Source organism: Salvelinus namaycush, chromosome 22, assembly GCF_016432855.1.
Source record: "Salvelinus namaycush isolate Seneca chromosome 22, SaNama_1.0, whole genome shotgun sequence".
In the NCBI taxonomy this organism is placed as follows: Eukaryota; Metazoa; Chordata; class Actinopteri; order Salmoniformes; family Salmonidae; genus Salvelinus; species Salvelinus namaycush.
In genome coordinates, this window is record NC_052328.1 from 13,114,649 (window position 1) to 13,186,737 (window position 72,089).

Below are 72,089 nucleotides of genomic sequence, written 5' to 3' on the forward strand. Positions count from 1 at the left end.
TGACTCTGTATCCTGTGTCCCTAGAGCCAATTTGCAGTTCGCCCTAGTAAAAAAGTCCTGTAGGATTCCGTTTAAAAAAATCCTATAGAATTTTGGAACCTATCTAATATAATTTTTCTATTGAATTCTTGTATTGGAATCCTATAAAATTGTATAGCATACAATCCTATAGAATAGAATTCCATAGGAGTCCAATAGGACTGGTTCCAAAATCTGATATGATTTTTTTATTGGATTCTTATATTGTATTTGTAACTTCTGTAACGGCTGTTGGAAGGAGATGACCACGGTGCAGCGTGGTACGTGTCCATATTTATTAAATGAACACTGAAATAACAAAAATTACAAAGAATAACGACCGAAACAGTTCTGGCTGGTGCAGACACACAACAGGAAACAACTACCCACAAACACAGGTGGGAACAGGCTACCTAAGTATGGTTCTCAATCAGAGACAACGATAGACAGCTGCCTCTGATTGAGAACCACACCCGGCCAAACACATAGAAAAGGACAACATAGAACAAAACATAGAATGCCCACCCCAACTCACGCCCTGACCAAACCAAATTAGAGACATAAAAAAGGAACTAAGGTCAGGGCGTGACAGTCTGCTTCCAACTCACACTCTCAAACACATAGATCCCCTGAACGCAGCTCACTTTCCAGCTCACACTCTCAAACACATAGATCCCCTGAACGTAGCTCACTCTCCAGATCCCAATCACCTGAATTCTGATCACCTGTTCACACACCTGTATGTCATTATCACACACTATTTAGTTCAGTTCTTTGCACCCCATCACTGTGAGGTATTGTTTGTTTTGTGACATGCTTCTATTCAGAGTGCTGGGTTTCCCGTAATTTAATCCTCCCGTGTATGATAGTTTTGCCCTGTATTCCCGACGCCTTTTGCCTATTCCCTGCCTGTACTTTAGCCTATTGGATTTCCTGTTATCAACCCTTTGCCTGATCTCCCGGACGATGTTACTAGCCTTTTCCCTGCCTGTACTGTTGCCTTTTTGAACCCCCCTGTGTAGGTCCTTCTGCCTGCCCCTGGACCCAGCTACCTGCCTCCTCCTGTGGTCCTTTACCAATAAACACCTGCTGCGCCCTGCGCTTGAAATAGGCTCTCTGTCTCCTATCGTGTTCATTACAGTAATCCTATACGATCCCATGAGATTCAATATTATAGGATAGAATCCCATAGGAGTCCAATTGGACTAGTTCCAAAATCTGATAGGATTTTTCTATTGTCATACTACAAATTAACTTGAAGCCTAGAATTATTCCCATATTGTGAATATGGGTTGAAGAGGTTGAGAACCTCAGGGAATTATCACTGGTGTGAGTAGGTAAAGATATGGAGATTGGGCTTTGGAGACACGGGAGAGAGGCTGTTCCACAGTTTACTGGTCTTTCATCTTGATTGCAGTTTAACATAAATGTTCAGGTTTCTGTGTGATATTTAGCTGTGAGAACTGTATTTATCCAATTGTAGTGTCCGTATACTGTTGTCTGAAATAACAATGAATAGAATAATATCAATACTATGGCTTGACAGGTTATAATAAGTAGGTAGGGTGAATGAATGGGCTGCTGCACAGTCACTACGGGAGCTCTTTCTAGAGTGCCAGATTGAAATGTGCATTAAAGCATTTTTTACACTGTAAATGGGTGAACTAGTGAGAAATACAGTGCATTCGGAAAGTACTCAGACCCCTTGACAATTTCCACATTTTGTTACGTTACAGCCTTATTCTAAAATGTATTAAATCGATTTTTTCCCTCATCAATCTACACACAATAACCCATGACAAAGCGAAAACATTATTTTTTTGTAAATGTATTTACATACACTACCGTTCAAATGTTTGGGGTAACTTAGAAATGTCCTTGTTTTCATGAAACCATTCATGAAATGAGTTGCAAAATGAATCGGAAATATAGCCAAGACGTTGAAAAGGTTACAAATAATAATTGTGTCCTTCAAACTTTGCTTTCGTCAAAGAATCCTCCGTTTGCAGCAACTACAGCCTTGCAGACCTTTGGCATTCTAGTTGTCAATTTGTTGAGGTAATCTGAAGAGATTTAACCCCATGCTTCTTGAAGCACCTCCCACAAGTTGGATTGGCTTGATGGGCACTTCTTACGTACCATACGGTCAAGCTGCTCCCACAACAGCTCAAAAGGGTTGAGATCCGGTGACTGTGTTGGCCACTCCATTATAGACAGAATACCAGCTGACTGCTTCTTCCCTAAATAGTTATTGCATAGTTTGGAGCTGTGCTTTGGGTCATGGTTCTGTTGTAGGAGGAAATTGGCTCCAATTAAGCGCCGTCCACAGGGTATGGCATGGCGTTGCAAAATGGAGTGACAGCCTTCCTTCATCATGATCCCTTTTACCCTGTACAAATCTCCCACTTTACCACCAAAGCACCCCCAGACCATCACATTGCCTCCACCATGCTTGACAGATGGCGTCAAGCACTCCTCCAGCATCTTTCGTTTTTTCTGCGTCTCACGAATGTTCTTCTTTGTGATCCGAACACCTCAAACTTAGATTTGTCTGTCCATAACACTTTTTCCAATCTCCCTCTGTCCAGTGTCTGTGCTGTTTTGCCCATCTTAATCTTCTATTTTTATTGGCCAGTCTGTGATATGGCTTTTTCTTTGCAACTCTGCCTAGAGGGTCAGCATCCCAGAGTCGCCTCTTCACTGTTGACGTTGAGACTGGTGTTTTGCAGGTACTATTTAATGAAGCTGCCAGTTGAGGACTTATGAGGCATCTGTTTCTCAAACTAGACACTCTAATGTCCTCACTTCCATTCTTTCTATTCTGGTTAGAGGCAGTTTGCGCTGTTCTGTGAAGAGCATTGTACGAGATCTTCAGTTTCTTGGCAATTTCTCGCATGGAATAGCCTTCATTTCTCAGAACAAGAATAGACTGACGAGTTTCAGAAGAAAGTTATGTGTTTCTGGCCATTTTGAACCTGTAATCGAACCCACAAATGCTGATGCTCCAGATACTCAACTAGTCTAAAGAAGGCCAGTTTTATTGCTTCTTTAAGCTGCACAATAGTTTTCAGCTGTGCTAACATTATTGCAAAAGGGTTTTCTAATGATCAATTAGACTTTTAAAATGATCAACTTGGATTAGCTAACACAACGCGCCATTGGAACACAGGAGTGATGGGACCTCTGTACACATAAATAAATCTGCCGTTTCCCTCAACAAAAGTCATTTACAACATTAACAATGTCTACACTGTATTTCTTATCAATTTGATGTTATTTTGACTTTTTTTCTCTCTAAGTGACCCCAAACTTTTGAACGGTAGTGTAAGTATTCAGACCCTTTGAAATTCAGCTCAGGTGCATCCTGTTTCCATTGATCATTCTTGAGATGTTTCTACAACTTGATTGGAGTCCACCTGTGGTACATTCAATTTGAATGTACATGATTTGGAAAGGCACACACCTGTCTATATAAGGTCCCGCAGGTGACAGTGCATGTCAGAGAAAAAACCAAGCAATGAGGTCGAATGAATTGTCCGTAGAGCTCCGAGACAGGTTTGTGTCGAGGCACAGATCTGGGGAAGGGTACCAAAAATATTCTGCAGCATTGAAGGTCCCCAAGAACACAGCGGCCTCCATAATTCTTCAATGGAAGACGTTTGGAACCACCAAGACTCTTCCTAGAGCTTGCCGCCCGGCCAAACTGAGCAATTCGGGGAGAAGGGCTTTGGTCAGGGAGGTGACCAAGAACCCGATGGTCACTCTGATAGAACTCCAGAGTCCTCTGTGGAGATGGGAGAACCTTCCAGAAGGACAACCATCTCTGCAGCACTCCACCAATCAGGCCTTTATGCTAGCGTGGCCAGACGGCAGCCACTCCTCAGTAAAAGGCACATGACAGCCCGCTTGGAGTTTCCCTAAAGGACTCTCAGACCATGAGAAACCATGAGACCATGACCATGAGAAGAGTATCTGGTCTGATGAAACCAAGATTGAACTCTTTGGCTTGAATGCCAAGTATCACATCTGGAGGAAACCTGGCACCATCCCTACGGTGAAGCAAGGTGGTGGCAGCACTATGCTGTGGCAATGTTTTTCAGCAGCGGGGACTGGGAGACTAGTCAGGATCGAGGGAAAGATGAATGGAGCAAATTACAGCAAGATCCTTGATCAAAACGTGCTCCAGGACCTCAGACTGTGACGAAGGTTCACCTTCCAACAGCACAACAACCCTAAGCACACAGCCAAGACAATGCATGAGTAGCTTCTGGACAAGTCTCTGAATGTTCTTGAGTGGCCCAGACAGAGTCCGTACTTGAACCCGATCTATCAACTCTGAAGACACCTGAAAATAGCTGTGCAGTGAAACTCCCCATCCAACCTTACAGAGCTTGAGAGAAACTCCCCAAATACAGGTGTGCCAAGCTTTTATCGTCATACCCAAGAAGACTCAAGGCTGTAATCACTGCCAAAGGTGCTTCAACAAAGAACTGAGTATAGGGGCTGAATACCTACGGAAATTTCATTTATTTTTTATTTTTAATACATTTGCCAACATTTCTAAATATCGGTTTTTGCTTTGTCATTATGGGGTATTGTGTTTAGGTTGATGAGTGAAAAAAAAAAAGATTTAATCATTTTTAGAACAGGGCTGTAACATAAATTTTGGGGGGAAAAAGTCAGAATACTTTCTAAATTGACTGTATACGTGTACACTTCAGCATCAATTGAAATGTTGATTGATTTTTACATGTTCAATTATTTTATATTGCACTCATTTCCTGTACTTGGACTGTATGTGTTGCACAACCTCATGTTTTGCCCACGTTGAATGGAAGATAATTGCTCCTGCTTTTTTCCCTCAGATTGGTGATGTTAGTAGAAATGGTTATAGTAATCACAATGATGAAATCGATTGCTTAAAACAGATCAAAATCATTGGTTTTGTTCCTTTGATTTTGTCACATGTGCTGACGGTCTTAGGAGTTGGTATTCTACTATCATTTTCAAACTGAAATGGCAGGGAAAATGTAGGGTGCTCTCTGTATAAAAGTTGTTGTCCTCACGCCTATACAGTGCATTCGGAAAGTATTCAGACCCCTTGACTTTTTCCACATTTTGTTACGTTACAGCCGTAATGACAATTTACAATTTACCACAGGTGGACTCCAATCAAGTTGTACAAACATCTCAAGGATTATCAGTGGAAACGGGACGCAGCTGAGCTCAGTTTCGAGTCTCATATCAAAGGTTCTGAATACTTATGTAAATATTCTGTTTTTAACACATTAGCAAAAATGTCAAAAAATGTGTTTTTCGCTTTGTCATTATGGAATGTTGTGTATAGATTGATGAGTAACATTTTTTATTTAATCCATTTTAGAGTAAGGCAGTATTGTAACAAAATCATTCCATATGTTAGCTTAGTAGACTCAATATGTGCCCATTGAATGACAGATGTCATTATGTAGGAAGCCTATTTAAAAACATAAAGTTGTGTAAAAAGTCTGCTTATTGTTTTACGTTGATCATTTTGTTAAAAATAATTCATCTTCACTGTCCTCTGTTGAACTTTAAAAGGTCAAATCGCGGGAATTCTGATACCGAAATGCGAATACAATCTGTTGGCTAAGATTCCCATGTTGAAGCCAATTCATTTTTTGATATGAAAAACTGAATATATTATAGGGCTATTATAGGGTTACTGTATGTATTCAATAAACTAGTAGGCCTATCTTCAACAGATAGGACAAACATTCATGCTCTCCTGCCTGAGTTTAGGACAACGCTACATCAAACACAGTAAATACACAACTTGAAGCAACCACATAAAAAGCTTCGAGGCAGGTTTTCATTGGCCAGTCAGTGATCAAGCCCTCGTTACACCTACAACTTATTTATTCATAGAAAGCCTGCCTCTTTACGCTAACGCCAGGAGCGTGTCCAGCAGGACACAACGTCTTGGATCATTCAGATAAAAATATGTTATGTAGAACAAACATGCCTCTATTGCAATGTGATGAAGTTGGACCCAGGAGCAGAGAAGAGACCAGATGAGGAATCAGTGGATTAAGATAAAAATAAATATTTCTGACACACCCACAACTCAACTGTGCTGAGTAAGTGCGCTAAGATTTACTTTTGGTTTGTTAAAGTAAAGCCCTGAGACTGTACATTCACAAGAGGGAAACATATTTCAGAGGAACTCTTGCTGCCACTTGGCTGAGGCAAGGATATCCCAGCTCTGAGTGTCACAGTGAAATGTATGCCATATATTAAAGGCCCGGTGCAGTCAAACACTAGATATACCTGTGCTTTTACATAACTTTCCACACTAATACTGTAAAATTGTTAAATTGATGATGATGCCCTTTTAGTGTAAAAGCTGTTTGAAAAGTCCTGCTGAAATTTCAGCCTGTTTTGGTGGGATGGAGTGTTGGCCTTTCTGGTACCATCCCCAGGTGGGAAATTAGTTAATAGATCATTAAAAAAGAGAGTTCCAAACCTCTCTGCCAATAACAGCAAATTTTAACATTAGTCCTAGCTAAATTCTTTCTTGTGAAATTTCTCTTTGTTAAGAAGCTATTAATGTTTATTTTTTTACCATTTTAATTGAAAACGATCACATTAAAGTACTTAATATTACCCAGAAATGATTCGATGTTGAGATAAAAACAGCTGCATTGGACCTTCAAAGATATACAAACAGTGAAGAGAGACAGGAAAGTCAGAAGAAGAGACGGTTAGCTAGTAGGGCGCGGGCCGGACTCAAACCCACGCCAGCATTGGCATACATGGGTGCTCTGAAAGCAGCGGCAGTAACCACTAGACCACCTTAGGCCATGGAGATGTGCTTATCTTATCAAACACCTGTTTTCCTACCGCCATTGTTGAATATGATCAAATCTGAATCTTTGCATCTGTGTAATGTGGAGACTGCTCCTTCTATGAACTGTACTGTAGCTGCTGTACCAAAACCAACAACAGGTAGAGCAACAGCCATGCATCAAAGTTTTATTACATATTATTTCCAGTGGCCAATTCTGCTCCACTTCACCGCTCTCAACCCTGGCAACTGTGAATGATGCATAGCCCAGTCTTGGCTAAACTTAAAGCTTTTCAATAAAATATAACCTCATATTTCACTGTGAATTATTCATGGTCTCTGTTCATAAGATCCGGGGGTTTGCGGTTCAGACGTGAGCTGCTATTGAAATTCTCTGCTCTCCCCCAGACGTTGGTAATCTCCATCTATTAGTGAGTGTCCTGCCCAGCCTTTCACCCATGGTCACAATTCATTTCAACATGTTAATAAACCTCTAGCCAGATTCACAGGCTGAGAAAGAAAACAAGCCTTTCACTTAATGTCGGTTCTATTACTGGTCTGCTGAGAGTATTAAATATTGTGGGGCTGATATTCTATTGAATTGTGATATTAATCATGGACTCTGCTGTGCCACGTCCACAGCACAGTGGCAAAGGGCCAAGGACTCCAGGGACTTTATTATTATTGCCATTTTATTCTTTATTGCTTTGTGAATGTGTCTTTTTTGATGTGTGTGTTGGAGTGGGTTCAGTATGATGGGAAAAGCACAGTGCACACAGCAGTTGGTCGGTGCGGTTTCTTAGTGATTAATGGCTAGTGGGGATATGTGGCAGGTTGACGTTTATTGTCATGAATCTTGCCATGGAGGCAGAACAGCGATTTCCACTAGATGGATCAGCTGCAAAGTCAAAGTTGTCTATACTGTCCCTTATTCATACCCCTTGACTTATTACACATTTAGTTGTGTTACAGCCTGAATTCAAAATATATATATTTTTCTCACCCATCTACACATAATATCCCATAAAGACTAAGTGGAAACATGTTAAGAAATGTTAAGCATAGAACAAAAAAATGAAATACAGAAATATCACATTTACATAAGTATTCGCACACCTGAGTCAGTACGTTGCAGAAGCACCTTTGGCAGCGATTACAGCTGTCTTTCTGGGTAAGTCTCTAAGAGCTTTCCACACCTGGATTGTGAAACATTTGGCCATTTATTATTTTCCAAATTCTTCAAGCTCTGCCAAATTCGTTGTTGATCATTGCTAGACAAACATTTTGAGGTCTTGCTATACATTTTCAAGTAGTTTTAAGTCAAAACTGTAACAGCTACTCAGGAACATTCACAGTCTTCTTGGTAAGCAACTTCAGTGTAGGCCTTGTGCTTTGGGTTATTGTCCTGAAAGGTGAATTAATCTCCCACTGTCTGGTGGAAAGCAGAACCAGGTTTTTCTCTAGGATTTTGCCTGTGCTTAGCTCCATTCCGTTTCTTTTGTATCCTGAAGAACTCCGCCGTCCTTAACGATTACAAACATACCCATAACCTGATGCAGCCACCACTATGCCTGAAAATATGGAGAGTGGTACTCAGTAATGTGTTTTATTGGATTTGCCCCAAACATAACACTTTGTATTCAGGACAAAAAATACATTTTTTGCAGTTTTACTTTAGTGTTTTGTTGCAAACAGGATGCATGTTTTGGAATATTTTTATTCTGTACAGGCTTCCTTCTTTTCACTTCATCAAGTAGGTTAGCCGGCAGGTAGCCTATTTGTTGGAGCGTTGGGCCAGTAACCAAAAGGTTGCTGGATCGAATCCCCGAGCTGACAAGATAAAAATCTGTCCTTCTGCCTATGAACAAGACAGTTAACCCACTGTTCCCCAGTAGGCTGTCATTGTAAGTAAGAATTTGTTCTTAACTTACTTGCCTAGTTAAATAAAGGTTAAAATAAATAAAAATACAAATTATTGTGGAGTAACTACAATGTTGTTGATCTGCCCTCAGTTTTCTCCTATCACAGCCATTACTCTCGGTAAATGTTCCTGCAGTCAAATGACCAAATCACCCTCTAGTGGCCTCATGCGTAGAATTTTAAAAATTAATATTTTTCATGATTAATAAACATTATTTTTTACAAAAACAAAGAAATTCCGGTGTTTTTGTGTCAAACGGTTTTGTTATATTTCAGTCTTCTGTGATGTATATAAAGTGTAATATTGGGATGCAACCTCAAAATTGAATACATTTCAACTCTATATTTATCTGACATGGTACAGGTGTCTTCTTTTTTTTAAGCCTATAACCATATGTTGTATACTTTTGTTTCAAAGTTTAAAAAAAATGAAATTCACTGCTGGACTGAGGGACCGTACAGATAAATGTATGTGTGGGGTACAGAGATGAGGTAGTCATTCAAAATGTATGTTAGACACTATTATTGCATGCAACTTATTAAGCGACTTGTTAAGAAAATGTGTACTCCTGTACTTATCTTCTAGTTCCTCCCAAACCCGGATCCGGGAGCACCCCCATCAGTAAAAAAGCTGACTAGCATAGCCTAGCATAGCGTCACAAGTAAATACTAGCATCTAAATATCATTAAATCACAAGTCCAAGACACCAGATGAAAGATACACATCTTGTGAATCCAGCCATCATTTCTGATTTTTAAAATGTTTTACAGGGAAGACACAATATGTAAATCTATTAGCTAACCACGTTAGCAAAAGACACCACTTTTTTTACTCCACCATTTTTTTACTGCATCAGTAGCTATCACAAATTTGACCAAATAAAGATATAAATAGCCACTAACCAAGAAACAACTTCATCAGATGACAGTCTGATAACATATGTATTGTATAGCATATGTTTTGTTAGAAAAATGTGCATATTTCAGGTATAAATCATAGTTTACCATTGCAGCCACCATCACAACTCTCACCAAAGCAACTAGAATAACTACAGAGACCATCGTGTATTACCTAATTACTCATCATAGAACATTTCTTAAAAATACACAGCGTACAGCAAATGAAAGACACAGATCTTGTGAATCCAGCCAATATTTCAGATTTTCTAAGTGTTTTACAGCGAAAACACAATATAGCATTATATTAGCTTACCACAATAGCCAGAAACACAACACCATTTACCAGCAGCAAAGGTTAGCGATCGTAACAAACAGGCAAAAGATATATAATTTTTGACTAACCTTGATATTCTTCATCAGATGACAGTCCTGTAACATCATATTACACAATGCATATAGGGTTTGTTCGAAAATGTGCATATTTAGCGGCACAAATCGTGGTTATACAATGTGATTAGTGGCCAAAACTTCAAGCAATCTGTCCGGCGCCATCTTGGAGAGGCACCTATTCTAATCGATAAGTAATCATAAACTTGACAAAAAAAATACAGGTTGGACAGCAAGATTTTTAAAATGAACGTTACTGCGCAATACAGCGTGCGCTAAAGCGAGACCGCACCGAAATTCATGGCGGAATTATTATTTGACATTTGTCAACATAAATACGAATTAACAGCATAAAGACTGCTTACTATTTGCTGAGCTTCCATCAGAATCTTGGGCAAGGTGTCCTTTCTCCAGAACAATGGTCTTTTGGTTGAAAGATGTCCTCTTCTCCTGTAGAAATAGCAGCTAACGATAGCCACCCACTGGAGAGGTGTCCAACTCGTGAAAGCGCGTCACAAAGAAATCCCAGAAAATCGCAATAAACTGATATAAACTGCTATAAGTCGGTTTAAATTAACTACCTTATGATGTCTTTAACACCTATAACGAATAAAAACATGACCGGAGATATAGAACTGCTAAAACGAAAGCTTTTGCAGGACGCCATTGTGATGTCCCTCTTGCGCCAGGCGCCCCGTTGAAAAGAACGGTACTTCCGTTCCATGAGCTTTTATAGTGGCCCAGATGGTGCAATCCACTCCATTCAAATTCTCACCGCTTACTGACATCTAGAGGAAGGCGTATGCAGTGCATGTAGCCCCATAGCTTACATGGGGACTTATAAACTGACCTTAGAACAGGGACCTCGATTTCAGAAATCTCACTTCCTGACAGGAAATGTGCTGCAGAATGAGTTCTGTTTCACTCAGAGAAATAATTCAAATGGTTTTAGAAACTAGAGAGTGTTTTCTATCCAATAGTAATAATAATATGCATATTGTACGAGCAAGAATTGAGTAAGAGGCAGTTTAATTTAGGAACGAATTTTTACAAAGTCGAAATGGCGCCCCCCTATTGACAAAAGGTTATTTAGGCTTGCAATGACAAAGGGGTTGAATACTTATTGACTCAAGACATATCAGCTTTTAATGTGTAATTAATGTGTAAAAATTTCAAACAACATAATTCCACTTTTACATTATGTGGCACTGTGTGTAGGCCAAAAACATCTCAATTTAATCCATTTAAAATTGAGGCTGTAACACAACAAAATGTGGCATAAATCAAGGGGTATGAATACTTTCTGAAGGCACTGTATTGTTGATCTCAACATCAACTGTTCAGAAGAGACTTTGTCAATCAGGCCTTCATGGTCTATTTGCTGCAAAGAAACCACTACTAAAGGACACCAATAAGAAGATGAGACTTGCTGGTGCCAAGAAACATGAGCAATGGACATTAGACCGGTGGAAATCTGTCCTTTGGTCTGATGAGTCCAAATTTGAGATTTTTTGTTCCAACTGCCGTGTCTTTGTGAGATGCAGAGTAGGTGAACGGAGGATCTCCGCACGTATGGTTCCCACTGTGAAGCATGGAGGAGGAGGTGCGATGGTGTGGGGGTGCTTTGCTGGTGACACTGTTGGTGATTTATTTAGACTTCATGGCACACTTCACCAGCATGGCTACCTAGGCATTCCGCAGCAATACGCCAATATCCACATTTTTGAATGGTACTGTATTTCCAATTTATTTATAGAGTCAGTTATGTAGCCTCTCCCACCGCCTACCAGACAATACAAAGCCTTCCAGAAGACCATATTTGAGTTGACCAACTTTTGTTATTGCTTCAGCAATGTAAACATCTGAACAATCACCAGTTACATTCAACCTTGAAACCGAGGGGATTCAAAACATCAATACAAAGTAATACATCTCCTTGAAATAAACTGCTTTGCTTGTGCATGTAACGGTCGTCTTTTGGTGAGAGAGTGGACCAAGGCGCAGCGGGTGATGAATACATGATGAATTTAATTGACAAGACGAACACTGACACGAAAATACACTTGATAATTACAAAACAACAAACGACGTTAAACACACCTGAACATGGGAACTACATAAAACGAAGAACGCACGAACAGGAAAGAACGAAATGAACGAGACGCGACAGTACCGTGTGGTGTAACAGACACAGCAACAATCACCCACAAACAAACAGTGTGAACAGCCTACCTAAATATGGTTCTCAATCAGAGGAAACGTAAAACACCTGTCCCTGATTGAGAACCATATCAGGCTAGTTAAACAACCAAACATAGAAACACATAACATAGAATGCCCACCCCAACTCACGCCCTGACCATACTAAACAAAATACAAAAAACAACGGAAAACAGGTCAGGAACGTGACAGAACCCCCCCATCAAGGTGCGAACTCCGGGCGCACCCCTAAAACTCAAGGGGAGGGTCTGGGTGGGCATCTGTCCGCGGTGGCGGCTCCGGCGCAGGACGAGGACACCACTCCACCATTGTCTTTGTCCCCCTACTTAGCGTCCCTTGAGTGGCGACCCTCTCCCCCGACCCTGGTCCAGGAACCTTCACCAAGGCCCCTCCTAAATAGAGGAGACAACTCAGGACAGAGAGGTAGCTCAGGAAAGAGAGGTAGCTCAGGACAGAGAGGTAGCCCAGGACAGAGAGGTAGCCCAGGACAGAGAGGTAGCCCAGGACAGAGGGGTAGCTCAGGACAGAGGGGCAACTCCGGACTGAAGGGCAGCTCCTGACAGAGAGGCAGCGCTGGACTGAATGGTTGCTCCGGACTAGATGCAGCTCCGGACTATATGGCAGCTCATGACTGGAGGGCAGCTCATGACTGGAAGGCAGCTCATGACTGGAAGGCAGCTCATGACTGGAAGGCAGCTCATGACTGGAGGGCAGCTCATGACTGGAGGGCAGCTCATGACTGGAGGGCAGCTCATGACTGGAGGGCAGCTCATGACTGGAGGGCAGCTCCTGTCTGGCGGAAGGCTCTGGCTGCTCCTGTCTGGCGGAAGGCTCTGGCTGCTCCTGTCTGGCGGAAGGCTCTGGCTGCTCCTGTCTGGCGGAAGGCTCTGGCTGCTCCTGTCTGGCGGAAGGCTCTGGCTGCTCCTGTCTGGCGGAAGGCTCTGGCTGCTCCTGTCTGGCGGAAGGCTCTGGCTGCTCCTGTCTGGCGGAAGGCTCTGGCTGCTCCTGTCTGGCGGACGGCTTTAGCGGCTCCTGTCTGGCGGACGGCTCTAGCGGCTCCTGTCTGGCGGACGGCTCTAGCGGCTCCTGTCTGGCGGACGGCTCTAGCGGCTCCTGACTGACGGACGGCTCTGAAGGCTCAGGACAGACGGGCGGCTTTGAAGGCTCAGGACAGACGGGCGGCTTTGAAGGCTCAGGACAGACGGGCGGCTTTGAAGGCTCAGTACAGACGGGCAGCGCAGGCGGCGCTTGGCAGACGGACAGCTCAGACGGCGTTGGGCAGACGGGCAGTTCAGGCGCCGCTGGGCAGACGGCAGACTCTGGCCGGCTGAGACGCACTGTAGGCCTGGTGCGTGATGCCGGAACTGGAGGTACCGGGTTAAGGACACGCACCTTAAGGCTAGTGCGGGGAACAGCAACAGGGCGCACAGGACTCTGGAGACGCACAGGAGGTTTGGTGCGTGGTGCCGGAACCGGTGGTACTGGGCTGGAGACACGCACCATTGGGCTAGTGCGTGGAGGAGGAACAGGGCTCTGGAGACGTACTGGAAGCCTGGTGCGTGGTGTAGGCACTGGTGGTACTGGGCTGGGGCGGGGAGGTGGCGCCGGATATACCGGACCATGCAGGCGTACTGGCTCCCTTGAGCACTGAGCCTGCCCAACCTTACCTGGTTGTATGCTCCCCGTAGCCCGACCAGTGCGGGGAGGTGGAATAACCCGCACTGGGCTGTGTAGGCGAACCGGGGACACCATGCGTAAGGCTGGTGCCATGTATGCCGGCCCGAGGAGACGCACTGGAGACCAGACGCGTTGAGCCGGCTTCATGGCACCTGGCTCAATACTCAATCTAGCCCTGCCAGTGCGGGGAGGTGGAATAACCCGCACCGGGCTATGCACACGTACAGGAGACACCGTGCGCTCTACCGCATAACACGGTGTCTGCCCGTACTCTCGCACTCCACGATAAGCATAGGGAGTTGGCGCAGGTCTCCTACCTGACTTCGCCACACTCCGTTGTAGCCCCCCCCCCCAATACATTTTTGGGTTTGACTTGCGGGCTTCCAGCCTTGCTTCCGTGCTGCCTCCTCATATCGCCTCCTCTCGGCTTTAGCTGCCTCCAGCTCTTCACGAGGGAGGCGATATTCTCCCGGTTGTGCCCAAGGTCCTTTACCGTCCAGTATTTCCTCCAAGTCCAAGAATCCTGTATGCGCTGCTCCTGCTGCTGCTTGACACGCTGCTTGGTCCTTTTGTGGTGGGTGATTCTGTATCGGTCGTCTTTTGGTGAGAGAGTGGACCAAGGCGCAGCGGGTGATGAATACATGATGAATTTAATTGACAAGACGAACACTGACACGAAAATACACTTGATAATTACAAAACAACAAACGACGTTAAACACACCTGAACATGGGAACTACATAAAACGAAGAACGCACGAACAGGAAAGAACGAAATGAACGAGACGCGACAGTACCGTGTGGTGTAACAGACACAGCAACAATCACCCACAAACAAACAGTGTGAACAGCCTACCTAAATATGGTTTTCAATCAGAGGAAACGTAAAACACCTGTCCCTGATTGAGAACCATATCAGGCTAGTTAAACAACCCAACATAGAAACACATAACATAGAATGCCCACCCCAACTCACGCCCTGACCATACTAAACAAAATACAAAAAACAACGGAAAACAGGTCAGGAACGTGACAGTGCCAATACATGACAAATGAACTCAAGTAAGCAGTTATGGATTGGAAAGTGACTGGTGGACATGAGCAGCTCAGTAGAAACCCCCAAAACAGCATGTCTTAGCTTGTTATAGGAGGCCAGCAGTGCTTAATGCTGGGCTGCATTCACAGGGCTCTGTCTGGGGCAAACATGCTTCACTGATTCAGAGGAGAAACAGAGCACAAATGAGAAAGACCACAGTCATTCTCTCTCTAAGACTCTCCATTAGTCCTCCCTCTTTTGTGAGTAAGTACTGAGACTGCCCAGTGTGCCCTGGGGCACTATTCAATGTTCCCCATCTCTCTCACATGAGCAATTTGTCTGTCTCCTGGCCACTGTACGGAAGAAAGCTCCTCTCCATCATCCTCCACTCATTTTGTTTAAAATCCCCCCCCCCCCCAGACATCAGCTAAAACACAGAGGCACACACACACAACTAAACAAGACATGCAAGCGGACACGCACACACAGACATACACATGCATGCGCGCGCGCACAGACACACAGATGTTGCTGAGTGTAGCTTCACTATCAAGCTGGGCCACTAACTGTGTATTTCAGATGGATTATTTCTGCGTTGACATGTGTTGATTAAGGGGTTGGAACCTACTGTATGGAGTGATGTTAACAGGTGCTGGGACACCTGCAGTGGAGGCCATCACTCACATCACACAGTACGGTGCCAACACTAGGCTGTACCAGGTTGGGTTTTACATCACTCCTCAGGCAGTACTGCTGATATCACGATGAGAGAGAGACAGAGAGAGAGTCATGCTCAACATGAGCTCTTGATATATTTCTTTTTTTTTTTGTTTTTAGAATGAGATAAACACTCTAATCGAAAATTAATTTGAGACAAAAAGTGACGAACAACTCTATTCATTCAGAATAGAAAAAAAAGTAACTTTGCGCCTCAAGTTAAGAAGTTTTGACTCTAGCTAGCTAGCTACACAACAAAGACCTAGCCAGCAGACTAACAAGCTAGCCAGAAGAAACGAACTAGAACAAACCTAGCAAGGGGAGTTAATACAACTACATCAAACGACCAAACTGAGTGAGTAAACCAAAAAGCAGCACGGACTAACTTTACATTTACATTTTACATTTAAGTCATTTAGCAGACGCTCTTATCCAGAGCGACTTACAAGTACATACATTCATACTTTTTTGTACTGGTCCCCCGTGGGAAACGAACCCACAACCCTGGCGTTGCAAGCGCCATGCTCTACCAACTGAGCCACACGGGACCTTTAAACATATCTTCTGTTTTTTTGTGTGAGGATCTGTCACTCTTTTTGCTGTTTTTTGAACTAAATTAGCGCTAGCTAGCAACAGCAGCAGAAGAACAAATAGGTTGCTATGGCAACGGGGCAGCAGAACAGCGCACCAGCAGCAGTAGTAGCAGAGCTCACAGGCACCATGTCCCCACTCCCCCTCAGCGCAGAATCCATTCTCTACCCTAAAGAGGCCAAAAATGACACAACGAGGAAAGCTTTTAAACAGAAACTACTAAAGGGGAGGCCAGAAACCCTTTTTGCAGACCTCTACAAAAACGGTGACGTGAGTAATCTCATCTTCCTCACTGACCCGCCAAATGCATGGCGCTCAGCAGTGTGCTCTCACTACCCATCCATAAAAAAAGAGGGAATCTGTAAATGGGTGGAAGCTGAAAATCAAAGAGACAGACGACCCTGACAGCACCATGATAACAATCAACCTCTACAAGACTGGGACTGTCATGGTGCAAGGTAACATTAGGCTGTTTGAAACAGACTTTCAGACCATTAAGGAGAGAGCGGAGAGAGAGAAGGACACCATCAGTGACATGCCCTCCCACAAGACAAACTCCACCAGCACCACCCTCACCCTTACTATCCCCACCCAACAAGGCACATCCAGCACCTCTTCCCACCATAGTGGAGGACACACCCCAGGAGGAGAGCGACCCCCTCAGTGCAGAGCAGGCTCAGGCTCTCCTCACCACCATGGCTGTTCACCAAACTGGAGGGGGAGGTGATCCTGCTCAGGGAGAGCGAACAGCAACCAGACAACCACACCTTAGAGGAGCCCCTAACCAAGGTGAGGACAGAGCAGGACAGCAGCCTTGCAACACAGCTGAAAGAGGTTCAGCAAGAGAGAGACGGACTCAGAGAGCTGGCTGATCTAACAAAGGAGGCAAGAGAGCTCCAAAAAGACAGGCAGAACAGTAATAACGATCTGACCACACTGAGAGAGAAGCTGCAGGAGAGAAAGAGAACAGAGGACAGGCTGCAGACGCAGCTAGATCACCACCCTATGACCTGCCCTCACACAGCAGAGGAGCCCAACTCAACCAGCCAGACTTCCCCAGCCCTGCCTGCTGCACCCCTCCTCCCCAACCCACAGAACAGCCTCCCACTGACAGCGGCACCAACACAGACCAGCCACACCCCAGCTCCAACACCCACCAGCCCCCCATCTGCCCCCTCCAGTCCAGAAGAAACACTGGCTGACATCGTCCTGTTGATGGACTCAAATGGGAAGTTTGTTCAGGAGATTAAACTTTTCCCTAGACACAAAACGAGAAAGGTGTGGTGCCCAACAACGCAGAGTGCCATGGAGCTGCTTGATAAGGCCAATCTCGGGTCGCCAAGCCACGTAATCATACATACCGGAAGCAACGACCTGTGTGCTCAGCAGGAGAGGGTGGAGACTTCACTACTAGGAGTGTTGAGAAGGCCTCCGCAATCTTCCCCAACTCAAGAATCGCGGTGTCAACCCTTCTACAGAGGAAGGACTTCCACCCTGCCACAATCCAAAGAATAAACGCCAGCCTATCCCGGGACTGTGCCTTGCAACCCAATGTACACCTGGCCCATCATCCCACCCTCGATCTGGACTGTCTCTATAACCATGTTCACCTGTACAGGGAGACAGTCCCCATCCTTGCCAAGACTCAAGGACGTCGCTTTAAACCGCAGCCCGACCTCTCCACCCAGGAACAGCGGAGCAATCTCAACCCCGCCGAGATCACCGAGACAACACCCCGGACCAGCACCCTGGACCCCCCAGCCACGACCACAGCACCACCAACCTCAATGCCCACCACAGCCAGCACAGACCACCCCAGCCCAGCTTCAAAGCCACCCAGACGAGGCCTCCCACTCCCCTGCTCCCCATCGCAGACCCACAGCCCAGCAGGCAGAGCTACGCACAGGCTGTGAGAGTAGCAAGTGGCCCAGCCCCCACCAACCAAATGAGTGACATTAAACAAATGCTGAGTCTACTATGCTCACATGTGATAGGCCGAGGGTCATGGTAAGATGAGCACAAGAACTCCACCATCCTCACACTACAGCCACCCAACTACAAATTCTATCTTAAATGATAAACAAATCACATTTGCAAAATAAGAGTTTACTTTTATTGAAAAATCCTATTTTAATATTTCGTTGGATTGTGAGTGTTTCTCATTTTGAAGGTAAAGAAAAAAAGTTATGAAATCTTTTTACATTGCATGTTGGAATTTACAAGGATTGAAGTCCTCTGCTTTTAGGCTAAAGAGCAGAAACCCAGACTTCCTGAAAGAAATTGATGATGTTGATATTGTAGTACTACAGGAAACATGGTGCAGAGGTGATGTTTCCACTGGCTGTCCACTAGGTTATAGGGAGATAATCATACCATCCACTAAATTAAAAGGAATCAAACAGGGCAGAGACTCAGGGGGAATGCTAATATGGTATAAATCTGAACTAATGAATTAAATCGAATTGATCAAAACAGGAGAATTCTTTATCTGGTTAAAAATCAACAAGGAGGCTAGCTTGACAGATAAAAACGTCTTCCTCTGTGCCACATACATTCCCCCCTCAGAGTCACCCTACTTCAACGAAGAGAGTTTCTCCATTCTAGAGGGGGAGATTAGTCACTTTCAGGCCCAAGGCAACGTATTGGTCTGTGGAGACCTGAACGCTAGAACAGCAGAAGAACAAGACACTATTAACAGTCATGGGGATAAACACCTACCAGGAAGCAACAACCTTTCCCTCCCCACATACCCCCATAGAAACAACTATGACAAAGTGAAAAACAAAAACGGAGTACAGCTCCTGAAGCTCTGTCGAACACTGGGTCTGTACATAGTCAATGGTAGGCTGAGAGGGGACTCTTTTGGTAGGTACACCTACAGCTCATCCCTTAGCAGCAGCACTGTAGACTACTTCCTCACCGACCTAAACCCAGAGTCTCTCAGAGCCTTCACAGTCAGCCCACTAACACCTCTCTCAGACCACAGTAAATCTGAGAAGAGCAGAACCCAACCATGAAGCATCACGGCCCATCAAATTACATGGTACTAAACAGGCCTATAGATGGAGTGCAAACAGTACAGACATCTACCAAAAAGCAATTAGTAGCCAAAAAATACAATCTCTCCTGGACAACTTTTTAGCCTTAACATTCTCATTCAGCAATGAAGGTGTAAATTTGGCCATTTGGAACATAAACTTTATATTTGACAAATTAGCCTCCTTGGCTAATTTAAAGAAGCATAAGAGCAAACCAAAATTAACAGATAATGATGGTTTGATGGTTTGATAATGATTGCAAAAATCGAAGAAAGTCATTGAGAAATATATCTAATCAAAAACACAGAGAACCAGACAAGAAAAATATACGCCTTCAATATGGGGAAACACTGAAGCAATACAAACACACCCTAAAAACAAAAAGGAACAGCACATTAGAAATCAGCTGGATGGAATTGAGGAATCCATAGAATCAAACCACTTCTGGGAGAATTGGAATAAATTAAACAAACCTCATCATGAGGAATTGGCTATACAAAATGGGGATATGTTGAGAAATCACTTTGCAAACCTCTACAGCAATATAACAAAGAGCCCAGAACAAAAAGATATACAAGAAAAATTACAAATCCTTGAATCAGCAGTCAAAGACTATCAGAATCCTGTGGATACCACAATTACAGAAGAAGAATTATTGGAAAAACTATGCACTCTCCAACCCAAAAACGTCTGTGGTGCTGATGGTATTTTAGATGAAATGATCAAATATACAGACCACAAATTGGCTATACTCAAACTCTTCAACATTATCCTTACTGCAGGTATTTTCCGATATTTGGAACCAGGGATTGATCACACCAATCTATAAAAATGGAGACAAATTTGACCCAAATAATTAGAGGAATTTGCGTTAACAGCAACTTGGGGGAAATTCTCTGCAGTATTATAAATATCAGACTACATCATTTCCTTGACGAACACAACGTCCTGAGCAGAAGCCAGATTGGATTTCAAAACAATTATTGTACAACAGACCCCATTTACACCCTCCACACTCTAATTGATAAACAAGTTAACAAAAACAAAGGCAAAATCTATTCGTTTTGTAGATTTCAAGAAAGCATTTGATTCAATTTGGCACGAAGGTCTTTTTTATAAACTAATAGAAAGTGGTATTGGAGGGAAAACATATGATTTTATTAAATCAATGTACACTAAAAACAAATGTGCAGTTAAAATTGGCAACAAGCAAACATACTTCTCTCAGGGATGGGGAATGAAACAGGGCTGCCCAATAAGTCCAACACTATTTAACATCTACATTAATGAATTGGCAAAAACATTAGAAGAATCGGCAGCACCTGGTATCACCCTACACAACACTGAAATCAATTGTCTGCTGTACGCAGATGACCTAGTGCTGCTGTCTCCCACTAAAGAGGGGTTACAGCAGCACCTAGATCATCTTCACAGGTTCTGTCAGACCTGTGCTCTGACCGTTAACCTAAAAAAAACAAATAATGATATTCCAAAAAAGGTCCAGAAATAAGGATGACAAATATAAATTCTATTTGGACACAGTTCTATTAGAACACACCAAAAATGACACATATCTAGGTCTAAATATCAGCAACAGGTAGCTTTCACATGGCTGTGAATGAGCTGAGTGTCACATTCGTCGTAGTGAGGAGACCAAGGCGCAGCGTGATATGAGTACATTCTTCTTTAATAAAACGAAGAACACTAAACAAAATGAACGTGAAGCTATATAACAAAGAGTGCTGAAACAGGCAACTACACATAGACAATAACCCACAATACCTAAATGGAAAATGGCAACCTAAATAAGATCCCCAATCAGAGACAATGATAAACAGCTGCCTCTGATTGGGAACCAATTCAGGCCACCATAGACCTACAAACACCTAGACTTACAAAAACCCCATAGATCTACAAAAAACCCTAGACAACACAAAGCACGCATACCCACCCTCGTCACACCCTGAGCTGACCAAAATAATACAGAAAACATATATAACTAAGGTCAGGGCGTGACACTGAGAGACAAAGCAAGAAGAGCATTCTATGCCATTAAAAGGAACATCAAAATCGAAATTCCAATTAGAATCTGGCTCAAAAATGTTCAATCAGTTATAGAACCAATTGCTCTATATGGCAGTGAAGTATGGGGTCCAATCTCTAAAAATGAATTTACCAAATGGGACAAACATCCAATCGAAATACTGCATGCAGAGTTTTGCAAGACTGTATTGCAAGTGCAAAGAAAAACTCCAAATAACGCATGTAGAGCAGAATTGGGCCAATACCCCCTCCTCATTCGAATAGAAAAAATAGCCATCAAATTTTACAACCATCTAAAAACAAGTGACCCCAACACATTCCATCACACAGCTCTACAATGTCAAGAGATGAAACAAGAGAAGAGTCCCCTCAGCCAGCTGGTTCTGAGGCTCAGTTCACCAACCCAAACCAACCCCACAGGACAGCACTCAGAAAATCTGGCCCAACCAAATCATCACAAAACAAAAAGAAAAATATATCACCTATTGGAAAGACACCACAAAAAATCAAAGTGAACTTCAATGCTATTTGGCTCTAAACAGACAGTACATGGTGGCAGACTATTTGACCACTGTGCCGTATAGAAAACTGAGGAAAACATTGACTAGGTACAGACTCAGTGAGCACAGTTTGGCTATAGAGACCGGTCGTCACAGACAAACCTGGCTGCCCAGAGAGGACAGGCTGTGCTCACTCTGCTCCAGGGGAGAGGTAGAGACAGAGCTGCGTTTCCTATTACACTGTGACAAATACTCAGACCTAAGAGAATATTTTTTTCCCAAAATTAGAATTCAATACAAAGAATTTGAAACTATTAAAGATGAAGGAAAAATCTAATATTAATATGGTGAAAAGCCAAAATGTGCAGTTTTGGCAGCCAAATATGTGTCCTCCTGCCACAACCTGAGGGACAGCCAGTGAAAGTGCAAAGTAATGTCGATAATATTTCCCATCTTGTTTTGTTTAGTCTTTCATACCATGTCATTGTCTTCTCAGTCATGTTGACACTGGTCTACTACCATTGCTTTAATGTATTGTTCTGATTAATATTGTTGTTGTAGTTGTTGTTAATGGTAATCCCATGTCCACTACTACTATTATTATTGCTGTTGGTCCCACCATTTATTTATATATAAATATATATTTTTATTTTATTTTTATTTTTCGATATGTATACTTTGACAATGTAAGTAATAATGAACTTGCCATGTCAATAAAGTCAATTGAATTGAATAGAGAGAGAGAGAGAGAGAGAGAGAGCAAAGCCTCACAAAGAGCCAGTAGAAAAGGAATAGAATTTCTGTTTAAATCTCAGAACTCTGACCGATAACACCCAGTCAGTCATGTCATGTCTCATCGGCAAAACACTAGTTTCTGATTCTGAAAATCACTCTGCTCTCGGTAGCTATGACGCATTGGCTAATACGGCAAACGTGCTACAGCTAGCACCCTAGTGCAAGCTTGTTTGAATGGCCATACGGTAGCTAGTTTGCCAGCTTGTTGATGAAGTTGTAGGGCACCAAAGTTTTTGGACTGTTAAAAAATGACATGTATCTGACTCTGAAAGCTGGCACTGTGCCTTGCTACTTTGTAACATTTGACCAACGCGATAACGTTGGAGAAAGCAGTCGGCTGTACTGTAGCAGTCGGCTGGGCTGTAAAACTCAGCGCACTACTCACGGCAGAACAGATATAATGAAAGCTAATTTGTGCATTAGCTAGAACTGCCCGACACTAGCTAGCTAGCTAGAGGGAGTATTCAGCATTGAGTGAACTGGCGTTGTTAGCATCCCTGCCTTTCATTTCATATGGATTGATTTGATACTGGTTCAAACAGCAAGCAGACATTTTTGTGCCAATTTCAAACTTCATAAATACTGATTCTACCACCACAAAATATATTATTTTATATAGAACTAGGTACACTTGCTCAAGAAAAAAACTTAAATATTAGCTACAGATTAACTCTGACTCTTTTGAGGATCAAAGGGGGTTCAGTGGATGATGTCCCCTTGGTAACATTTTGAGGATGAAAGGAGGTTCAGTGGATGATGTCCCCTTGGTAACATTTTGAGGATGAAAGGAGGTTCAGTGGATGATGTCACATTGGTAACATTTTGAGGATGAACTATCAGACAGATCAGTGCAGACGGCCTTCACACTTTCTGAAATATTTTTTTACATTATTTTTTATTTTTTACCTTTATTTAACTAGGCAAGTCTTTACAATGACGGCCTACACCGGATAAACCCGGACGACGCTGGGCCAATTGTGCGCCGCCCTATGGGACTCCCAATCACGGCCGGATGTGATGCAGACATGAGACAATGGTGTCGACTCAACAATATGTTTGTCTGATCAGAATGGGGACAGACACAGAGGTTGGTTGTCAGCTTAATGCCTTCTATACTTCTGACTACTTTAGTCTCCTGTGTCCCAAAAACAGGATCCTATCATGATCTCACTAGAACTACTAATACCAAATCCTGTTCAACAAGAAATGATGACCCACACTTATAGAGCACTACTATTACCAAAGGGATCAAAGGTCAACTAATAATAGGCCTACAGGTAGAATGTAGAGAGGTCATACATCACAACGAAGATGGACACATATCCGAAATAAACGGACCTCTCTAATGGTGTCAAATGGAAATGAAATTACCATTTGAGTGGTAGTGGTAGTGGAATGAACATATGGTACATCAAGTTTGGCAAAATCCCTTATGTCTGGGCCTCCCGGGTGGCGCAGTGGTCTAGGGCACTGCATCACAGTGCTAACTGCGCCACCAGAGTCTCTGGGTTCGCGCCCAGGCTCTGTCGCAGCCGGCCGCGACCGGGAGGTCCGTGGGGCGACGCACAATTGGGCTAGCGTCGTCCGGGTTAGGGTGGGTTTGGCCGGTAGGGATATCCTTGTCTCATCGCGCTCCAGCGACTCCTGTGGCGGGCCGGGCGCAGTGCGTGCTAACCAAGGGGGCCAGGTGCACGGTGTTTCCTCCGACACATTGGTGCGGCTGGCTTCCGGGTTGGAGGCGCGCTGTGTTAAAGAAGCAGTGCGGCTTGGTTGGGTTGTGCTTCGGAGGACGCATGGCTTTCGACCTTCGTCTCTCCCGAGCCCGTACGGGAGTTGTAGCGATGAGACAAGATAGTAATTACTAGCGATTGGATACCACGAAAATTGGGGAGAAAAGGGGATAAAATTTAAAAAATAAAAATAAAAAAAAAAGAAATCCCTTATGTCTGGAACACTTAGGGAAAGAGAAATTTCTCCGGGGTGCAATGGATAAATGGCTATTTCAGACTGTTACAATTAGGTGTTGGTGGCAGAGAATGGGGGGGGAAAGCATTTGGGTGAGAGATAAATAAGAAGAGTATTTGGAAGAAAGTTAGATGGAAGAAGATGGAGCCTGTGATAGATTGCATCAGAACATTTTAAGTATCCCATTTAAAATAATAATGTGACTAGACGCAGTATTGTGTAAAACACTTTATTTGATTAGATGCTCTCATGTCTGCCTAGAGCTGTGCCCTAAAAAGTAACATGGGATTTCATCTGCCAAATAATCAATATTCACTTAATAGCCTCTTAAGAATGGGCCCCAGACATCATCCATTGTGACTGACTACAATACAGCTGCCATAGCAGTGCTCTACTACCCCCTTTTGGCAGCTTTCACAACTGAACGTCACAACAGAATCCTATTATATAATAGTCACTAGCTGATGGTCGGCTGACTTGTGAGGCTACTCTGAGCCTGACAGAGCTTGTTATGCCGGGTTGCAGTTCAGATGGTGCTGGGTTACAAGATGCCAAAGCTTTTTAACTGGTTCTGCTATCAGAATCCATGCGTTATAGCTGATCAGAACAGACCAGAACCATCTCTCAGAGTAGAAGGTTTTTGAAGTTGATTTGGCAGTGTGTCAGACTGGCAATTATGGCTGAGGCTGTTACCACCTCAGTGTCAAATTAGTGCCAACCAGTTATTATTGGTTAATCAGTGCCAACCAGTTATTATTGGTTAATAAGTGCCAATCAGTTACTAGTCCTACAGTAAAAGCTTTTTTTCCCCCATCAAACATTCTTACAAAACAACAGATACCAGGCATCTACACTGCTTTGTTCAGTGCCTTGGATCTGTTGTACATGACACCAAGTGTGGCTGTTTCTGTCGGGGTGTTGTTGTTGAACGACTGAGACACTATCACTTACTTGAGATACAGCAACATGTGCCAAAGGAATGACTTCATTGCTATGTTATGCGACCTCTGCCTTGGCATGAATTGGATAACCGGGATAAACTTTGATCACAGGTACGGACTAAATGTTAATAGGTAATCAAGCACTGTAAACCTACATTCCGTGCAGTGGGTTGGTGAACAAGCGATGGAAAGGGTACGGTTGTAATGACGCATGTACAAATGTACAGTCGCTAGTTCATACTGTATTCTGAAGAGAAAGGCCTTTACCTGACTCTACCTGAGGAAGAGGATGCTCCAGCAGGGACCTACAGCAGCTCTGGAGGACGAGCTCAGCTGTCCCATCTGCTTTGAATTTTTCCAGGACCCCGTGAGTCTGAAATGCCAACACAGCTTCTGCCGCGGCTGCCTGGAAACACCAGCATGGATACAACAAAAGCAGCGCGAATGCCCCGTCTGCAGGCGAAGGCATTCCATGGTCGATTTCCATCCCTCCATGTCCAACATGAAACTGAGGAACATAGTGGAGGCCTACCTGCAGAGAGAGGAGAAGGAGTGGAATGAGGGGAGAGCAGTGTGTCTTGTGCTGTGTTCCACACATAACAAGAAGCTCAGGTTTTTCTGTAAGGAGTGTGAGGAACTTGTTTGTGCTGTGTGTGTGGAGACCGAGCTGCATGCCAAGCATAAGCACCTGTCAGTGAAGGAGGAAGCGCAATGGCGTAAGGTACTGTGCAAGCAGGAATACACATCTACTTGCAGTCTTTTCCGCTTGCTAACCGAGTTCCCTTCGGAACTCAATATATTCAATATACTGTAAACACAGAATAGTTGAGAAACTCGTTTTATTTCCATCCTTTTTCTACTGTAACCCCTCCTTATCTCTCCACCACTATCCCCACTCTCTTCCATGATCTACCCAGAGGGAACTCACGGCATTGCTCTACAACCTTCCTGAGAAACTGGAACTGGACGTAAAGCAAGCGAGAGCATCAAGAGAGTGTGCGGCACAATACATCAAGGTATGTCGCTAGCTAAAGAACACAATATTACCAAAGATAATACAAAGATATTTACACAGATACTACATGTCTATCTTGTTGTACTGTTCCAGACCCAGGCCCAGACCACAGCAGGACAGATCAAGAGTGAGTTTGCGAATCTCCACCAGTTCCTGAGAGCGGAGGAGGAGGCCAGACTGGCAGCTCTGAAACAGGAGGAGAGCAAGAAGACAGGGTTACTGACTGAGAGGATCAACCGCCTCACCAGCGACATGACTTCCCTCTCTGAGAGAATCTCAGACATACAGTACAGGATGAAAACCGATGATGTCTCATTCTTGCAGGTTCATCTCACATATTTTAACCTGTTTGGGTTAACATGAATGTTCTATATTCATGGTACAACTGTTAAATGTACTGAGGCTTTCTCAAGTAATTATGTTATTTTTTACTGAGATCCACGTGTTTTTGTTTCAGATATACAAGGACTTGAAAGACAGGTATGCAACATTACAATGACCATCATAAGTCAAATATTTGATCAGTCTCCAACATTATTGACACAAAATGTTTGTACTGTATGTCATTTCAGTACACTGCAGGATCCAGAGCCTTTATCAGGGACACTGATAGACGTGGCCCAACACCTGGGCAACCTGAGGTTCAAGGTCTGGGAGAAAATGCAGAAAATGGTGCAATACAGTGAGTACACAGATTTTATAAGCAACAGTCCACATTTTGAGGTTAATCATTGACTTGCTTCCATGGCGCAGCGCAATGATCTGTTTCTCAACATTACAGTCCAATATCCAGGCTCCAGCCTATAGCACTCTTTCATAGCCTTGAATCCCGAGGGAAGCAACAACAAAATGTACCTTTTCTGAGCCAGTCTGATTCCTCACAAAAAGCTGACTCATGTTGGGATTCCTAAGTACTTAAGTACTACTTAAGTCGTATTTTTGGGTGGCTGCATTTTTTTATTGAATTTAATTTATTTTGGTTAAGAAACACATACAACAAAATGTGGACAAACTTAACAGTATTAATTACAACGCTTGTTTACAACGTGGTCCTCAATGGTTAAAACAATAACATACAGTTATGTCGGAAGTTTGCATACACCTTAGCCAAATACATTTAAACTCAGTTTTTCACAATTCCTGACATTTAATCCAAGTAAAAATTCCCTGTCTTAGGTCAGTCAGGATCACCACTTTATTTTAAGAATGTGAAATGTCAGAATAATAGTACAGTGATTTATTTTAGCTTTTATTTCTTTCATCACATTCCCAGTGGGTCAGAAGTTTACATACACTCAATTAGTATTTGGTAGCATTGCCTTTAAATTGTTTAACTTGGGTCAAACGTTTCGGGTAGCCTTCCACAAGCTTCCCACAACAAGTTAAGTGAATTTTGGCCCATTCCTCCTGACAGAGCTGTTGTAACTGAGTCAGGTTGGTAGGCCTCCTTGCTCGCACACGCTTTTTCAGTTCTGCCCACACATTTTCTATAAGATTGAGGTCAGGACTTTGTGATGGCCACTCCAATACCTTGACTATGTTGTCCTTAAGCCATTTTGCCACAACTTTGGAAGTATGCTTGGGGCAATTGTCCATTTGGAAGACCCATTTGCGACCAAGCTTTAACTTCCTGACTGATGTCTTGAGATGTTGCTTCAATATATCCACGTAATTTTCCTTCCACATGATGCCATCTATTTTGTGAAGTGTACCAGTCCCTCCTGCAGCAAAGCACCCCCATAACATGATGCTGCCACCCCGGTGCTTCACGGTTGGGATGGTGTTCTTCGGCTTGCAAGCTTCCCCCTTTTTATCTTCAAACATAACGATGGTCATTATGGCCAAACAGTTCTATTTTTGTTTCATCAGACCAGAGGATATTTCTCTAAAAAGTAAGATCTTTGTCCATATGTGCAGTTGCAAACCGTAGTCTGGATTTTTTTATGGCGGTTTTGGAGCAGCTTCCTTGCTGAGTGGCCTTTCAGGTTATGTCAATATAGGACTCGTTTTACTGTGGATATAGATACTTTTGTACCTGTTTCCTCCAATACCTTCACAAGGTCCTTTGCTGTAGTTCTGGGATTGATTTGCACTTTTCGCACCAAAGTACGTTCATCTCTAGGAGACAGAACTCATCTCCTTCCTGAGCGGTATGACGGCTTCATGGTCCCATGGTGTTTATACTTGCGTACTATTGTTTGTACAGATGAACGTGGTACCTTCAGGCATTTGGAAATTGCTCCCTAGGATGAACAAGATTTTTTTTCTTCTGAGATCTTGGCTGATTTCTTTTGATTTCCCCATGATATTAAGCAAAGAGGCACTGAGTTTGAAGGTAGGCCTTGAAATGATGACTCAAATGATGTCAATTAGCCTGTCAGAAGCTTCTAAAGTCATGACATAATTTTTTTGAATTTCCCAAGCTGTTTAAAGGCACAGTCAACTTAGTGTATGTAATCTTCTGACCCACTGGAATTGTGATACAGTGAATTATAAGTGTAATAATCTGTCTGTACTTGTGTCATGCACTTACTTGTGTCATGCACAAAGTAGATGTCCTAACCGACTTGCCAAAACTATAGTTAGTTAACAAGAAATTTGTGGAGTGATTGAAAAACGAGTTTTAATGACCCCAACCTAAGTGTATTTAAACGTCCGACTTCAACTGTATATAATGATTAAAAGGCAAGACAAAATTACAAACAACCATAAATACATTCATTTAAATTGACATCCTAAAAAGTGCCACTATTCACTGCACTTTTCCTTATCCTTAAAAATCAACCATATATTAATTCCCATTTCAACCTTAAAAAACGATTCATTTGTCACGTTCGTCGTATGGAGGAAGAGAGAAGGACCAAGGCGCAGCGTGATACGAATACATTCTTCTATTTATTAAACACGAAACGAAGAACACTTAAACAAACTAATCAAAACAACAAAACGAACGTGAAGCTATATATATAAAGTGCAGACACAAGCAACCAATACCAATACATAGACAATAACCCACGAAATACCCAACGGAATATGGCTGCCTAAATATGGTTCCCAATCAGAGACAACGATAAACAGCTGCCTCTAATTGAGAACCAATCTAGGCAACCATAGACATACAAACACCTAGACTAGTAAACACCCCATAAACATACAAACCCCCTAGACAAGACAAAACACATACATCCCCCATGTCACACCCTGACCTAACCAAAAGAAAAAAGAAAACAAAGATAACTAAGGCCAGGGCGTGACATCATTGCACATCATAACTATCATTCAAATACATACACCTGACCAGCAGTAGGGGGGCACAAGGGGCCGTGGAGTGGTTTCTCTTATTTAGACAACCTTGTCCAAATGAAAACCTTTGCCTGCTTTTTAAAGCTATTTTACATTTTTCTTTGCTTGATCTCCAAAGGGAGGCTATTCCATAGACCAGGTATTCCCAAACTGGGAAAAGATTCTTCACATTTTCTAACAGTCCATTTATATTTTCCAACGGGGCTATACATTTGGGTGAGTTTTTTCTCTCTCGCCTGAGTAGCCTCGTTTCAATGCCAAAAATAAAATTAAACCATCTAGTGTTCAGCGAAATAACAACACAATGTCAAATACAGGTAGCCTAGTCAAATAATTAACATCTAGTCACATTAACTGTTACTCTCTTCCACTAACGGTCCGTATGTAGCCAAACGTAGCTGCTGCTCATTCCTTTTGCTCAAAAATTGATAAATGGTCCAAAAAAAAGTGAGGCCCGCATCCATAGAGACACATACCAGCTCTACTGGTTGCACTGCTACTACCAGCAGTACTACACCTGCACCTGTCGACGACACAAGTTGTTCTGCTTCCACGAGCACATCCAATGCTAGCATCAGTAATTCTACATTTGTTGTTAGCCCAGCTAGCATGGACACTGACAGTTGTGAATCTGATGCAGCCGAAGAGCTACTGCCCCCTTACCCGGGAAAGCACCGAACAACAGACAGGGATGTTGGACCATCGAAGAGGCACAAATATGATGAGAACTACTTTGATTTGGGGTTTCTTTTATATTGGGAGTAGTGCCTTTCCTCAGCCACAGTGTGTTGTATGTGCAAAAGTACTATCTCACAACTCGATGAAACCTTCACTCTTGCGCAGACATTTAGAAACAAAACATGGCTATTTGAAAAATAAGCCACGGGAGTTTTTTGAGCGAGAATTAAGAAGACTTTCAAATAGTAAGACATGTATAAAAGCAACAGATACCATTAATAAAAAGGGTCAAGAAGCGTCTTATATGGTGAGGTACCGAGTGGCTAGGACAGGCAATCCCCATACTATTGTGGAGGATTTAATTATTCCTGCTGCTACGGATATGGCTGGGACAATGCTGGGGGAAAAGGCCCAAAAAAACTATACAGACAATGTCTTCATCAAACAACACTGTTTCACGATGCATCATTGACATGGCAGGAGATGTTTTGAAACAATTACTGCCTTGCTTACAAGCCAGTGAATTATATGCATTACAGCTGAATGAGTCAACAGACGTGGCGGGCCTGGCACAGCTCCTGGTATATGTCCGTTACATTTATAGGGGGTTAATTAAGGAAGACATCCTCTTCTGCAAACCACTGGAAACCAGGACAACATGAGAGGATATTTTTAAAGTATTGGACAGCTTTGTGACATCAAATGGACTTTGGTGGTCAAGATGTGTTGGTATCTGTACTGATGGCCCAAAATTACTGGTAAATGTTGAATGCTTAGCAGGACAGGAAAATGGTCCAATTCACACACTTATTAAGAGAACATCCTGGTCATCCCTACTGCCTCTGACCTGGCGGACTCACTAAACACAAATGCTTTGTTTGTAAATGATGTCTGAGGGTTGAAGTGTGCCCCTGGGTATCCGTACATTTTAAAAACAAGAAAATAGTGCCGTCTGCTTGGCTTAATATAAGGAATTTTAAATGATTTACACTTTTACTTTTACTTTTGGTACTTAAGTATATTTTAGCAATTACATTTACTTTTGATACTTAATTATATTTAAAACCAAATAATTCTATACTTTTACTTAGGTAGTATTTTAAAGGGTGACTTTCACTTTTAATAGAGTAATTTTCTGTTAAGGTTTATTTACTTTTAGTATGACAATTGGTTACTTTTTCCATGACTGTGACGGACTCATTGACAAAATGCTCAGTCATGTTAAGGTTGCTGAAATACAAACTGCTGACTCATGTTCTGATTTTTGACCCAGTGACAAACTGCTGACTCATGTTCTGTTCATATAGCCAGCAACACAGTGTACCAACATCCATGTATCTAACCCGGTGGCCATCTAACCTTTCCACTCCTTCTGTCCCAGCCCCTGTGACCCTGGATGTGAATTCAGCCCACGCTGATCTACTGATCTCTGGGGTTCTCCTGGAGGTGAGTGACAGACGGGTGTCCCAGCCTGTGCCTGATAATGCTGAGCGATTCGACAGCTCAGTGAGCGTGCTAGGCTCTGTGAGTTTTTGCTCAGGCATTCACAGCTGGGAGGTGGAGGTGGGGCCTAAGAAGGCCTGGACTCTGGGCGTGGCCAAAGAGGGTGTAGCCCGGAAAGGCAATGTGATGGTCAGCCCAGAGGGCGGGATCTGGGCGATGGGGCTGTGGAACGGGGAGCAGTATAGCGCTGGAACTGCCCCCCTGGGTACCCCGTTGGTTCTGAAGAGGAAGCCCAAGAGGATCATGGTCAAGCTGGACTATGAGAAAGGAGAACTCTCCTTCTATGACTCCAGTGACATGTCACTCATCTATATGTTCGAACACAGGTTCACAGAGAGACTGTTCCCCTACTTCTCTCCCTGTCTCAACTCTGATGGCACTAACCCTGGAGTGCTGAGGATCTGCCCTGAGAAGGTGTCTGTGACTGTGGAACCTATTCACTGAGGATATAACCTGGTGATTCTATTTCATGATCACGTACTGAAGAGTCTGTATTGGTAAAGTCTGTCACAGTGACTCCTGTGTATTGATTTCTATTCTGTCTATTGCTTTGTATATTAAGGTGAATATCCTCACCTCCACTGGTGACGTGATGTCTGTGACACCAATGTGTATTTCGGAACTTTGTCTGGAGCAGATCTATTCTTTGCTGTTAATTAATTTACTGAGAGCAAGTGTCATGATTGAATTCCATAATTATTGGTGTCACGTTCAATAAAAGTACAAATTCTGTTTACTTCGATTCCATGCCTCAGTCTTTAAGTGGAGCAAATCAACACAGAAACACTGGACCAGTTTGCCAGCATTCCAGACAGCGTCATCAGTCCCTAGCCCAGCCACCCTACGGTAGGTACACCAGCTCAGAACAAGCACACATCTCTCCATCATGGCTGCCACCTGGACCCTGGAGGACGACATGTCCTGCCCTGTGTGCTGTGATGTTTTCACTGACCCTGTGGTGCTGGGCTGCAGCCACAGCTTCTGCAAGAGCTGCCTGGACAGCTACTGGAACACTCAGGTCATCAAAAAGTGCCCCGTCTGCCGCCACCATTCCCTAACCGACGCTCCACCCAGTAACCTGGCTCTGAGGAACATCGTGGAGACCTTTGCGAGGGAGAGGAGCCACAATACCACCAAGCAGGAGGAGACGAGAGAGGGGGAGAAGGAGAGCCAGGGAAGGAGGGAGTCAGGAGGGAGGAGTGGGTTGGTACGGGATGGGGATGAAAGGTGCGGTCTCCATGGGAAGAGGTTGTTGTTGTTCTGTGTGGAGGACAAGGAGGCTCTGTGTGCGGTGTGTCAGACCTCCAGGAGACACAGGAGCCATCAGCTCTGCCCTGTGGACGAGGCTGCTCAGGACCTCAAGGTATGGCTAGTACTGTGTGTCATTTCAGGGCCAGCAACTGCATGTCACTTCGCTAGGCTGGTCTGGTTCTGTTACAGTAATTAGTCTGTTTACTGTTTTACTGTAGTTTTCCAATTACCGCGAGTACGTACTGTAAGTCTTTTATGACAAACAGATGAGCCCGTGTGGCTCAGTCCGTAGAGCAGGTGCTTACAACGCCAGGTTGTGGGTTTGATTTCCATGGAGGACAAGCACGAAAATGCATGCACTCACTACTGTAAGTCACTCTGGATAATAGTGTTTGCTAAATGACTTAAATGTTATGTAAAATTCCACCTTATTGGGATTATTCACTACACTGAAACTATAGTTCTGTTTGCTTAGTCTTGTTATTTGGCAATGTGTTATTCTTTTTCGTGTTCTTATCTGTGTATCAGATGAGCTCATGCATTTTCCCGGAATGTTGGTTTTGCATTTTCTCAGAATCATTCAAAACGGTTTCGCCGTAGGTAGAACAAATATGATATATTGACATTAATTCTATCTGTTGTGTCTAATAGCACACAGGCGCCTCAATACCTGACACTGTATATGGCCTAAACCCCTTGACTTCTCTCGTCCTCTCTCATCGCCTCCTTCTCAAAACCCATTTGAGGAGAAGGTCAGAGGAGTGGGACCTCTGACTTTCTCATCCAGTGTGTTTCGAGAACCAAGTGAGGAGAGAGGACACGAGGAGTCAAGGAAATGCAATTGATATTTTCCTCTGGTATGTGGCCAGGAGGAAGTGAAAGCATCTATCGTCCCTCTGAGGAGGAAGTTGGAGACATTCCAAAAGTTGAAGGAGGATTGCATGAAAACAGCAGAACACATCAAGGTAAGTACTATGGAACAAACAATTATACGGAGAAATAAAGTTGACTTTATTGTCAACATTTTGGTTTCCTAGCCTTTTTCAACAGTTTTGCACTATGAAACCATTTTCATATTGTATCAGAAAGTATGAGAGGTCACCCACTGACCCTTTGACCTATTGACCCCCAGAGCCAGGCCAAGCAAACAGAAAGGAAGATAAGAGATGAGTTTGTGGAGCTGCATCAATTCCTGCGTCTGGAGGAAGTTGTCCGGCTGTCTGCCCTCTCTGAGGAGGTGGAGATGAAGACAGTTATAATGGCAGAGAAGATTGAACACCTGGCCAAAAAGATGACCTCCCTGACCAGCAACATCAGAGAGATAGAACAGGATATAGAGGCAAACGACCTTCCATTTCTCCAGGTACAGAGACACTTACTTTAAACATACACATTCTAAAATACTTTACATTTGATTTTCTAATTTGGTCATTTTATCTCACACAACTATGTTCTTTCCCCAGGCTTACAAGAACAACAAAGCAAGGTAAGGTACTACTTTTTCAAACACATTCTGCCTGCTTTGAGGTTACAGTCCTTTACTACAACAGCCACTCTATCTGTATTTTTTGCTTCAGGGCCAACTGTACATTGCAGGATCCAGAGCCTGTATCAGGGGCATTGATCGATGTGGCCCAACACCTGGGCAATCTGAGGTTCAAGATCTGGGAGAAGATGGAGGAGAAGGTGCAATACAGTGAGTACTAGACCAGAGCAAATTAATGGTTATCAGATCACTAGATGCTCAGAGTACCACACTTTAAAATGTAAATTGTTATATAGCATTGTAGTCATACCTGTTTGTGTTTCCCCCCAGCCCCAGTGACTCTGGACCCCAACACTGCGGCCCCCTGGCTCTCTCTCTCAGACGACCTGACCAGTGTGTGCGTCAGTGGAGAGAAGCATCACGTCCCCAACAACCCAGAGCGCTGTGACACGTGTGTTTGCGTGCTGGGGGCCGACCCCTTCAGTTCCGGCAGTCACTTTTGGGAGGTGGAGGTGGCGGGTAAGACCAGATGGGACCTGGGGGTCCTGAGAGAGAGTGTGCGTAGGAAAGGGGTCCTGAGTGTGAACCCTGTCCACGGGTTCTGGGCCCTGTCCCTGAGGGACGGCGGCCAGTACAGCGCCTGCACCATGCCCTGGACCCGTCTCACTCTGAAGAGGAGGCCCAGGAGGGTCAGAGTGTGTCTGGACTATGACGCGGGAGAGGTGACTTTCTATGACCCCACTGACATGTCACTCATCTATACATTCAGGGACAAGTTTAAAGAGCCATTGTTGCCCTACCTCTGTCCCTGTGTGAGTGACAGCGGCCGCAATGCTGAGCCACTAAAGATATGCCCTGCCAAAGTGTCATTGGTTTATGATGTTGGTGATAAAGTTTTGTAGATTACAATATGTATTTTTTAGAGGAGACATTGCTAATGCATCCATATGTCTCACTATCTATTATTAACACAATGGATGTATATTTTCTATATATATATGTTTGGGTATATGTGAATGGAACAATTCTTATCCTATATAATATCATAAGTCATATTTTCTTGGTGTGTGTCAAATGGCAAGATAAATTAAACAAAAAAGGTGATCATTACTCAACATTAGTGTTAATATTCTGTAAGACTTGTTCTAAATGCTTATGAATGATCATGCTTATAAATGCTTATAAATGTGTATAAATACAAAAATTAAATAATTTTATGTTTATGAATGACATGATTTATTCCTGATTTATTAATGGTTTATTGTTTATTCATGAAAGTTCTTAATAAAGTGTTTCTTGTCAACATTGAGCTTTGTCAGCCTCCTGGAGGTGAGTGACAGACGGGTGTCCCAGCCTGTGCCTGATAACGCTGAGCGATTCGACAGCTCAGTGAGCGTGCTAGGCTCTGTGGGTTTCTGCTCAGGCATTCACAGCTGGGAGGTGGAGGTGGGGCCTAAGAAGGCCTGGACTCTGGGCGTGGCCAAAGAGGGTGTAGCCCGGAAAGGCAATGTGATGGTCAGCCCAGAGGGCGGGATCTGGGCGATGGGGCTGTGGAACGGGGAGCAGTATAGCGCTGGAACTGCCCACCTGGGTGCCCCGTTGGTTCTGAAGAGGAAGCCCAAGAGGATCATGGTCAACCTGGAATATGAGAAAGGAGAACTCTCCTTCTATGACTCCAGTGACATGTCACTCATCTATACGTTCGAACACAGGTTCACAGAGAGACTGTTCCCCTACTTCTCTCCCTGTCTCAACTCTGATGGCACTAACCCTGGAGTGCTGAGGATCTGTCCTGAGAAGGTGTCTGTGACTGTGGCACCTATTCACTGAGGATATAACCTGGTGATTCTATTTCATGATCACGTACTGAAGAGTCTGTATTGGTAAAGTCTGTCACAGTGACTCCTGTGTATTGATTTTTATTCTGTCTATCGCTTTGTATATTGAGGTGAATATCCTCACCTCCACTGGTGACATTGATGTCTGTGACACCAATGTGTATTTCGGAACTTTGTCTGGAGCAGATCTATTCTTTGCTGTTAATTAATTTACTGAGAGCAAGTGTCATGATTGAATTCAATAATTATTGGTGTCACGTTCAATAAAAGTACAAATTCTGTTTACTTCGATTCCATGCCTGTCTTTAAGTAGAGCAAATCAACACAGAAACACTGGACCAGTTTGCCAGCATTCCAGACAGCGTCATCAGTCCCTAGCCCAGCCACCCTACGGTAGGTACACCAGCTCAGAACAAGCACACATCTCTCCATTATGGCTGCCACCTGGACCCTGGAGGACGACATGTCCTGCCCTGTGTGCTGCGATGTTTTCACTGACCCTGTGGTGCTGGGCTGCAGCCACAGCTTCTGCAGGAGCTGCCTGGACAGCTACTGGAACACTCAGGTCATCAAAAAGTGCCCCGTCTGCCGCCACCATTCCCTAACCGACGCTCCACCCAGTAACCTGGCTCTGAGGAACATCGTGGAGACCTTTGCGAGGGAGAGGAGCCACAATACCACCAAGCAGGAGGAGACGAGAGAGGGGGAGAAAGAGAGCCAGGGAAGGAGGAAGTCAGGAGGGAGGAGTGGGTTGGTACGGGATGGGGATGAAAGGTGCGGTCTCCATTGGAAGAGGTTGTTGTTGTTCTGTGTGGAGGACCAGGAGGCTCTGTGTGCGGTGTGTCAGACCTCCAGGAGACACAGGAGCCATCAGCTCTGCCCTGTGGACGAGGCTGCTCAGGAACTCAAGTTATGGCTAGTACTGTATGTCATTTCAGGGCCAGCAACTGCATGTCACTTCACTAGGCTGTTCTGGTTGTGTTACAGTAATTAGTCTAATTAGTAATTAGTTTTACTGTAGTTTTCCAATTACCGTGAGTACGTACTGTAAGTCATTTATGACAAACAGATGAGCCATGGCTTCCTCCTGGCTACTCCAACCCCGGCCAACAGCCCCGCCTCCCCCACAGCTACTCGCCCAAGCCTCCCCAGCTTCTCCTTCACCCAAATCCAGACAGCAGATGTTCTGAAAGAGCTGCAAAACCTGGACCAATACAAATCAGCTGGGCTAGACAATCTGCACCCTCTCTTTCTAAAACTATCCTCCGCCATTGTTGCAACCCCTATTACCAGCCTGTTCAACCTCTCTTTCGTATCATCTGAGATCCCTAAAGATTGGAAAGCTGCCGCGGTCATCCCCCTCTTCAAAGGGGGTGACACCCTAGACCCAAACTGTTACAGACCTATATCCATCCTGCCCTGCCTATCTAAAGTCTTCGAAAGCCAAGTTAATAAACAGATCACTGACCATTTCGAATCCCACCGTACCTTCTGCGCTGTGCAATCCGGCTTCCGAGCTGGTCACGGGTGCACCTCAGCCACGCTCAAGGTCCTAAACGATATCATTATCGCCATCGATAAAAGACAGTACTGTGCAGCCGTCTTCATCGACCTGGCCCCCGCCGAGACCCTAAGCCTCCCCAGCGACTGGTCACAGAAATGACCTGTGACTTTAACCAGACTCCCTGTTTTCACACCACCCTCTGTCGCACTGTTTCCCCTGATGTCAATACCAAATCCAGTGGCGGGCAGTGATGTGAACGCCACTCCAACCATCCTAGTCCAGTGGAATTGGGAAATGGGGGAGATGATGGACATCGTGAAGAAGCTTCCCCCTCCCTCTCATAGCAGGGCACAGCGGTGGACCCAGTTTACCACCATGATAAAGCATTAGCTGGGCAGTTGGCAGTTTATTATGAGGGAGGGGACAGAGGGAACTCAGGAGACAGATGAAGAGGAAGGGGGGCTGGAAGAGCAAGAGGAGGAAGGGGCCGCAGAGGAGGAAGAGGTGGACGAGGAAGAGGGGAACCATGGAGGTGCTATAACTGTCAACAGCCTGGCCACATTTCAAGAAATTGCCCCCAGAACAGGGGTGATGTGGGTGGCTATGATGAAGCTGAGGACAGTGATACATACTATCCACCACCACCACATGTGACAGCATCTAACCCACAGGGTAGAGGGGGAGGCTGGAGATAGGCTGTGGAGGAGGAAGAAGGAAAAGACAGCCAACAATGCCACTTTGGTGAGTACCCAGTTTTATCTTCTAACAGCGCAGATTCACCTAATATGGATGTGTGTGTGGGCGGTGTGAAAATGTCTTTCCTGGTCGATTCAGGGGCAACCATCTCCATTTTATCTAAATGCAACAATTTAAAAGATCCATTATCGAGAGATGTGTCACGTCTACTCCCACTCCTCCCCCCAGGCTAGACGTTGCTGGTTTACTAACCACCGGTACTGACATTCATCATTACGCGCACCTGCGCTTCATCATTAGGCACACCTGAACTCCATCACTTCACTGATTACCTCCCCTATTTCCGTCACCTCCTTAGTTCTATTCCTTAGGCAGTATTTACTATGTTTTCCATGTCTGTACGCTACTCGTGTGTCTTGTTTTGTTCCATGTTCCATTTATTATTAGACTCACCACCTGCACTTGCTTCCCGACTCCCAGCGTCTACGTTACAAGATGTAATAAAGAGCGTTGGGGCATCTGGCATTCCAATGGTAGAGAACCTTACCAAACCCCTTTCAGTCCAACTTGGTGATACAATGTTCAAACATTGTTTTGTTTATTCTCCTAATTGCTCTGTAAATTTAATGGGAAGAGACCTATTGTGGGAATAGGGAATTAACATTTCTTGCAGTGAGAAGGGCCTGGTAGTAACCGCTCCAAGAATCGGTATCTATACCGCGCTGGAAGTACCAGGCCATGATTGGTATTATTCATGGTATTTCTCTGACCCCTTAGACCTACTGAATGCATTTGCTCGACCAGGCCAAACTAACCCAACCACTTACACTGCACTGCCAAATGTAGTAATGGTCAAAGGGACCATTTGTTTTTTATCACTGTGGCATTGTGTGACAGAGCAGGAAGAGTTGATAATAGGTTAGGTGTATGAAGAAACTTTGGGTGTGGTAGCTGATGTGAACAGTTTTTCTCTGTGCCCCAATCACTTCCCCATGCAGTATCTCTATCTCCAAGATGGAGGATACCAAATGGGAAGAATTTGGTACATGCGTGAGGTTGGCAACAGACTGGGAGGCTCAGCCATACGGGAGAGCATTCTCCTCTGTGGTTGGGGCTCACAGAACGTATGTGAACAGCACGCACGCAGTGCACAGAGGGGACAATGAAGTCCCTGTTCCTGTTTCCCTTGCACCGAACCAGCCCGCTCCTGACAGTGCACTGTTGACTCAGGTTCTGGACTGTTTATGGGCAAGGGATAAATATGACATGGGGAAAATGAGAGGAGCAACGCCTGTGACCGTCTCTCCTAAAGGGACATATCGGCCCCACAAAGCACTGTACCCCTTGCATAAGGAGGATGAGGCAGGCATTGGCAAAGTCCTGACCTCTCTGCTGAGCAGGGGGGCTGTTGTCACCTTGCAACACGCCAGTTTGACCTGTTAGAAAAGCTTCTGGAGAATGGTACAAGATCTTTAGGCTGTTAACGATGCAGTGTATGGCCGGTTCCCAGTTTTGACAAACCCAGTCACTATCCTTTCTTCTGTCCCGCCAGATTCAAATTGGTTTACAGTTGTTGATTTGGCTGCACTGCTACATTTCCAAGCTGATAACGGCCACAATGCCTCGGAAAACCAATTACAATGTGTCCAACAGACTGTTAAATATTTGGGACACGTTATCACACCAGGGGGCAGAAGGGTGAAAGCTATTTTAAAAGTTCCTAATCCAAACACCACTGAACATATGTTGTCACTGCTAGGAAAGGCAGGTTATTGTAGAGTTTGATTAACCTCTACGGGATCGGTATTTACCTGGGGGACCATACTGCTTACCCCTATTTACCTGGGGGACCATACTGCTTACCCCTATTTACCTGGGGGACCATACTGCTTACCCCTATTTACCTGGGGGACCATACTGCTTACCCCTATTTACCTGGGGGATCATACTGCTTACCCCTATTTACCTGGGGGACCATACTGCTTACCCCTATTTACCTGGGGGACCACACTGCTTACCCCTATTTACCTGGGGGACCACACTGCTTACCCCTATTTACCTGGGGGACCATACTGCTTACCCCTATTTACCTGGGGGATCATACTGCTTACCCCTATTTACCTGGGGGACCACACTGCTTACCCCTATTTACCTGGGGGACCACACTGCTTACCCCTATTTACCTGGGGGACCACACTGCTTACCCCTATTTACCTGGGGGACCATACTGCTTACCCCTATTTACCTGGGGGACCATACTGCTTACCCCTATTTACCTGGGGGATCATACTGCTTACCCCTATTTACCTGGGGGACCATACTGCTTACCCCTATTTACCTGGGGGACCACACTGCTTACCCCTATTTACCTGGGGGACCATACTGCTTACCCCTATTTACCTGGGGGACCATACTGCTTACCCCTATTTACCTGGGGGACCATACTGCTTACCCCTATTTACCTGGGGGACCATACTGCTTACCCCTATTTACCTGGGGGATCATACTGCTTACCCCTATTTACCTGGGGGACCATACTGCTTACCCCTATTTACCTGGGGGACCACACTGCTTACCCCTATTTACCTGGGGGACCATACTGCTTACCCCTATTTACCTGGGGGACCATACTGCTTACCCCTATTTACCTGGGGGACCATACTGCTTACCCCTATTTACCTGGGGGACCATACTGCTTACCCCTATTTACCTGGGGGACCATACTGCTTACCCCTATTTACCTGGGGGACCATACTGCTTACCCCTATTTACCTGGGGGACCATACTGCTTACCCCTATTTACCTGGGGGACCATACTGCTTACCCCTATTTACCTGGGGGATCATACTGCTTACCCCTATTTACCTGGGGGACCATACTGCTTACCCCTATTTACCTGGGGGACCACACTGCTTACCCCTATTTACCTGGGGGACCACACTGCTTACCCCTATTTACCTGGGGGACCATACTGCTTACCCCTATTTACCTGGGGGACCACACTGCTTACCCCTATTTACCTGGGGGATCATACTGCTTACCCCTATTTACCTGGGGGACCATACTGCTTACCCCTATTTACCTGGGGGACCACACTGCTTACCCCTATTTACCTGGGGGACCATACTGCTTACCCCTATTTACCTGGGGGACCACACTGCTTACCCCTATTTACCTGGGGGATCATACTGCTTACCCCTATTTACCTGGGGGACCACACTGCTTACCCCTATTTACCTGGGGGACCATACTGCTTACCCCTATTTACCTGGGGGACCACACTGCTTACCCCTATTTACCTGGGGGACCACACTGCTTACCCCTATTTACCTGGGGGACCATACTGCTTACCCCTATTTACCTGGGGGACCACACTGCTTACCCCTATTTACCTGGGGGACCAATACATGGTTTATGTGCTCAGCTGAGCTACCCTTTACTGCTGAAGACAGTAATGTTTGACCTGTTGCATACGTAGAAATGCGCTTGTTGTAGACAGTTTGCTTTCACAAGGTTGTCTCAGTGGGAGTGGAATATTGTCTGCACATCCAGACTCTGTGGTGGCCAGGTGTTCTCTACTAAGCAAACACACTCTGAGAGCAATTGCTTGCTGAGAAAGGATGCACTTTGATGTCTTTGTTTTACCTAATCCTTAGCAGAAACTGGCAAGTTAGAACTGTACATGATGTGTGAAGGGTTGAAGGTTTTAAACTCAGTTTCACAACGGATGAGATTCACATTGAAGAATTGCTACATTTACATTTAAAAAAAAGTATTGTTAAGGAATTAACAACAGGGAGGATTGTAATGGGACATTTTAATTGTATGTGTCCACATAACTGAGGATGTGACTAACCTTGTGAAACTGTCCTATTGTAATCCCCTGTTCTTGGGAGTATCATCCTGTGCAACAAACCAGCTGCACCTGTGTTCTGTCCAAGAACAGAAACTATAAAGACAAATCCTTATTTTATAATATCCACCACAAGAGGTGGAGGTGGCGGGTAAGACCGGATGGGACCTGGGGTTCCTGAGAGAGAGTGTGCGTAGGAAAGGGGTCCTGAGTGTGAACCCTGTCCACGGGTTCTGGGCCCTGTCCCTGAGGGACGGCGGCCAGTACAGCGCCTGCACCATGCCCTGGACCCGTCTCACTCTGAAGAGGAGGCCCAGGAGGGTCAGAGTGTGTCTGGACTATGATGCGGGAGAGGTGACTTTCTATGACCCCACTGACATGTCACTCATCTATACATTCAGGGACAAGTTTAAAGAGCCATTGTTTCCCTACCTCTGTCCCTGTGTGAGTGACAGCGGCCGCAATGCTGAGCCACTAAAGATATGCCCTGCCAAAGTGTCATTGGTTCATGATGTTGGTGAGAAAGTTTTGTAGATTACAATATGTATTTTTTAGAGGAGACATTGCTAATGCATCCATATGTCTCACTATCTATTATTAACACAATTGGATGTACATTTTTGGGGTATATGTGAACGGAACAATTCTTATCCTATATAACATCTGTGAAAGGCCGTACCTATTCACTGACGAAATCCTAGGCGGGACAGCACGAAATGAGACGCAGAGACGTGACTTCAACAAAAAGAAGGAAACTGTATTGGGAGTTCTTCCTTCAACTCTTCCCCTCCCCCTCTGCCCTTCAGTCAAGTCTTTAAGAGCACAAACAATCATCAGTCAACTGGCCTCAGGTGAGCTCATCAGTAGTGGCTGTACTGTGGCCCACCTCCAGGAGAGAACACAGTCGGACCACTTGATCTGGCTGATCCCTCACACATCATTTGTCATATTTTCTTGCTGTGTTTGTCAATGACAACCGAAACTAAACAGAAGAGTTGATCATTACTCAACATTAGTGTTAATATTCTGCATGAGTGGTTCTAAATGCTTATGAATGATCATGCTCATAAATGTGTATAGATTTAACAATTAAATACTTTTATGATTATGAATAACATTTATTCATGCGTTATGAATGTTTTATTGTTTATTCATGAACATTATTAATAAAGTGTTTCTTGTCAACAATGAGCTTTGTCAGCCAACATAGGTGAAGTCTTATTTGAGTGCTCCAAGACTCCAACTGATAATGCGACAGTCATGTGATGACATAAGACACCATTTCCTTATATGGAAGACATTTTAGACACCATTTTTTACCCTGAAATCCACCCTTGTCAACACTGAGTGTATGCCGTGCCTGTCATTGTGTGGGTGTATGTGTCTTGTCTGTGTCCTGTCTGAGCACAAAACACAGTATAAAAGCAGAGGCGCTCTCTGCCAATCCAACACTTTTAACCTCAGACTAATCCATTGCTAAGAGAAGTCTTCGACTGAGACCAACAATGAGAGCCTACCTGGTCCTGCTTCTGCTGCTCCCTCTGTGCACAGGTACGTCACACTTACTTACTTCACTTAGTGCGTTGAGTTCCTTGCCGAACATAGGTCATCAACGAACTGCTTCCAACCCCTTCTATCTCACAGACAAACTGCTTCCAACCCCTTCTATCTCACAGACAAACTGCTTCCAACCCCTTCTATCTCACAGACAAACTGCTTCCAACCCCTTCTATCTCACAGACAAACTGCTTCCAACCCCTTCTATCTCACAGACAAACTGCTTCCAACCCCTTCTATCTCACAGACAAACTGCTTCCAACCCCTTCTATCTCACAGACAAACTGCTTCCAACCCCTTCTACCTCACAGACAAACTGCTTCCAACCCCTTCTATCTCACAGACAAACTGCTTCCAACCCCTTCTATCTCACAGACAAACTGCTTCCAACCCCTTCTATCTCACAGACAAACTGCTTCCAACCCCTTCTATCTCACAGACAAACTGCTTCCAACCCCTTCTACCGCACAGACAAACTGCTTCCAACCCCTTCTATCTCACAGACAAACTGCTTCCAACCCCTTCTATCTCACAGACAAACTGCTTCCAACCCCTTCTATCTCACAGACAAACTGCTTCCAACACCTTCTATCCTTAGCCAGTTGTTAAGAGTTATTGTTGCCATGTCAGTCGCTCTTTCTTAATTTCTTGCTCTGTGAGGATGTAGGTGGAGGAGTAGATAAAGGTGGTCTTGGGCCTTTCTCTCTTGCGTTTAACTTGTGGGCTAAAGGTTTGTTGATCCACGCGATGCACGTTTCTTCTTACAGCGTCGCCTAAAAAGTACACTTCCTCCTCTTCATTTGTGCTTCAACAGGTTCTTGTTTTTGATTTCCCACAGTCAAATGTTGCTGATGGTATTTGTCCAATGGATTCGAAGTAAGCTTTAGAGGCATTGGTCGGTGAATGTTTGAGCGGTTCTGGACTGGTTCCGACCCCAATTGTTGCGCTCTGTGAACGGCACAACATCCATTGCTGTGCACTTCTTGAAATCTTTGGTTGTCCCACTTCACATGCCGCTCTCAGCTGAGATGCAGTATGTGAAATGTGACACCTCATTTTGCATAAAGAGCGACATATCACATTTTTTGGCCGATCCAGACAAAGGATCAAGTTCCTCTGGCAGGGAACATCGCAGCGCCGCTCTAAACCAGATGGATTTAGAGCTCTCAACATGAAAAAATATCAAATCATTTTGTCGAATTGAAACAAGACCACTTTCTCATGGTCACAGAGGGATGATCACTTTGTGCTTAAAGCTGAAGTTGTAACGAGTCAGCAGGCATTTGAACGGCGTCTCTGCGCCGCAGAGTTCATTGGGCAGAACTCTGTCGTCAGTTATATGAAATGGTCCCAATTTTGTACTGTCACCAAGTATGATCATATTTATTTTACAGTTATAAGAAAGGTGCAATCTTATAGTAAGTCATTATAATTAATACTATATTTAGAAAGCATTTCAATCCCTATTCACACACTTTTATTGAAAATTAAAAAATATGATTTTTCATTATTTCATATTTGTATAGTGTACTTGAGATTGTGTCCTGAAAAGTGACTATACCTCAGCAATTTATAACTATTTTTTACCAGAAAGGTGATATTTTGATCTTTCTGACAGTGTAAGAAATGCTAAGACCAATGTTCTCTTTTCCAGATGAGCCCTGTTTAGTACATCAAAATACAATACAGACAAACTACACATCCATATACACATTAAAATACACTTTATTATTCACAGCAATACATGAAAAGCGAAACACAATCATAAAAAACATACAAATTCTTCAGTAAAAATCTTTGCATGGTAGGTGTTCTTGAAAGCTTTCTCAAAGTTCAAATTTATGGATTGTTTTATGATACTCGAGGTTGGCAATTTGGTCTCTGAAAGATCTACCACTTCTCCAGGGTTGGGGAGTAATCTGTTACATGTAAGGGATTACAAAAAAACGGTACCTGTAATCCCTTACATTACCAGCAAAACTATTGTAATTCGATTACAGATACTTTTGAAAAACTAGATAATTACTTTTACATTCACAAAGGGATGTTTGCGAAAAAAAATCGGACACTTCTTTGTTTTCTCAAGGACATTCAAATCAGCATTGAAAAAAGGCGCAAATTTAAGTTTGTTCCATCTGAGCAAGAGACCACTATGATGACACACCAAATGTGCTTGATGGATCGTGGGAAAAGAGCAAAATCCAAGCTATGTCTTCCAATGGTGCGACTGCTGTCGGCATCCAAAGACTATCCAACTGGAATAAACGCTTGGTAAGGATAACAGTAGTGGTGTAGTCTACGGCGATACGGATATCACTTATTATTGATATTAACATAGCGCATTGATGTGATTGTGAATCACACTGCTACTCTCTGATTTAGCTATTTGCGCCTTACGGATTGTGGTTGTGGATGGCTGTTCACAAATTTAAATGTGTATTTGAACCCAATAATAGTTGAATTCAAGAAGTTTAAGCTGCCTATCAATCATTGTTTTTGAAACCAGTGGACAGCCAGTGAAAAATGTGCTCTTCAACAGCTGCGTAGTGCGGATCCCATTCTATGGGGGAAAAAGTAGGTATTTTATTGCTCAATCTAATTCAGGCTGGTAAAAAATAAAATCCATAGACGTAATGGACACATGCTCAAAAGGCAATCTGTAGTTGCTACATCCATTTTTGGACTTATAAATTATATATATAATATCCATTGATTCTTGAAGAATATAACTTATGTCTTATGAGCTTAGTTCAACTGTCACGCTCCATGAGAACCCAAAATATAGGCTTGTTTAACTCCAATGTTTGTAAACATTGTAAATGTAAACAAACACTGTATAGCCTCATAACATGGTTAAAACAATAATTGTGATATCATGGATGGTCAGTCCTTGCATCTATAGCTCTGTCTGTTAATCCGAGAGTGGTTACATTTCTCTAGGCCCATCACTCTTTACCAAAACAGAGGCGGGGAAACCGTTTTGTTTTATCTGTGGATTTGCCCTTTAAACAGCTGCATATTGTCAAGATATCAAAGTGTCACCAACAAAAAGGTAACAATAGGCCTATAGTAAATGTAGCATATGACATTCATTTTTCATATGTAAATAGCACTTTTCAGTAGTGCTCAAACATGTGAATCAGTCCTCCATGACAACAAAATCATAAACAACAGAGTAGGGCTGGCTAATAAGTCCTTAGTTTTGAGGTTATGCTTAAGTAAAACAATTTGGCTAATCTAGACTTCCATATTTACAAGTCCTATTCTTTAAGATCAAGGGGTATAACATTTATTGGAATGACTGGAATTCTGACAGACTTTGGCTTTTAATGTGAAGATATAATGTAATCATATTATTTTATGTAGTAGAAAGTTATGGATTAGGAGAAGCCTAAATTACCAACCAATAAAGTAAAATTGAACATCCATATACGGCCAGCTATGTAAACTTTAACATTGATTTATCACGCAATAGATGTCATTGAATTGGTAACATACATTGTCTTCTTCTAAGGGGAAAGTAATCTAAAAGTAACTTAATGTAATCAGATTACGTTACTGAGTCTGGGTAATCTAAAAGTGACGTTACTGATTACAATTGTGGACAGGTAACTAACGGATAACGTTTAGAAAGTAACCTATCCAACCCTGCACTTCTCAAACGGGCCTAATGTTCTGTTTTTCATCCACCACCATCCTATAGTATAGGTGGATGTGATTGAACACTTCCTGGTGTTGACCTGACCACACAACCCAAAGACACACACACACACACACACACACACACACACACACACACACACACACACACACACACACACACACACACACACACACACACAGACACACACACACACACACACACACACACACACACACACACACACACACACACACACACACACACACACACACACACACATACACACTCCCATTACTGAAGTCCTGCTCTGCATCATTCATAACCGTGCTGGCAAGAGATTGAAGTACTTCCTCAGACCACATCATTATGCCATTGCGTTTGCTGTCTCCAGTGATCTGTGAACCAGCCCAAAACATACCTTGGTCATTGATGAGACATAACCCTGACCCTCTTCCCTCTCCCTTCCCTTGTCATAGCCGACTACAACATTGAGTGTTACGGCGAGGACTTCCTGATGCTGAGGAACCAGCTCCTACAGTGCTCAAGCAAAACACAGCAGGCCTGCTATACCAGGAGTGAGTATCACCACCAATAGTCCTTCACTTGGCTCCTGCTACACAAGGGCTGTGTTCATCCCTCTCTCTCATGAGCTCATTGGAGAGGAGAGAAAGGGCCCTCCCCTCGGACTTCCTTCACCAATAACCTTTCGAAAGGGAGGCGAGGAATTCGGAAACGAGGACGGAGGAATCAAGTATTTGACAGCTAGTCACGTTTTCAGACAGCCCAGGACTGAGCAATATGACTTGTTCTTGGCAAGGCTGGTTCTCTGGATCAATTGGTAGATTGATGACATTAACTGTCACACATTCCCATAATTACGTTGGATTGCATAATACAACAGTTAACACAACGGTTGGACCTTCAACAGGGCAACATCCAATTATCATGGACTTCTGACCATAACAAAATCAGTGACACAATAATGAATTATTCAATTGGGATACAAAAACAGAAGTCATCAAATCCGTAGCCTAACAATAAGTCTCATTGAATAAAACGGGTTGTGATAGTAAAATACTTGATCCTAGTACATCTTCTGATAAAGACCTTCATCCTACTACATCTCCTAATGTTTTGTGTCGCCTCCACAGAGACCGGGGAGAAGGGCTGTGCTAGGCTGGAGTTATGCTCTCGACCAGGCTGGAAGTGCTGCTATCAGGACCGCTGCAATGCCTAGAACTGATTCCAGGGGACACTAACCCCACGGCCCAGGACAGGCAGGGGAAGAAGAGCAGGACAGATGAGAAATGATCTGTGATGTCAGCTGACAGTGACCTGCTGTTTAACACTTGGTGATTGAATGTGTTTGTATAAATAACTTTAATTTGATGTAAAATCACATGAAATAAAGTCCTACGATATTGTAACCACCTATCTCGAGTCTGAAATGCTGCTATAGTATACATCATTTCATCAGTGTTTTGTTTTGTAAGCATGGAGAACTATTCAAACAGGTTTTACAGGGTCACTTTACTCAAGTTATTCTTTCAAATGTGGGATGCTGAGTCATGCTGCTCATAGGGACACTCATGCATTTTTCCCTTTGCGGTACAGACGGACAGAATTTTCTCCTGTGTGTGTGTGGTGCCTGGCAGTCTGGGACTTTCTATCTGTGTGGCAGTCAGTCAGCAAGATCTGCTGAATCAGAATGACACCACTCCTTGGTTTACCTACAGTCTAATACCACAGTCAGAGACCTCTGTCCACTGTTTACTCACAATATGTAATACCACAGAGACCTCTGTCCACTGTTTACTCACAATATGTAATACCACAGAGACCTCTGTCCACTGTTTACTCACAATATGTAATACCACAGAGACCTCTGTCCACTGTTTACTCACAATATGTAATACCACAGAGACCTCTGTCCACTGTTTACTCACAATATGTAATACCACAGAGACCTCTGTCCACTGTTTACTCACAATATGTAATACCACAGAGACCTCTGTCCACTGTTTACTCACAATGTCAAATACCACGGTCAGAGACCTCTGTCCACTGTTTACTCACAATGTCTAATACCACAGAGACCTCTGTCCACTGTTTACTCACAATGTCTAATACCACGGTCAGAGACCTCTGTCCACTGTTTACTCACAATGTCTAATACCACGGTCAGAGACCTCTGTCCACTGTTTACTCACAATGTCTAATACCACGGTCAGAGACCTCTGTCCACTGTTTACTCACAATGTCTAGTACCACAGAGACCTCTGTCCACTGTTTACTCACAATGTCTAATACCACGGCCAGAGACCTCTGTCCACTGTTTACTCACAATGTCAAATACCACAGCCAGAGACCTCTGTCCACTGTTTACTCACAATGTCTAATACCACAGAGACCTCTGTCCACTGTTTACTCACAATGTCTAATACCACGGCCAGAGACCTCTGTCCACTGTTTACTCACAATGTCTAATACCACGGTCAGAGACCTCTGTCCACTGTTTACTCACAATGTCTAGTACCACAGAGACCTCTGTCCACTGTTTACTCACAATGTCTAATACCACGGCCAGAGACCTCTGTCCACTGTTTACTCACAATGTCTAGTACCACAGAGACCTCTGTCCACTGTTTACTCACAATGTCTAGTACCACAGAGACCTCTGTCCACTGTTTACTCACAATGTCAAATACCACAGCCAGAGACCTCTGTCCACTGTTTACTCACAATGTCTAATACCACAGAGACCTCTGTCCACTGTTTACTCACAATGTCTAATACCACGGTCAGAGACCTCTGTCCACTGTTTACTCACAATGTCTAATACCACGGTCAGAGACCTCTGTCCACTGTTTACTCACAATGTCTAGTACCACAGAGACCTCTGTCCACTGTTTACTCACAATGTCTAATACCACGGTCAGAGACCTCTGTCCACTGTTAACCCACAGAGTCCAATACCACAGCCAGAGAACTGTCCACTTAACGGACCCAACTAGAGACTGAAACATCCAGAATTGACTAGGGAAGACCGTGAAATGAATAACCGCTCCACTATACAGACACACACATACACATGGACGCATGCGTGCGTGCCCAGATACACACTCAGCAGGTCAGGTATCAGAGGATTCAGATTGACACAAAATCTCAAAATCACTGTATTGTAAGTTTAAAGAGCCAGTGTTGCCCTACCTCTGTCCCTGTGTGAGTGACAGCGGCCACAATACTGAGCCACTACAGATATGCCCTGCCAAAGTGTCATTGGTTCATGATGTTGGTGATAAAGTTTTGTAGATTACAATATGTATGTTTTAGAGGAGACAATGCTAATGCATCCATATGTCTCACTATCTATTATTAACACAATGGATGTATATTTTGGGGGTATATGTGAACGGAACAATTCTTATCCTATATAACATCTGTGAAAGGCCGTACCTATTCACTGACGAAATCCTAGGCGGGACAGCACGAAATGAGACACAGAGACGTGACTTCAACAAAAAGAAGGAAACTGTATTGGGAGTTCTTCTTTCAGCTCTTCCCCCCCTCTGCCCTTCAGTCAGGTCCTTAAGAGCACAAACAATCATCAGTCAATTGGCCTCAGGTGAGCTCATCAGTAGTGGCTGTACTGCGGCCCACCTCCAGGAGAGAACACAGTCGGACCACTTGATCCGACTGATCCCTCACACATCATTTGTCATATTTTCATGCTGTGTTTGTCAATGACAACCGAAACTAAACAGAAGAGGTGATCATTACTCAACATTCGTGTTAATATTCTGTATGAGTGGTTCTAAATGCTTATGAATGATCATGCTCATAAATGTGTGTACATTTAACAATTAAATACTTTTATGATAATGAATAACATTTATTCATGCGTTATGAATGTTTTATTGTTTATTCATGAACATTATTAATAAAGTGTTTCTTGTCAACAATGAGCTTTGTCAGCCAACATAGGTGAAGTCTTATTTGAGTGCTCCAAGACTCCAACTGATAATGCGACAGTCATGTGATGACATAAGACACCATTTCCTTATATGGAAGACATTTTAGACACCATTCTTTTATCCTGAAATCCACCCTTGTCAACACTGAGTGTATGCCGTGCCTGTCATTGTGTGGGTGTACGTGTTCCTGTCTGAGCACACCACACAGTATAAAAGCAGAGGCGCTCTCTGCCCCTCCAACACTTTTAACCTCAGACTTATCCATTGCTAAGAGAAGTCTTCGACTGAGACCAACAATGAGAGCCTACCTGGTCCTGCTTCTGCTGCTCCCTCTGTGCACAGGTACGTCACACTTACTTACTTCACTTAGTGCGTTGAGTTCCTTGCCGAACATAGGTCATCAACGAACTGCTTCCAACCCCTTTCTATCTCACAGACAAACTGCTTCCAACCCCTTCTATCTCACAGACAAACTGCTTCCAACCCCTTCTATCTCACAGACAAACTGCTTCCAACCCCTTCTATCTCACAGACAAACTGCTTCCAACCCCTTCTATCTCACAGACAAACTGCTTCCATCCCCTTCTATCCTTAGCCAGTTGTTAGAGTTATTGTTGCCATGTCAGTCGCTCTTTCTTAATGCTTTGTTCTGTGAGGATTCAGGTGGAGGAGCAGATAAAGGTGGTCTTGGGCCTTTCTCTCTTGCGTTTAACTTGTGGGCTAAAGGTAAGAGTCTGTTTGTTGATCCACGCGATGCACGTTTCTTCCTACAGCGTCGCCTAAAAAGTACCACTTCCTCCTCTTCATTTGTGCTTCAACTGGTTCTTGTTTTTGATTTCCCACAGTCAAATGTTGCTGATGGTATCTGTCCAATGGATTCGAAGTAAGCTTTAGAGGCATTGGTCGGTGAATGTTTGAGCGGTTCTAGACTGGTTCCGACCCCAATTGTTGCGCTCTGTGAACGGCACAACATCCATTGCTGTGCACTTCGTGAAATCTTTGGTTGTCCCACTTCACATGCCGCTCTCAGCTGAGATGCAGTATGTGAAATGTGACACCTCATTTTGCATAAGGAGCGACATATCACATTTTCTGGCCGATCCAGACAAAGGATCAAGTTCCTCTGGCTGGGAACATCGCAGCTCCGCTCTAAACCAGATGGATTTAAAGCTCTCAACATGAAAAAATATCAAATCATTTTGTCGAATTGAAACAAGACCACTTTCTCATGGTCACAGAGGGATGATCACTTTGTGCTTAAAGCTGAAGTTGTAACGAGTCAGCAGGCATTTGAACGGCGTCTCTGCGCCGCAGAGTTCATTGGGCAGAACTCTGTCGTCAGTTATATGAAATGGTCCCAATTTTGTACTGTCACCAAGTATGATCATATTTATTTTACAGTTATAAGAAAGGTGCAATCTTATAGTAAGTCATTATAATTAATACTATATTTAGAAAGCATTTCAATTCCTATTCACACACTTTTATTGAAAATAAAAATATATGATTTTTCATTATTTCGTATTTGTATAGTGTACTTGAGATTGTGTCCTGAAAAGTGACTATACCTCAGCAATTTAGAACTATTTTTTTACCAGAAAGGTGATATTTTGATCTTTCTGACAGTATAAGAAATGCTAAGACCAATGTTCTCTTTTCCAGATGAGCCCTGTTTAGTACATCAAAATACAATACAGACAAACTACACATCCATATACACATTAAAATACACTTTATTATTCACAGCAATACATGAAAAGCGAAACACAATCATAAAAAACATACAAATTCTTCAGTAAAAATCTTTGCATGGTAGGTGTTCTTGAAAGCTTTCTCAAAGTTCAAATTTATGGATTGTTTTATGATACTCGAGGTTGGCAATTTGGTCTCTGAAAGATCTACCACTTCTCCAGGGTTGGGGAGTAATCTGTTACATGTAAGGGATTACAAAAAAACGGTACCTGTAATCCCTTACATTACCAGCAAAACTATTGTAATTAGATTACAGATACTTTTGAAAAACTAGATAATTACTTTTACATTCACAAAGGGATGTTTGCGAAAAAAAATCGGACACTTCTTTGTTTTCTCAAGGACATTCAAATCAGCATTGAAAAAAGGCGCAAATTTAAGTTTGTTCCATCTGAGCAAGAGACCACTATGATGACACACCAAATGTGCTTGATGGATCGTGGGAAAAGAGCAAAATCCAAGCTATGTCTTCCAATGGTGCGACTGCTGTCGGCATCCAAAGACTATCCAACTGGAATAAACGCTTGGTAAGGATAACAGTAGTGGTGTAGTCTACGGCGATACGGATATCACTTATTATTGATATTTACATAGCGCATTGATGTGATTGTGAATCACACTGCTACTCTCTGATTTAGCTATTTGCGCCTTACGGATTGTGGTTGTGGATGGCTGTTCACAAATTTAAATGTGTATTTGAACCCAATAATAGTTGAATTCAAGAAGTTTAAGCTGCCTATCAATCATTGTTTTTGAAACCAGTGGACAGCCAGTGAAAAATGTGCTCTTCAACAGCTGCGTAGTGCGGATCCCATTCTATGGGGGAAAAAGTAGGTATTTTATTGCTCAATCTAATTCAGGCTGGTAAAAAATAAAATCCATAGACGTAATGGACACATGCTCAAAAGGCAATCTGTAGTTGCTACATCCATTTTTGGACTTATAAATTATATATATAATATCCATTGATTCTTGAAGAATATAACTTATGTCTTATGAGCTTAGTTCAACTGTCACACTCCATGAGAACCCAAAATATAGGCTTGTTTAACTCCAATGTTTGTAAACATTGTAATGTAAACAAACACTGTATAGCCTCATAACATGGTTAAAACAATAATTGTGATATCATGGATGGTCAGTCCTTGCATCTATAGCTCTGTCTGTTAATCCGAGAGTGGTTACATTTCTCTAGGCCCATCACTCTTTACCAAAACAGAGGCGGGGAAACCGTTTTGTTTTATCTGTGGATTTGCCCTTTAAACAGCTGCATATTGTCAAGATATCAAAGTGTCACCAACAAAAAGGTAACAATAGGCCTATAGTAAATGTAGCATATGACATTCATTTTTCATATGTAAATAGCACTTTTCAGTAGTGCTCAAACATGTGAATCAGTCCTCCATGACAACAAAATCATAAACAACAGAGTAGGGCTGGCTAATAAGTCCTTAGTTTTGAGGTTATGCTTAAGTAAAACAATTTGGCTAATCTAGACTTCCATATTTACAAGTCCTATTCTTTAAGATCAAGGGGTATAACATTTATTGGAATGACTGGAATTCTGACAGACTTTGGCTTTTAATGTGAAGATATAATGTAATCATATTATTTTATGTAGTAGAAAGTTATGGATTAGGAGAAGCCTAAATTACCAACCAATAAAGTAAAATTGAACATCCATATACGGCCAGCTATGTAAACTTTAACATTGATTTATCACGCAATAGATGTCATTGAATTGGTAACATACATTGTCTTCTTCTAAGGGGAAAGTAATCTAAAAGTAACTTAATGTAATCAGATTACGTTACTGAGTCTGGGTAATCTAAAAGTGACGTTACTGATTACAATTGTGGACAGGTAACTAACGGATAACGTTTAGAAAGTAACCTATCCAACCCTGCACTTCTCAAACGGGCCTAATGTTCTGTTTTTCATCCACCACCATCCTATAGTATAGGTGGATGTGATTGAACACTTCCTGGTGTTGACCTGACCACACAACCCAAAGACACACACACACACACACACACACACACACACAGACACACACACACACACACACACACACACACACACACACACACACACACACACACACACACACACACACATACACACTCCCATTACTGAAGTCCTGCTCTGCATCATTCATAACCGTGCTGGCAAGAGATTGAAGTACTTCCTCAGACCACATCATTATGCCATTGCGTTTGCTGTCTCCAGTGATCTGTGAACCAGCCCAAAACATACCTTGGTCATTGATGAGACATAACCCTGACCCTCTTCCCTCTCCCTTCCCTTGTCATAGCCGACTACAACATTGAGTGTTACGGCGAGGACTTCCTGATGCTGAGGAACCAGCTCCTACAGTGCTCAAGCAAAACACAGCAGGCCTGCTACACCAGGAGTGAGTATCACCACCAATAGTCCTTCACTTGGCTCCTGCTACACAAGGGCCGTGTTCATCTCTCTCTCATGAGCTCATTGGAGAGGAGAGAAAGGGCCCTCCCCTCAGACTTCCTTCACCAATAACCTTTCGAAAGGGAGGCGAGGAATTCGGAAACGAGGACGGAGGAATCAAGTATTTGACAGCTAGTCACGTTTTCAGACAGCCCAGGACTGAGCAATATGACTTGTTCTTGGCAAGGCTGGTTCTCTGGATCAATTGGTAGATTGATGACATTAACTGTCACACATTCCCATAATTACGTTGGATTGCATAATACAACAGTTAACACAACGGTTGGACCTTCAACAGGGCAACATCCAATTATCATGGACTTCTGACCATAACAAAATCAGTGACACAATAATGAATTATTCAATTGGGATACAAAAACAGAAGTCATCAAATCCGTAGCCTAACAATAAGTCTCATTGAATAAAACGGTTTGTGATAGTAAAATACTTGATCCTAGTACATCTTCTGATAAAGACCTTCATCCTACTACATCTCCTAATGTTTTGTGTCTCCTCCACAGAGACCGGGGAGAAGGGCTGTGCTAGGCTGGAGTTATGCTCTCGACCAGGCTGGAAGTGCTGCTATCAGGACCGCTGCAATGCCTAGAACTGATTCCAGGGGACACTAACCCCACGGCCCAGGACAGGCAGGGGAAGAAGAGCAGGACAGATGAGAAATGATCTGTGATATCAGCTGACAGTGACCTGCTGTTTAACACTTGGTGATTGAATGTGTTTGTATAAATAACTTTAATTTGATGTAAAATCACATGAAATAAAGTCCTACGATATTGTAACCACCTATCTCGAGTCTGAAATGCTGCTATAGTATACATCATTTCATCAGTGTTTTGTTTTGTAAGCATGGAGAACTATTCAAACAGGTTTTACAGGGTCACTTTACTCAAGTTATTCTTTCAAATGTGGGATGCTGAGTCATGCTGCTCATAGGGACACTCATGCATTTTTCCCTTTGCGGTACAGACGGACAGAATTTTCTCCTGTGTGTGTGTGGTGCCTGGCAGTCTGGGACTTTCTATCTGTGTGGCAGTCAGTCAGCAAGATCTGCTGAATCAGAATGACACCACTCCTTGGTTTACCTACAGTCTAATACCACAGCCAGAGACCTCTGTCCACTGTTTACTCACAATATGTAATACCACAGAGACCTCTGTCCACTGTTTACTCACAATGTCAAAAACCACGGTCAGAGACCTCTGTCCACTGTTTACTCACAATGTCTAATACCACAGAGACCTCTGTCCACTGTTGACTCACAATGTCTAATACCACAGAGACCTCTGTCCACTGTTTACTCACAATGTCTAATACCACAGTCAGAGATCTCTGTCCACTGTTTACTCACAATGTCTAATACCACAGAGATCTCTGTCCACTGTTTACTCACAATGTCTAATACCACAGAGACCTCTGTCCACTGTTTACTCACAATGTCTAATACCACAGAGACCTCTGTCCACTGTTTACTCACAATGTCTAATACCACAGAGACCTCTGTCCACTGTTTACTCACAATGTCTAATACCACGGCCAGAGACCTCTGTCCACTGTTTACTCACAATGTCTAATACCACAGAGACCTCTGTCCACTGTTTACTCACAATGTCTAATACCACGGCCAGAGATCTCTGTCCACTGTTTACTCACAATGTCAAATACCACGGTCAGAGACCTCTGTCCACTGTTTACTCACAATGTATAATACCACGGTCAGAGACCTCTGTCCACTGTTTACTCACGATGTATAATACCACGGTCAGAGACCTCTGTCCACTGTTTACTCACGATGTATAATACCACGGCCAGAGACCTCTGTCCACTGTTTACTCACGATGTCTAATACCACGGCCAGAGACCTCTGTCCACTGTTTACTCACAATGTCAAATACCACAGAGACCTCTGTCCACTGTTTACTCACAATGTCTAATATCACGGTCAGAGACCTCTGTCCACTGTTTATTCACAATGTCTAATACCACGGTCAGAGACCTCTGTCCACTGTTTACTCACAATGTCTAGTACCACAGAGACCTCTGTCCACTGTTTACTCACAATGTCTAATACCACGGCCAGAGACCTCTGTCCACTGTTTACTCACGATGTATAATACCACGGTCAGAGACCTCTGTCCACTGTTTACTCACAATGTCTAATACCACAGAGACCTCTGTCCACTGTTTACTCACAATGTCTAATACCACGGTCAGAGACCTCTGTCCACTGTTTACTCACAATGTCTAATACCATGGCCAGAGAACTCTGTCCACTGTTTACTCACAATGTCTAATACCACAGAGACCTCTGTCCACTGTTTACTCACAATGTCTAATACCACGGTCAGAGACCTCTGTCCACTGTTTACTCACAATGTCTAATACCACGGCCAGAGACCTCTGTCCACTGTTTACTCACAATGTCTAATACCACGGCTAGAGACCTCTGTCCACTGTTTACTCACAATGTCTAGTACCACAGAGACCTCTGCCCACTGTTTACTCACAATGTCAAATACCACAGCCAGAGACCTCTGTCCACTGTTTACTCACAATGTCTAATACCACAGAGACCTCTGTCCACTGTTTACTCACAATGTCTAATACCACGGCCAGAGACCTCTGTCCACTGTTTACTCACAATGTCTAATACCACAGCCAGAGACCTCTGTCCACTGTTTACTCACAATGTCTAATACCACAGAGACCTCTGTCCACTGTTGACTCACAATGTCTAATACCACGGTCAGAGACCTCTGTCCACTGTTTACTCACAATGTCTAATACCACGGTCAGAGACCTCTGTCCACTGTTTACTCACAATGTCTAATACCACAGTCAGAGATCTCTGTCCACTGTTTACTCACAATGTCTAATACCACAGAGATCTCTGTCCACTGTTTACTCACAATGTCTAATACCACAGAGACCTCTGTCCACTGTTTACTCACAATGTCTAATACCACAGAGACCTCTGTCCACTGTTTACTCACAATGTCTAATACCACAGAGACCTCTGTCCACTGTTTACTCACAATGTCTAATACCACGGCCAGAGACCTCTGTCCACTGTTTACTCACAATGTCTAATACCACAGAGACCTCTGTCCACTGTTTACTCACAATGTCTAATACCACGGCCAGAGATCTCTGTCCACTGTTTACTCACAATGTCAAATACCACGGTCAGAGACCTCTGTCCACTGTTTACTCACGATGTATAATACCACGGTCAGAGACCTCTGTCCACTGTTTACTCACGATGTATAATACCACGGTCAGAGACCTCTGTCCACTGTTTTCTCACAATGTCTAATACCACGGCCAGAGACCTCTGTCCACTGTTTACTCACAGTGTCTAGTACCACAGAGACCTCTGTCCACTGTTTACTCACAATGTCAAATACCACAGCCAGAGACCTCTGTCCACTGTTTACTCACAATGTCTAATACCACAGAGACCTCTGTCCACTGTTTACTCACAATGTCTAATACCACGGTCAGAGACCTCTGTCCACTGTTTACTCACAATGTCTAATACCACGGCCCGAGACCTCTGTCCACTGTTTACTCACAATGTCTAATACCACAGAGACCTCTGTCCACTGTTTACGCACAATGTCTAATACCACGGTCAGAGACCTCTGTCCACTGTTAACCCACAGAGTCCAATACCACAGCCAGAGAACTGTCCACTTAACGGACCCAACTAGAGACTGAAACATCCAGAACTGACTAGGGAAGACCGTGAAATGAATAACCGCTCCACTATACAGACACACACATACACATGGACGCATGCGTGCGTGCCCACATACACACTCAGCAGGTCAGGTATCAGAGGATTCAGATTGACACAAAATCTCAAAATCACTGCATTGTAAGTTTAAAGAGCCATTGTTGCCCTACCTCTGTCCCTGTGTGAGTGACAGCGGCCACAATACTGAGCCACTACAGATATGCCCTGCCAAAGTGTCATTGGTTCATGATGTTGGTGATAAAGTTTTGTAGATTACAATATGTATGTTTTAGAGGAGACATTGCTAATGCATCCATATGTCTCACTATCTATTATTAACACAATGGATGTATATTTTGGGGGTATATGTGAACGGAACAATTCTTATCCTATATAACATCTGTGAAAGGCCGTACCTATTCACTGACGAAATCCTAGGCGGGACAGCACGAAATGAGACACAGAGACGTGACTTCAACAAAAAGAAGGAAACTGTATTGGGAGTTCTTCTTTCAGCTCTTCCCCCCCTCTGCCCTTCAGTCAGGTCCTTAAGAGCACAAACAATCATCAGTCAACTGGCCTCAGGTGAGCTCATCAGTAGTGGCTGTACTGCGGCCCACCTCCAGGAGAGAACACAGCGGACCACTTGATCTGGCTGATCCCTCACACATCATTTGTCATATTTTCTTGCTGTGTTTGTCAATGACAACCGAAACTAAACAGAAGAGGTGATCATTACTCAACATTAGTGTTAATATTCTGTATGAGTGGTTCTAAATGCTTATGAATGATCATGCTCATAAATGTGTGTACATTTAACAATTAAATACTTTTATGATAATGAATAACATTTATTCATGCGTTATGAATGTTTTATTGTTTATTCATGAACATTATTAATAAAGTGTTTCTTGTCAACAATGAGCTTTGTCAGCCAACATAGGTGAAGTCTTATTTGAGTGCTCCAAGACTCCAACTGATAATGCGACAGTCATGTGATGACATAAGACACCATTTCCTTATATGGAAGACATTTTAGACACCATTCTTTTATCCTGAAATCCACCCTTGTCAACACTGAGTGTATGCCGTGCCTGTCATTGTGTGGGTGTACGTGTTCCTGTCTGAGCACACCACACAGTATAAAAGCAGAGGCGCTCTCTGCCCCTCCAACACTTTTAACCTCAGACTTATCCATTGCTAAGAGAAGTCTTCGACTGAGACCAACAATGAGAGCCTACCTGGTCCTGCTTCTGCTGCTCCCTCTGTGCACAGGTACGTCACACTTACTTACTTCACTTAGTGCGTTGAGTTCCTTGCCGAACATAGGTCATCAACGAACTGCTTCCAACCCCTTCTATCTCACAGACAAACTGCTTCCAACCCCTTCTATCTCACAGACAAACTGCTTCCAACCCCTTCTATCTCACAGACAAACTGCTTCCAACCCCTTCTATCTCACAGACAAACTGCTTCCAACCCCTTCTATCTCACAGACAAACTGCTTCCATCCCCTTCTATCCTTAGCCAGTTGTTAAAGTTATTGTTGCCATGTCAGTCGCTCTTTCTTAATGCTTTGCTCTGTGAGGATGCAGGTGGAGGAGTAGATAAAGGTGGTCTTGGGCCTTTCTCTCTTGCGTTTAACTTGTGGGCTAAAGGTAAGAGTCTGTTTGTTGATCCACGTGATGCACGTTTCTTCTTACAGCGTCGCCTAAAAAGTACCACTTCCTCCTCCTCATTTGTGCTTCAACAGGTTCTTGTTTTTGATTTCCCACAGTCAAATGTTGCTGATGGTATCTGTCCAATGGATTCGAAGTAAGCTTTAGAGGCATTGGTTGGTGAATGTTTGAGCGGTTCTGGACTGGTTCCGACCCCAATTGTTGCGCTCTGTGAACGGCACAACATCCATTGCTGTGCACTTCGTGAAATCTTTGGTTGTCCCACTTCACATGCCGCTCTCAGCTGAGATGCAGTATGTGGAATCTGACACCTCATTTTGCATAAGGAGCGACATATCACATTTTCTGGCCGATCCAGACAAAGGATCAAGTTCCTCTGGCTGGGAACATCGCAGCTCCGCACTAAACCAGATGGATTTAGAGCTCTCAACATGAAAAAATATCAAATCATTTTGTCGAATTGAAACAAGACCACTTTCTCATGGTCACAGAGGGACGATCACTTTGTGCTTACAGCTGCAGTTGTAACGAGTCAGCAGGCATTTGAACGGCGTCTCTGCACCGCAGAGTTCATTGGGCAGAACTCTGTCGTCAGTTATATGAAATGGTCCCAATTTTGTACTGTCACCAAGTATGATCATATTTATTTTACAGTTATAAGAAAGGTGCAATCTTATAGTAAGTCATTATAATTAACACTATATTTAGAAAGCATTTCAATTCCTATTCACACACTTTTATTGAAAATTAAAAAATATGATTTTTCATTATTTCATATTTGTATAGTGTACTTGAGATTGTGTCCTGAAAAGTGACTATACCTCAGCAATTTATAACTATTTTTTACCAGAAAGGTGATATTTTGATCTTTCTGACAGTATAAGAAATGCTAAGACCAATGTTCTCTTTTCCAGATGAGCCCTGTTTAGTACATCAAAATACAATACAGACAAACTACACATCCATATACACATTAAAATACACTTTATTATTCACAGCAATACATGAAAAGCGAAACACAATCATAAAAAACGGACAAATTCTTCAGTAAAAATCTTTGCATGGTAGGTGTTCTTGAAAGCTTTCTCAAAGTTCAAATTTATGGATTGTTTTATGATACTCGAGGTTGGCAATTTGGTCTCTGAAAGATCTACCACTTCTCCAGGGTTGGGGAGTAATCTGTTATATGTAAGGGATTACAAAAAAATGGTACCTGTAATCCCTTACATTACCAGCAACAATATTGTAATTAGATTACAGATACTTTTGAAAAACTAGATAATTACTTTTACATTCACAAAGGGATGTTTGCGGGAAAAAATCAGACACTTCTTTGTTTTCTCAAGGACATTCAAATCAGCATTGAAAAAAGGTGCAAATTTAAGTTTGTTCCACCTGAGCATCTCTGACCATGATGACACACCAAATGTGCTTGATGGATCGTGGGAAAAGAGCAAAATCCAAGCTATGTCTTCCAATGGTGCGACTGCTGTCGGCATCCAAAGATGATCCAACTGGAATAAACGCTTGGTAAGGATAACAGTAGTGGTGTAGTCTACGGCGATACGGATATCACTTATTATTGATATTTACATAGCGCATTGATGTGATTGTGAATCACACTGCTACTCTCTGATTTAGCTATTTGCGCCTTACGGATTGTGGTTGTGGATGGCTGTTCACAAATTTAAATGTGTATTTGAACCCAATAATAGTTGAATTCAAGAAGTTTAAGCTGCCTATCAATCATTGTTTTTGAAACCAGTGGACAGCCAGTGAAAAATGCGCTCTTCAACAGCTGCGTAGTGCGGATCCCATTCTATGGGGGAAAAAGTAGGTATTTTATTGCTCAATCTAATTCAGGCTGGTAAAAAATAAAATCCATAGACGTAATGGACACATGCTCAAAAGGCAATCTGTAGTTGCTACATCCATTTTTGGACTTATAAATTATATATATAATATCCATTGATTCTTGAAGAATATAACTTATGTCTTATGAGCTTAGTTCAACTGTCAAGCTCCATGAGAACCCAAAATATAGGCTTGTTTAACTCCAATGTTTGTAAACATTGTAAATGTAAACAAACACTGTATAGCCTCATAACATGGTTAAAACAATAATTGTGATATCATGGATGGTCAGTCCTTGCATCTATAGCTCTGTCTGTTAATCCGAGAGTGGTTACATTTCTCTAGGCCCATCACTCTTTACCAAAACAGAGGCGGGGAAACCGTTTTGTTTTATCTGTGGATTTGCCCTTTAAACAGCTGCATATTGTCAAGATATCAAAGTGTCACCAACAAAAAGGTAACAATAGGCCTATAGTAAATGTAGCATATGACATTCATTTTTCATATGTAAATAGCACTTTTCAGTAGTGCTCAAACATGGGAATCAGTCCTCCATGACAACAAAATCATAAACAACAGAGTAGGGCTGGCTAATAAGTCCTTAGTTTTGGGGTCATGCTCAGCTAAAACAATTTGGCTAATCTAGACTTCCATATTTACAAGTCCTATTCTTTAAGATCAAGGGGTATAACATTTATTGTAATGACTGGAATTCTGACAGACTTTGGCTTTTAATGTGAAGATATAATGTAATCATACTATTATATGTAGTAGAAAGAGATGGGTTAGAAGAAGCCTAAATTACCAACCAATAAAGTAGAATTTAACATCCATATATGGCCAGCTATTTAAACTTTAACATTGATTTATCCTGCAATAGATGTCGTTCAATTGGTAACATACATTGTCTTCTTCTAATGCCTCTTAAAGGGAAAGTAATCTAAAAGTAAATTAATGTAATCCGATTACGTTACTGAGTCTGGGTAATCTAAAAGTGACGTTACTGATTACAATTGTGGACAGGTAACTAACGGATAACGTTTAGAAAGTAACCTATCCAACCCTGCACTTCTCAAACGGGCCTAATGTTCTGTTTTTCATCCACCACCATCCTATAGTATAGGTGGATGTGATTGAACACTTCCTGGTGTTGACCAACATTATCCTGAGGTAGCTTTTACACTCCCTTAGGTCTCCTTTCTTCTGTATGTTGAGGTCTAACACACAACCCAAAGACACACACACACACACACACACACACACACACACACACACACACACACACACACACACACACACACACACACACACACACACACACACACACACACACACACACACACACACACACACACATGCACACTCCCATTACTGAAGTCCTGCTCTGCATCATTCATAACCGTGCTGGCAAGAGATTGAAGTACTTCCTCAGACCACATCATTATGCCATTGCGTTTGCTGTCTCCAGTGATCTGTGAACCAGCCCAAAACATACCTTGGTCATTGATGAGATGTAACCCTGACCCTCTTCCCTCTCCCTTCCCTTGTCATAGCCGACTACAACATTGAGTGTTACGGCAAGGACTTCCTGATGCTGAGGAACCAGCTCCTACAGTGCTCAAGCAAAACACAGCAGGCCTGCTACACCAGGAGTGAGTATCACCACCAATAGTCCTTCACTTGGCTCCTGCTACACAAGGGCTGTATTCATCCCTCTCTCTCATGAGCTCATTGGAGAGGAGAGAAAGGGCCCTCCCCTCGGACTTCCTTCACCAATAACCTTTCGAAAGGGAGGCGAGGAATTCGGAAACGAGGACGGAGGAATCAAGGATTTGACAGCTAGTCACGTTTTCAGACAGCCCAGGACTGAGCAATATGACTTGTTCTTGGCAAGGCTGGTTCTCTGGATCAATTGGTAGATTGATGACATTAACTGTCAGACATGCCCATAATTACGTTGGATTGCATAATACAACAGTTAACACAATGTTTGGACCTTAACAGGGCAACATCCAATTATGGACTTCTGACCATAACAAAATCAGTGACACAATAATGAATTATTCAATTGGGATACAAAAACAGAAGTCATCAAATCCGTAGCCTAACAATAAGTCTCATTGAATAAAACGGGTTGTGATAGTAAAATACTTGATCCTAGTACATCTTCTGATAAAGACCTTCATCCTACTACATCTCCTAATGTTTTGTGTCTCCTCCACAGAGACCGGGGAGAAGGGCTGTGCTAGGCTGGAGTTTTGCTCTCGACCAGGCTGGAAGTGCTGCTATCAGGACCGCTGCAATGCCTAGAACTGATTCCAGGGGACACTAACCCCACGGCCCAGGACAGGCAGGGGAAGAAGAGCAGGACAGATGAGAAATTATCTGTGATGTCAGCTGACAGTGACCTGCTGTTTAACACTTGGTGATTGAATGTGTTTGTATAAATAACTTTAATTTGATGTAAAATCACATGAAATAAAGTCCTACGATATTGTAACCACCTATCTCGAGTCTGAAATGCTGCTATAGTATACATCATTTCATCAGTGTTTTGTTTTGTAAGCATGGAGAACTATTCAAACAGGTTTTACAGGGTCACTTTACTCAAGTTATTCTTTCAAATGTGGGATGCTGAGTCATGCTGCTCATAGGGACACTCATGCATTTTTCCCTTTGCGGTACAGACGGACAGAATTTTCTCCTGTGTGTGTGTGGTGCCTGGCAGTCTGGGACTTTCTATCTGTGTGGCAGTCAGTCAGCAAGATCTGCTGAATCAGAATGACACCACTCCTTGGTTTACCTACAGTCTAATACCACAGTCAGAGACCTCTGTCCACTGTTTACTCACAATATGTAATACCACAGAGACCTCTGTCCACTGTTTACTCACAATATGTAATACCACAGAGACCTCTGTCCACTGTTTACTCACAATATGTAATACCACAGAGACCTCTGTCCACTGTTTACTCACAATATGTAATACCACAGAGACCTCTGTCCACTGTTTACTCACAATGTCAAATACCACGGTCAGAGACCTCTGTCCACTGTTTACTCACAATGTCTAATACCACAGAGACCTCTGTCCACTGTTTACTCACAATGTCTAATACCACGGTCAGAGACCTCTGTCCACTGTTTACTCACAATGTCTAATACCACGGCCAGAGACGTCTGTCCACTGTTTACTCACAATGTCTAATACCACGGCCAGAGACCTCTGTCCACTGTTTACTCACAATGTCTAATACCACGGTCAGAGACCTCTGTCCACTGTTTACTCACAATGTCTAGTACCACAGAGACCTCTGTCCACTGTTTACTCACAATGTCTAATACCACGGCCAGAGACCTCTGTCCACTGTTTACTCACAATGTCAAATACCACAGCCAGAGACCTCTGTCCACTGTTTACTCACAATGTCTAATACCACAGAGACCTCTGTCCACTGTTTACTCACAATGTCTAATACCACGGCCAGAGACCTCTGTCCACTGTTTACTCACAATGTCTAGTACCACAGAGACCTCTGTCCACTGTTTACTCACAATGTCTAGTACCACAGAGACCTCTGTCCACTGTTTACTCACAATGTCTAATACCACGGTCAGAGACCTCTGTCCACTGTTTACTCACAATGTCTAGTACCACAGAGACCTCTGTCCACTGTTTACTCACAATGTCTAATACCACGGCCAGAGACCTCTGTCCACTGTTTACTCACAATGTCTAGTACCACAGAGACCTCTGTCCACTGTTTACTCACAATGTCTAGTACCACAGAGACCTCTGTCCACTGTTTACTCACAATGTCTAATACCACGGCCAGAGACCTCTGTCCACTGTTTACTCACAATGTCAAATACCACAGCCAGAGACCTCTGTCCACTGTTTACTCACAATGTCTAATACCACAGAGACCTTTGTCCACTGTTTACTCACAATGTCTAATACCACGGTCAGAGACCTCTGTCCACTGTTTACTCACAATGTCTAATACCACGGTCAGAGACCTCTGTCCACTGTTTACTCACAATGTCTAGTACCACAGAGACCTCTGTCCACTGTTTACTCACAATGTCTAATACCACGGTCAGAGACCTCTGTCCACTGTTAACCCACAGAGTCCAATACCACAGCCAGAGAACTGTCCACTTAACGGACCCAACTAGAGACTGAAACATCCAGAATTGACTAGGGAAGACCGTGAAATGAATAACCGCTCCACTATACAGACACACACATACACATGGACGCATGCGTGCGTGCCCAGATACACACTCAGCAGGTCAGGTATCAGAGGATTCAGATTGACACAAAATCTCAAAATCACTGTATTGTAAGTTTAAAGAGCCATTGTTGCCCTACCTCTGTCCCTGTGTGAGTGACAGCGGCCACAATACTGAGCCACTACAGATATGCCCTGCCAAAGTGTCATTGGTTCATGATGTTGGTGATAAAGTTTTGTAGATTACAATATGTATGTTTTAGAGGAGACAATGCTAATGCATCCATATGTCTCACTATCTATTATTAACACAATGGATGTATATTTTGGGGGTATATGTGAACGGAACAATTCTTATCCTATATAACATCTGTGAAAGGCCGTACCTATTCACTGACGAAATCCTAGGCGGGACAGCACGAAATGAGACACAGAGACGTGACTTCAACAAAAAGAAGGAAACTGTATTGGGAGTTCTTCTTTCAGCTCTTCCCCCCCTCTGCCCTTCAGTCAGGTCCTTAAGAGCACAAACAATCATCAGTCAATTGGCCTCAGGTGAGCTCATCAGTAGTGGCTGTACTGCGGCCCACCTCTAGGAGAGAACACAGCCGGACCACTTGATCCGACTGATCCCTCACACATCATTTGTCATATTTTCATGCTGTGTTTGTCAATGACAACCGAAACTAAACAGAAGAGGTGATCATTACTCAACATTCGTGTTAATATTCTGTATGAGTGGTTCTAAATGCTTATGAATGATCATGCTCATAAATGTGTGTACATTTAACAATTAAATACTTTTATGATAATGAATAACATTTATTCATGCGTTATGAATGTTTTATTGTTTATTCATGAACATTATTAATAAAGTGTTTCTTGTCAACAATGAGCTTTGTCAGCCAACATAGGTGAAGTCTTATTTGAGTGCTCCAAGACTCCAACTGATAATGCGACAGTCATGTGATGACATAAGACACCATTTCCTTATATGGAAGACATTTTAGACACCATTCTTTTATCCTGAAATCCACCCTTGTCAACACTGAGTGTATGCCGTGCCTGTCATTGTGTGGGTGTATGTGTTCCTGTCTGAGCACACCACACAGTATAAAAGCAGAGGCGCTCTCTGCCCCTCCAACACTTTTAACCTCAGACTTATCCATTGCTAAGAGAAGTCTTCGACTGAGACCAACAATGAGAGCCTACCTGGTCCTGCTTCTGCTGCTCCCTCTGTGCACAGGTACGTCACACTTACTTACTTCACTTAGTGCGTTGAGTTCCTTGCCGAACATAGGTCATCAACGAACTGCTTCCAACCCCTTTCTATCTCACAAACTGCTTCCAACCCCTTCTATCTCACAGACAAACTGCTTCCAACCCCTTCTATCTCACAGACAAACTGCTTCCATCCCCTTCTATCCTTAGCCAGTTGTTAGAGTTATTGTTGCCATGTCAGTCGCTCTTTCTTAATGCTTTGTTCTGTGAGGATTCAGGTGGAGGAGCAGATAAAGGTGGTCTTGGGCCTTTCTCTCTTGCGTTTAACTTGTGGGCTAAAGGTAAGAGTCTGTTTGTTGATCCACGTGATGCACGTTTCTTCTTACAGCGTCGCCTAAAAAGTACCACTTCCTCCTCCTCATTTGTGCTTCAACAGGTTCTTGTTTTTGATTTCCCACAGTCAAATGTTGCTGATGGTATCTGTCCAATGGATTCGAAGTAAGCTTTAGAGGCATTGGTTGGTGAATGTTTGAGCGGTTCTGGACTGGTTCCGACCCCAATTGTTGCGCTCTGTGAACGGCACAACATCCATTGCTGTGCACTTCGTGAAATCTTTGGTTGTCCCACTTCACATGCCGCTCTCAGCTGAGATGCAGTATGTGGAATCTGACACCTCATTTTGCATAAGGAGCGACATATCACATTTTCTGGCCGATCCAGACAAAGGATCAAGTTCCTCTGGCTGGGAACATCGCAGCTCCGCACTAAACCAGATGGATTTAGAGCTCTCAACATGAAAAAATATCAAATCATTTTGTCGAATTGAAACAAGACCACTTTCTCATGGTCACAGAGGGACGATCACTTTGTGCTTACAGCTGAAGTTGTAACGAGTCAGCAGGCATTTGAACGGCGTCTCTGCACCGCAGAGTTCATTGGGCAGAACTCTGTCGTCAGTTATATGAAATGGTCCCAATTTTGTACTGTCACCAAGTATGATCATATTTATTTTACAGTTATAAGAAAGGTGCAATCTTATAGTAAGTCATTATAATTAACACTATATTTAGAAAGCATTTCAATTCCTATTCACACACTTTTATTGAAAATTAAAAAATATGATTTTTCATTATTTCATATTTGTATAGTGTACTTGAGATTGTGTCCTGAAAAGTGACTATACCTCAGCAATTTATAACTATTTTTTTACCAGAAAGGTGATATTTTGATCTTTCTGACAGTATAAGAAATGCTAAGACCAATGTTCTCTTTTCCAGATGAGCCCTGTTTAGTACATCAAAATACAATACAGACAAACTACACATCCATATACACATTAAAATACACTTTATTATTCACAGCAATACATGAAAAGCGAAACACAATCATAAAAAACATACAAATTCTTCAGTAAAAATCTTTGCATGGTAGGTGTTCTTGAAAGCTTTCTCAAAGTTCAAATTTATGGATTGTTTTATGATACTCGAGGTTGGCAATTTGGTCTCTGAAAGATCTACCACTTCTCCAGGGTTGGGGAGTAATCTGTTACATGTAAGGGATTACAAAAAAACGGTACCTGTAATCCCTTACATTACCAGCAAAAATATTGTAATTCGATTACAGATACTTTTGAAAAACTAGATAATTACTTTTACATTCCCAAGGGATGTTTGCGGAAAAAAATCGGACACTTATTTGTTTTCTCAAGGACATTCAAATCAGCATTGAAAAAAGGTGCAAATTTAAGTTTGTTCCACCTGAGCGACTCTGACCACAAGTCAGAGACCACTATGATGACACACCAAATGTGCTTGATGGATCGTGGGAAAAGAGCAAAATCCAAGCTATGTCTTCCAATGGTGCGACTGCTGTCGGCATCCAAAGATGATCCAACTGGAATAAACGCTTGGTAAGGATAACAGTAGTGGTGTAGTCTACGGCGATACGGATATCACTTATTATTGATATTTACATAGCGCATTGATGTGATTGTGAATCACACTGCTACTCTCTGATTTAGCTATTTGCGCCTTACGGATTGTGGTTGTGGATGGCTGTTCACAAATTTAAATGTGTATTTGAACCCAATAATAGTTGAATTCAAGAAGTTTAAGCTGCCTATCAATCATTGTTTTTGAAACCAGTGGACAGCCAGTGAAAAATGCGCTCTTCAACAGTTGCGTAGTGCGGATCCCATTCTATGGGGAAAAAAGTAGGTATTTTATTGCTCAATCTAATTCAGGCTGGTAAAAAATAAAATCCATAGACGTAATGGACACATGCTCAAAAGGCAATCTGTAGTTGCTACATCCATTTTTGGACTTATAAATTATATATATAATATCCATTGATTCTTGAAGAATATAACTTATGTCTTATGAGCTTAGTTCAACTGTCACGCTCCATGAGAACCCAAAATATAAGCTTGTTTAACTCCAATGTTTGTAAACATTGTAAATGTAAACAAACACTGTATAGCCTCATAACATGGTTAAAACAATAATTGTGATATCATGGATGGTCAGTCCTTGCATCTATAGCTCTGTCTGTTAATCCGAGAGTGGTTACATTTCTCTAGGCCCATCACTCTTTACCAAAACAGAGGCGGGGAAACTGTTTTGTTTTATCTGTGGATTTGCCCTTTAAACAGCTGCATATTGTCAAGATATCAAAGTGTCACCAACAAAAAGGTAACAATAGGCCTATAGTAAATGTAGCATATGACATTCATTTTTCATATGTAAATAGCACTTTTCAGTAGTGCTCAAACATGGGAATCAGTCCTCCATGACAACAAAATCATAAACAACAGAGTAGGGCTGGCTAATAAGTCCTTAGTTTTGGGGTCATGCTCAGCTAAAACAATTTGGCTAATCTAGACTTCCATATTTACAAGTCCTATTCTTTAAGATCAAGGGGTATAACATTTATTGTAATGACTGGAATTCTGACAGACTTTGGCTTTTAATGTGAAGATATAATGTAATCATACTATTATATGTAGTAGAAAGAGATGGGTTAGAAGAAGCCTAAATTACCAACCAATAAAGTAGAATTTAACATCCATATATGGCCAGCTATTTAAACTTTAACATTGATTTATCCTGCAATAGATGTCGTTCAATTGGTAACATACATTGTCTTCTTCTAATGCCTCTTAAAGGGAAAGTAATCTAAAAGTAAATTAATGTAATCCGATTACGTTACTGAGTCTGGGTAATCTAAAAGTGACGTTACTGATTACAATTGTGGAC

At 43.0% G+C, this 72,089-nt stretch overlaps 2 protein-coding genes across 3 annotated transcripts; both read left to right on the plus strand.

The window, feature by feature from the left end:
* Positions 1-25,463: 25,463 nt before the first annotated feature.
* LOC120017565 (nuclear factor 7, brain-like) lies at positions 25,464-32,945 on the plus strand. 2 transcript variants are annotated; one of them, XM_038960408.1, is made up of 7 exons: positions 25,464-26,294; positions 26,491-26,589; positions 26,682-26,912; positions 27,046-27,068; positions 27,161-27,270; positions 31,951-32,528; positions 32,828-32,945. In XM_038960408.1, the coding sequence occupies exons 1-6, from the start codon at positions 25,863-25,865 to the stop codon at positions 32,514-32,516; spliced, it is 1,461 nt and encodes a 486-aa protein (XP_038816336.1). In that variant the 5' UTR covers positions 25,464-25,862; the 3' UTR covers positions 32,517-32,528; positions 32,828-32,945. The 2 variants fall into 2 exon arrangements, with proteins under 2 accessions (XP_038816336.1, XP_038816335.1); XM_038960407.1 differs by lacking the exon at positions 32,828-32,945 and having other exon boundaries at positions 25,467-26,294; positions 31,951-32,814.
* LOC120017564 (tripartite motif-containing protein 35-like) lies at positions 32,932-36,118 on the plus strand. The gene is made up of 6 exons (XM_038960406.1): positions 32,932-33,435; positions 34,193-34,288; positions 34,456-34,686; positions 34,787-34,809; positions 34,901-35,019; positions 35,140-36,118. The coding sequence occupies exons 1-6, from the start codon at positions 32,959-32,961 to the stop codon at positions 35,709-35,711; spliced, it is 1,518 nt and encodes a 505-aa protein (XP_038816334.1). The 5' UTR covers positions 32,932-32,958; the 3' UTR covers positions 35,712-36,118.
* The last annotated feature ends 35,971 nt before the right edge of the window (positions 36,119-72,089 follow it).

Bases quoted from the DNA above. Each gene is read 5' to 3' on its own strand.
- LOC120017565 (XM_038960408.1), top strand. From the start codon at position 25,863: ATGCTCCAGCAGGGACCTACAGCAGCTCTGGAGGACGAGCTCAGCTGT. The intron at 26,590-26,681 runs GTATGTCGCTAG...GTACTGTTCCAG, and splicing joins GTGCGGCACAATACATCAAG to ACCCAGGCCCAGACCACAGC. The intron at 27,069-27,160 runs GTATGCAACATT...ATGTCATTTCAG, and splicing joins TACAAGGACTTGAAAGACAG to TACACTGCAGGATCCAGAGC.
- LOC120017564 (XM_038960406.1), top strand. From the start codon at position 32,959: ATGGCTGCCACCTGGACCCTGGAGGACGACATGTCCTGCCCTGTGTGC. The intron at 34,687-34,786 runs GTACAGAGACAC...TTCTTTCCCCAG, and splicing joins ACGACCTTCCATTTCTCCAG to GCTTACAAGAACAACAAAGC. The intron at 34,810-34,900 runs GTAAGGTACTAC...TTTTTGCTTCAG, and splicing joins TACAAGAACAACAAAGCAAG to GGCCAACTGTACATTGCAGG.